This window comes from Cornus florida, unplaced genomic scaffold, assembly GCF_030987335.1.
Source record: "Cornus florida cultivar Cherokee Brave unplaced genomic scaffold, ASM3098733v1 CherokeeBrave_3.0.0_Hap2_Chr08, whole genome shotgun sequence".
Classification (NCBI taxonomy): domain Eukaryota; kingdom Viridiplantae; phylum Streptophyta; class Magnoliopsida; order Cornales; family Cornaceae; genus Cornus; species Cornus florida.
Window position 1 is genome coordinate 61,771,069 of NW_026775578.1, and position 72,089 is coordinate 61,843,157.

Here is a 72,089-nt window from a genome sequence, read left to right on the forward strand (position 1 = left end):
CTCTCTGTGTAGCGATCGAACTTGTCTGCAGGTTTTCACCTGTTGGATCGATCGATCTAAATGCATCCTGATTGATTTTAACTTTAAAAAAAAATAAAAATATTCAAAAATATTTTATTTTATTTTACCTTTATTTTTCTTTTTATTTTTATTTTACCTTTATTTTATTTTATTTTATAAAATTCGAAAATATTTTATTTTATTCTAAAAATATAAAAAATCAAATCAAATAAAAAAAATCAAAAATCCAAAAAAATATATATTTTTTTTTTGAAAAATTCAAAAAATTTCAAAAATACTTTGTCGTTTTGTCCAGATCGATCCAACATTCAATGTCTATACCTGGCTGCATTATCACTTGCATAGATTCATGTGATTCATTCTGAGTTGTCTATCAAAACTTAACAAACATGTTTCTATTTGTGTGCTTCAATTCTTTATTTCATATACTATATCTGTTACTAACTCCAATTGCAAGTATTTCTTTCTTTTGCAGGCTATGGCCCGAGTCAAGACTATTACCAACCGGCAGTATCAGCGCCGAGTGAGGCAGTGTATAGAGGAGCCTGAGCAGCATAAGGAGCCAGCTCCAGCTCAGTCTGAGCGCTATGCTTCTTCTGCTTCTGCATCTTCATCTTCTTCATCAGCAGATGTAGCTAAGCACATGCCATCTCTTTCACCACCTCTAGCACAGCCCGGCCAGGTCCGAGATAGACCTATTAGGAGATATTCACGCCTTATAGTGGCGCATGAGTCTGTCTTCGACATTACTTTCTTCTCCCGGTCGATTCTGACCAGGGCAGCTTTAGATGATATTGACCACCGTGGCATTTCCGCTATTCTAGCCCCGGTAGCCTACCCTGTTTACCCGTGGCTTGTCCGGTTGTTCTACCAGAACCTCTGACCGGCCTTGAGTAATCTATCGGAGTTGTAGACTACTATTGATGGCTATCTCATCTATATCACTGTTGAAACTTTGGCCACATCGATGCCCGTACGTCTGCCCTCCCAATCTTCATTATCCTAGTCTCTGGACGCTATCTTACGCAGATATGGCCGTTGCTCTGACTGGCCATTACAGTGATGGAGAGACATTTGCCACTTGGACTTATTTTCCTGACGATTTATGGTTCTTTGATTCGGTTCTGTACCAAAATGTATTCATGGCGGGCCATAAGATCCAGAGGCGTTCAGACTTTCTTGCTGCCCTTTACGCCTTCTATACAGGGCATTGGTTTTCTGTTCCTGCACTCATTTGGAGTGTTATAATGCGATTGTATGCGAGCTACATCAGTAAGACCAAGCCTGGGTGAGCCACTTTCCTTCCCTTCGGACATTTTATTACCTAGATTATCTGAGACCAGCATTATCCTTTCCATGTAGCAAAGCATCCTGAGTCAGGAGCTTGCCTCTATGGCAAGAAGGATTGGAATAAGAGCTATAATGCTCTCATAAAGAGTCTCGAGAATGAGGCCATCTTGGCAGCTGAGGAGGCAGAGTTAGCAGAGATAGAGGAGCAGCGGGCAGCGGTAGTAACAGCAGCAGCAGATGATCTAACAGAGCCACAGGTGGCTGCGGATACATATATGGATATAAATCTAGAGCGAGAGCCTCCAGTAGAGTCACCACATCATCCTTCGACAGGGTCACCACTACATTCTCAGGAGTAGGGTCAGGATATACCTCCGTTTCATGATCCAGTTATTCCTGACTCTTCAGTTTCGACACCTAGCCTAGAAGAGATATCCAGACCTTAGAGGATGCGGTTGTCTCTCTCAGAGCAGATGTGACTACTCTCCACTCAGACATAGGGCATTTTCAGAGATATCTGGAGATCCCGCCCCACCAGACCGACCTCCTCTACTTGACCTCTATTTCTCTACCCTCATATATATATATATATCTGTGATACTTTACTGTTATTTTGATACTATTATCATATTTTTGCGGCCAGTCTGTCGGCCTAAATACTGTGTTGTACCTCATACTGTTTTTATTTTCTTTATACTATGCATGATATTTTTGGATGTCCAGTTACTATATTGATATATCTATCTGTGATTGACTCCATTGTCAGGTGCATCCCAGTGACTTCAGTGAGAGAGTGTTGCCCAAAATTTTTTAAGACCATCCTTATTCCTTTCTCCTTAGTTCATTTATTATCCCATTTACACTTGCATGCCCACTGTGCACTGTTATTATCCCCTTTGTTATCTGATCAGCTTTTATCCCAGTGCCATCTTTTCAAGACCACAGTTAATTCCAAGTTTGGGGGAGTTATATCACCCACTTTGGATATTTATGTCCCAGCCATTCTTTACCTTAACTACACTGGAATACTCTTTCCTTTGTTCTCTTTGCACATTGAGGACACTGTACCATTTAAGTTTGGGGTAATAGGTGTTATTTGAAATGTTTGTTTTCAATTCAAAATTTTGAGCATGACTTGTGTATTTGAGGGATTTTCTATGATTGGTCCATGACTAGCTATGATTTTGATCTTTTGAGGACTATATTGCTTAAAATTTAAAAATTGCTTGACTTAAAAGTCCAATACTCCTTGTATGCCTTGTGGATGCCATTTAGGAGTAAATTTTTTGAAAGATTGATATCTTGCTTGCATTTGTGGTCCACATCATCCTAATTTTGTGATTGTTTTGAGATTCACTCTAGTATTCTACACTAGCATAGGCGCACACTAGCATTCATTTGTGGGGTACATGCTTTGTTGATTATTGAATTGGTTATATCCCAATTGGGCTAGTAGTGCATTGAAAGCTTTTATCTTACCCTTTTCATTGAGTAGCCAGGATTCTAGCCTCATCAAGCACTGAATTTCTCACGCCGAAAGGTGGAGGACCCAAACTCTAGGTTAATAACTTGACAAAAAAAAAAAAAAAAAAAAAATGAAGTTGCAAAATTAATAAAAAAAAGTAAGGACTTCTCCCAAAAGGTGAGAAGTAGAAATGAAGATGGAGGTTATTTTGATTTGTAGCCTAGTTGATTTGAGCTTGTAAGTTCTTAGGGCTGTTTTAATACTTAATGCCCTAAAGCCGTCCGGTTTGGGAGTCATTGACCTAACGCTCGACCTCATGGATCGCTAGAAAGCTTAATAGATCAACACATTGCACCATGCTTCCATCTTTGATCCTCTAGGATAGTAAAAAAAAATTGAGTGAAAAGAATAAGCGTACCTAGATCAATAAAGCTTTAATAAAAGGTCCACTCTTTGTCTTGATGATCGATACTAGATTTGTGTGCTAGTTTGAGGGTAAGGATGTGATCATTTCTCTAGTTGGCTTAGATAGCAACATATTTGATGTCAGTCCACTCAAAAGGATTCTAGAGTTGTTTTGATTTGCATGATCATTTTCTTGATATGTGGAGGATCATACTTGTTTGCTTGACGTTGAAATTTTAGGAGATTGCTTAGAAATGGTTGAAAATTTGCATACTTAAGGTAGTTTTCTCCCAATGCTTGTTTACAATATCGGTGCCTCTTTTGTGAGAATGAGCTTAATGTTTATAGGTATCATTTCTAGAAACCCTCACGAGACTTCACTCGTCCACTAGGGGTAACCTAGGGGTTTAAAAGGCTTGTTGCATACGCTAAATGCAATTGTGTTCCCTACGAAAGTGGCATTATCCATTTATTGCTTTCTAGTTCATAGTTGTTCATTTCATTCCTTTACTTTGTAGTTCATTGCTAGGGACTAGCAATATTTAAGTTTGGGGGTGTGATGAGAGCTGAAAAGTGCGCATTTAAACTCCTTAAGCTTGAGTATTCTAGAACCTTTATCTATCTTATTTTACCATCTTAGACTAATTTCATGTTATTGCCCTTTTCAGGTGCTTATCCCCAAAATAAGTCAATTCAACCAAATTAGAGCCTAAAAGAAGCTATCTCAGGCTGAATGAAAGAATGGAGCAAAGTTGATGTAAAGTGATGAAAACAATAATCTTCGATCGATCTCACAGTGATCGATCCAGCCTCATCAAGATGGATCAAACCCCTTGTCCTTATCCTCAGGAATTTCTATCTTCGATCGATCTCACTATTCTTTCAATCGATCGAACTTCCTTGATCTTACCCTCACCTACCACTTTTGTCTTTTTCCCAAAATATCTCAGAGATTTGTCGTATTCCAAAAAGGCGCCGCCAAGGATTGATCAATCTGGCCATACTTCAATGGATCTGGCCACAGTTCGATCGATCTCATCTGAATTCGATCGATCGAACCTCCTCAAGTTCAAAATAAAACAGAGTTCAGCTCATTAAAAGATGGCTCGTGGTGCAATCATTGAAAGGGCCCTAGTGCACGAGACCTGACTATTGGGTGTGACACTTGAGCTACCTATATAAGGATTTTGAGCCATTTTCACATCATAACACACATATCTCATAGAGAGAAATCTTGGAGAGGAGGCTAGAGATTAGAGAGCTATACACCATTTTGGGAGTTCTTCCATCCATCTAGGGTTTCCATCAAGAAGGAGATCATTCCTACCATAGAGATAGCCCTTGAGGGTTGGATGACTACTTCAATGAGTGGCTGAACATCTACTTGGGGCTAGAGTAGCCCCTTAGTTTGCTTCCTAGACCTAATCTTTTCTATATTTTTGGGGATGTAATTGGAATAAATTTTTTGATCTTGGATTTATATATATATCTTGTGATTTCTACTTGAAGTGTATGGGTTAATGCTTCCAATTGATTATCTATTTCTACGCATATGTCTATGTATGCTAGAATAGATGATTTATGTGTTTTCCTCTAGATTTAATGGAATTTATGCATGTCTAAGTGTATTGATGAAGTTAATCTAGAGATGATCAAAACATAGTGCTTAATTGAACACTCTTGAAATTTATTTGATGGTTCACACTTGTTTCTTGATGGATTGTGATACACATTTAGCTTAGTTAGTTTAATCTTCATGTCTTTAGTCTAGATGTAGTGTAGTTGCTTTAAATTCCTAAATAGGTGGACAATCTATTCTTGTTCCTTGGTATTCCATACTTATGAAGGCAAAGGGTGTATGTAATGACCCAGTCATTTTCTTCCTTTCCTTTTTCCTCAAATTTTACGGATAAATTTTTTTCGTTGTCTTTTCCTTCCAGTGTTTGGTTTCTCATCACTTAGTGTCATCTCAAGTGCTCGAAAATGGTTTCTGAGACTCTTTCCCCTGGATTGACAACTTCCTTTAAGGACCGAGTCATTTCCACATTTTTCGTTTTTCGCCACTATTCACTTTTCATCCTTTTTCCTTATTTTGTCTTTTCCCCGTTTGTCACTTTGTTGGCATAACCTCACTTTTTGTGTTTGAAGTTGGTTTTTGACTTCATGAATCTTCATTCTAAGTGGTTTCCACGAAATACTGTTAAACACTAATTGACTCTAGAGGGGGGGTGAATAGTGTCAATGGCCAATTAAAAAAAATTTGCAGTTTTAACTAGAGATAAACAATTATGCAATAATCAATTGAAATAGATAATAATTCAAAGCATAATTATAAGAGAGATAGAGATAAGGAATTACAAACAATGACATGGAGATTTTAGCGAGGTTCGGAAACTCCTACTCCTCGGCTCAAGATCCCTCTTGAGACTTCCCAATCCACTAGAGCTTCTCCTTTATGGTGGAGAGCAAACCTTCACATGAAGCAAGCCCTTGCTTCTCTTTCTTGCTAGGAGAACACCCTTCTCCTAAGCTTCCTTTGGTTCACACCAACCCTTACAAGTTTGTAGTGAAGAATGTAAATGAAATACAAGATTGAATCTCTCTCTCAAGATAGATTTACAATTTGTAGGCTCACAACTAGAGTAAGTATATGAATGAAACTCAAATCTCTAATATGATATGAGATAATAAGAGATATGGAATGAGTGATCAAATGATTGCCTTGAATGCTCTAGAATGAAGTTCTTGAATACTCTTCAAATTTCTCTCCAAATAGGTGTATCTCATAATACAAGCTGTAGCTCCTATTTATAGAGAGAAGAAGTCAATATAATTGTTGGAGGTCAATATAGTTGTTGGAGATAAGGTGTCAATAATCCAAGTTCGTAGGTAGCCGTTTGTTTTGAAATTGACTATGCATCAGTCGGCTGATGGAGCATCATCAGTAGGCTGAAAGCCTTTCATCAGCCAGCTGATCCCCAATCGTCGGTCGGCCGAAACAGTTGATAAAAGTCAGTGCTCTCGGGACTTCAAGAAGGCTCCTTATCAGTCGACTGATGAGTATACTTCAATCGTTTAATGCATATAAAACCCTTATTAATCGGCTAAAGCAATATGTTCAGTCGGCCGAAATGCTTCTTGGCCAAAACCAACTCACTGTTATGGATCTTTAAATGTGGTCCTCAATTTTTCTTCTCTGTATCTAGTCTTTCAAATAAATTTTGGACATTATATAATGATATTCTAATCATGAAAGAACCTCGGATATGAGAGCTTCATTACTTTAACATTTGAATCTATGGCACTCCCCAAACTTATCTACCCTATTTGAATTGCAAATCTTGATTACTTATCTTCTCCATGTTTCACCTTTGAAGTTTGGAAGTGAATGACTTATTTTTCTTTTGTCTTTGGAGTGCATAGAATACATCTAGCTTGGCTTTACCTTTCTTTGTTTTCCACTTCACTTTAAGACTAACCTGTTAATGTTCTCAAGGCAAATGTTAGTCCTTAAAACAAAATTAATGTTTTGTGATCGTCAAAATTAGTCTTGGGGTTAGCAATCTCCCCCTCTTTGATGATGACAAAACATTGATGTATTTTAGAAATAAGTAAAGATACATTCAAACATGTTCCCCCTATCATTAAGCTCATTTGTACTTCATAGCAGGTAATTTAAAAGTAATTTAAGATTGCAACAGGGAGTAGGCATTTTTCATATAAGTCTCCCCCTATTTTTATGCATTGTATATAAAATTTGACAATAAGGCATATCCAGAGAATTATATGAAGACTAACATTGTCATTTAGAAAAGGAGTACAATAGTCATGAACTATGTCAACAAAATAAATAGGCTATCCAAAGTCAAAATAAACAGTCTATCCAAAAAAAAAAATCCTGTGTCAACAACTACAACTAGAAGTTATCAACAACACAAAAACAAGAGCTTCTACCAAACACCACCAAAATAACCAATTGTTAACAAACATCAATACTACATTTTCTCCCCCTTTTTGTCATCCTCAAAAAGAAAACATAGCATAGAGAGGCAAAATAAAAACTAAAAAATAAAGGAAGGTAATGCATAGAGACACTCAATAGGGACGAAGATCAGCAGCCATACGCAGTTTCTTGAGATTCTTCTTGATTAAGTCAACATCACCCTCAATAATGTTGAGACGTCCAACCATATCATTAACTGTAGCTTCAGTCCGACGAGAGATGCTAATATGCTCATGTAGAATAGCATTTTGCTGCGTGAGGAGCTTAAGAATAGCCGGATTGGTCTGTGGAGGTGGCACAAGTACATGAGGATCAACTGGAGGGGGTTCATCATGATCATCATCCTCATGCATAACAGGCGCTGGAATATTAGGAGGGACAAGAAATTCCCCATCATCCCTAAGTTCTCCCCTCTCTAAAGCCTCATTCCAAGCCTTCTCAATAAGATTGTACCACTGCCCATCACGGTAGACTTTAAACCCCATTGCCCGTGTTTTCGTCGTCCTACACCATCAAGCTTAATAAGAGTGTGCGTTAAGGCGAGGGCCAAGTTTTACATTTATAGAAGCCACTACTACCTTCACTAAAAATATAGTTAGGGTGAGTAGGGATCGTCCCAAGGGATTGGAGTCGTACTTGGTTGTGGAATCACTATTAGGGTTAGTAGGTCGAGTGATCAAACAAGAATTGGTTGGTTGATTAAACTAAAGAGCAAATTAAACTAAATAATTGAATGCAACAAAGAGTAAGTAAGAGAGAGAGAGAGTTCTTAGGGTTTAGAGTTCACCACCAAGCAATGTATTTCTATACCATTGACAAGTGACTAATGAGGGCAAATGGTGTGTTGCAATATTGGTGTGTGTGTGAATGTTTGGTTGATTCAACAAGCAAGGATGACTAGTTAAGCATGTATTGTCTAAACATCATGTGAAAGGCATAATATATCTAAGTAATGAAGCATATATTGTCTAAACAACATATGAAAGGCACAATAAATCAAAACAAGTCAATAATCCTTTCATTAAGCTCACAATCCAAATACAACATAAGGTTAGAAACATATATTACTTGCATTCAAAAGCATGGATCATCAAACAACAAGCATAGATTGTCCTCCCATTTAACACTACACTACAACTACACTACATCTACACTACTAGTATGAAATTAAACTAAAGAAGAGGCACAATCCATCAAAGAATAAGTATGAACCATCAAGAAAATCACAAGAGCATTCCAGTAAGTACTATGTTTTGACAATCTTTAAATCTATAGTATCAATACACATAGACGTGCATCAATAACACAAAATCTAGAGACAAGCACATGAACATCTATTCTAGCATACATAGACATATGGATAGAATGAAATGATCAATTGAAAGCATTTAACCACTTAAATCATTGAACAATCAAAATCTATATATATCAAAGTGTCAAAACATTAATTATAACACTAATCCCTCAATAATACATAAGATTGAGATATAAAAAGCATGCTTGGGGCTAACTCTAGCCCCAAGAGGATGTCTAGCCACTCATGGTGATGTTGCTCCAACCCTCGAGGGCTAACTCCATGGAAGAAATATGCTCCTTGTTGATGAAGAACTCTCCCATTTGTGTCTCTAGCCTCCTTCTTCTTTTTTTCTACACTAAGAAATGCCTCTAAGGTTGTATCTTTGATTCTCTAAGAAGCTCTCTCAAAAAGTGCATCATATTCCTTATATAAGTAGGTCAAACGACACACAAAATGAGTTGAGGTAATGCAAAGAATATTCCCCAATGATTGGATAAAGGACAACTTTCAATGAGCTGGAAATTTAACTTTTTCGCACTGGAGGAAGTTCAATCGATCGAACCTTGGACTTGGATCGATCGAACTTGGCTGAGATCTATCGAACTTAGGCTGGATCGATCTTCAATGGTGGTGTTTTTTGGATAAAGACAAATCTTAGATATTTTGAAGATATTTTTGGGAAAAGGACAAAAGTGGTTGGTAGGGTGGTACCACTAGATAAGATCAATCATTTGGATAAGGACAAAGCAGTTCGATCGATCGAAGAATGATGTTGGATCGATTGAACTTTTGAGATCTCGAAAATGTCATCATCGCTCTGATCCATCTTGAAGTGCTGAGATCGATCATGTTGGATCGATCGAACTGTGATCTGAGATCGATCGAAGATGTTGATTTCCACATTTTTCTTCCTTTTGCTTCCACTTGGCCCTTTTCTTTGATTCATCCCAGAGTGCCTGAAAATGGAAATAATATGAAATCAATCTAAAATGGTAAAGTTAGATAGATAAAGGTACAAGAATGCCTAAGTTTAAGGGGTTTAAATACTCACTTTTCAGCGCTTATCAGACCCTCAAACTTAAATATTGTTAGTCCCTAGCAATGAACTAGAAAGTAAAGGAATGAAATAAACAACTATACAAGTATAAACTAGAAAGCAATAAATGGATAACGCCACTTTCGTAGGAAACACGATTGCACTTAACATATGCAACAAGCCTTTTAAACCCCTAGGTTACCCCTAGTGGACGAGTAAAGTCTCATGAGGGTTTCTAGAAATGATACCCACAAACATTAAGCTCATTCTTTCTAAAGAGGCACCAATATTGCAAATAAGCATTGGGAGAAAACTACCTCAAGTATGCAATATTTCAAACATTTCTAAGCAATCTCCCAAAATCTCAACATCAAATAAGCAAGTATGGTCCTCCACACATCAAGAAAATGATCATGCAAATCAAAACAACTCTAGAATCATTTTTGAGTGGATCGGCATCAAATATGTTGCTATCTAAGCCAACTAAAGAATTAATCACATCCTTACCCTCAAACTAGCACACAAATCTAGTACCGATCATCAAGACAAAAAGTGGACCTTTTATTAAAGCTTTATTGTTCTAGGTGCGCTTATTCTTTTCACTCGATTTTTTTTTTTTTTTTTTATAGGATCAAAGATAGAAGCATAGTGCAATGTGTTGATCTCTTAAGCTTTCTAGCGATTCATGAGGTCGAGCGTTAGGTCAATAACTCCCAAACTAGACGGCTTTAGAGCATTAGGCGTTCAAACACCCCTACGGATTTACAAGCTCAAATCAACTAGGCTACAAATCAAAACAACCTCCATCTAATCATTTCCCACTTCTCACCTTTTGGGAGAAGTCCTCACTTTTTATTGCTCTTTTTTTTTTTTTTTTTTTTTTTTTTTTTTTTTTTTTTTTTTTTTTTTGTAACCAAGTTCAATTATTAACGTAGAGTTTGGGCCCTCTACCTTTCGGCGCGAGAAATTCAGTGCTTGATAAGGCTAGAATCCTGGCTACTTAGTGAAAAGGGGTTGTTATCCACCTTTATCAAGAATGAAAGTTTTCAATGCACTACTAGCCCAATTGGGATATAACCAATTCAATAATCAACAAAGCATGTACCCCACAAATGAATGCTAGTGTGCGTCTGTGCTAGTGTAGAATACTAGAGTGAATCTCAAAACAATCACAAAATCAAGATGATGTGGACCACAAGTGCAGGCAAGATATCAATCTTTCGAAAAATTTACTCCTAAATGGCATCCATAAGGCATACAAGGAGTATTGGACTCTCAAGTCAAACAATTTTTAAATTTTAAGCAATATAGTCCTCAAAAGATAAAATCATAGCTAGATATGGACCAATCATAGAAAATCTCTCAAATACACAAATCATGCTCAAAATTTTAAATTTTAAACTAACACCGCAAAGCACCATTCCCCCAAACTTAAATGGCACAATGTCCTCAATATGCAAAGAGAACAAAGGAAAGAGTATACCAGTGCAACTAAGCAAAAATGATCGGGACTGAAGTATCCAAAGTGGGTGGCATGGGCCCCCCCCAAACTTGGGATTAACTGTGGTCCTGAAATTTCGCACTTGGATAAACTCATCAGATAACAAAATGGGATAATCAGTGCACAGTGGACATGCAAGTGTAAATGAAATAAAGTAGTGAGAGAGGTATAAGGGTGGTCCTAAAAATCGGGTAGCACTCTCTCACTGAAGGCACTGTGATACATCTGATGGAGTCAAACATACAGATATGAGAATATAATATATGACATCCATAATAAAAGCATGCATAAATAGAAAATAAAGTACTAGGACATTAAAAGATCTAAGCCGACAAACCGGCTATAAAAATAATAGTACTATACAGTGACAAAAGTAAAGTATCAATAGTATAGAAGGATTATGAAAAGATAGAAGAAACTGGAATCTCAAGAAGATGAGGCAGGACGGGTAGGTCGAGCTCCACGAATATCTCTGGATAAATCTCGGAACCTAGTCATGACATCCGTACGGAAGGTAGCAAAATCAGCTCTGTGGGCCGTAAGATCAGCTCGTATAGCAACAACAGCATCCTCAAGAGTTTGCAGGCGTACTCCAAAGCCGAGGGTCTGATCTGGAGCCTCAGGTATAGAAGCGTCAGATGAATGACAATCTTGAATCTGCTCTTGCTCGTGAATGGGAGACCCAGCTGGAGAGTGCTGCTCTATAGTGTCTGCAAGGCGCTCTAAATCAATGTCCATGCGCTCAGCAGTTGGATCGACTGGTGCGTCGTCCACTACAGAATCTGCTGCTGCTGCCTCAGCTGCTGGCTCTGCCTCCTCAGCCTCGAGCTCCTCTGCAGCCAATACTGCGTGATCCCGCAATCTAGTGACAATAGCATTTTAGCTCTTGTCCCATTCCTTCTTCAAGAAGTGACAGGAACCTCTCTCAGGGTGCTCCCGAAGATAAAAAGGATAGCTCTGATCAATAAGTATCTGGGTGATGAGGTGGCCAAAAGGGAGAGACTTAGCCCTTCTGGGCTTCTCCTTGCTGATATACTCGTCGAAGAGCTTCCTCATCATGCTCCAGATGAGTGCGAGGATAGATACCCAGTGGCCTGTATAAAATACGTAGAGAGCTGTCAAATAGTCTCCTCGCCGCTGAATCTTGTGCCCGGCCATATATATATTCCGAAAGAGAATGGAAACAAAGAACCATAGGTCGTCTGGAAGAAAGGTGTGGGTGGCGAAAGTCTCGCTATCGGCATGGTGACCTGTAAGAAGTACTGCCATGTCGGCATAAGAAGGCCTATATAGCCTCGGATATAGCTCATGTAGCTCCGGAGGGCATCGGTGTGGACAATGGCATGATCTAGCTAGTGTGTCCATAGTAATCATAATCTGAAGGCCATCTATGGTAGTGACCAGCTCTGCCGTGGTACGCGGGGACGGTCGGAGGTTCTGGAAGAACATCCGTACTAGCCGCGGGTAGACTGGCTCAGTAACTGGGGCAAGAATAGCTGCAAGGCCCCTCTGAATAATGTCGTGGTAAGCTGATCGGGTCAGCACTGATCTTGAGAAGAAGTCTGTGTCGAACACTGACTCATGGTCCACTGTCATATGCGTATATCTAGGCGCGGGCCTATCACGCTCTCGAGCTAGCTGGGCTAGCTGGTGTGGTGGAGATGGTAATGGGGAGTGCTTAGCTCCAGCATGTGATGGAGATGGTGATGGTGTAAACGCAGCCTGAGCCTAAGAAGGAGATGGAATATGATCATCCTCAGCCTCATGAGCAGGTGACTGAGGTATAGTAGGCTATAATGGCTCCTCTTGTGCATGGTCATGGTCATGAGAAGGACAAGCCTCGACATCAAAAGTGTGCCTGCCCCGGTGGTGATAGTGACCGTGGGCTACCGTTTTGCGCTTAGTCATGGCCTGAAAAATAATTTAAAAACTTGCAAAGGAAGTCAGTGGCAGAATAAAGAATTGAAAGCACAAAATAGAAACATGCATGTCAAATAAGATAGACAAATCATATAGATAACATGAATCTATGCAAGTGATAGGATATGAAACATGTTAAACAATGTAAGTATAAAATGCATCCAATGTGGAATATCACAGGCATTGGGCATATATGAGATAGCATGAACATAATGCATGATGAATGAAATGTGTGTATGAGATCTGTGAAGTTCGATCGATCACAAAAAGGTTTGAGATCTATCTCAAAACTTTGATTGATCTGAGGTATGAGTTCGATCGATCTCTCTAGATCGATCTGAGATTGAAGTTCAATCGATTGAACTGTGCGAAGGTGAAAACTGAAGAGTCACAGATCTGTGACTTTGGAAGCACGGGGGCCACACAAACAAGGTCGTGGGCCCATCAACACAACAATCCAATCAATTTAACTCACTTAACATGGCCCATACTCCCATAATCGAATCTAAATACACAAATATATACAAAGCATATACACATATATACATATATAAACTCAGTGTTTCGAAGCTTATCAATGGCAGATTTATTGTTAAAATGGCATGGATTGAACATGTAAAGCATCTATGTATAAAATCTAAGCTTCAAAACCTAAATAAAGCCTCGGATCTTACCTCAACCGAAGAGAGAAGTGGAGATGAAGAGGAGGTGAGATCCGAAATGCAATGAAGAGAGAGAGAGATTTGAGGTGAGCTTGATGTCGCCGGAGGTGTCACCGGAGATGAGGAAGATGGAGAGTGCACAGTGGCGATGAAGAAAAAGAGAAAGGGGGTTAGGGTTTGAGAGAGTTTGATCGATCTTTGTAATCGATCTCAAAACTCTCGGTTTCTATTTTAAAAACATCCCCGACAGAGTTCGATCGATCGAACCTCAACTAAGATCGATCAAACTTTGTCTTTTCTCTTCTTCTTCTTTTTTTTTTTTTTTTTTTTGAATAAACAATAATAATTAAAAACTAAATAATGTAGAATATTTTTGTATTTTTGAAAACTTTTTGAAAAATAAAATAAAATAAAATGAAATGAAAATAAAATAAAATAAAAATGAAAATATTTTTTAGATTTTTGAAATTTGAAAAGTCAAAATAATGAAATGAATAACTGAGATCGATCAAAACAAGAGTTCGATCGATCAGTCAGAGAGCAAAAATATGCAAGCTTATGGCTTAGAAAATTGGATAAGTGTTGGAACTCGACATCGATCAAACTTTGAAGTTGGATCGATCTAAGGTCTTCTGATCGATCTGAGAATTAGTTCGAACGATGGGACAGAGAGGTGATTTGGATGAACGTGGATGCAGGTCGAAAATTTTTCTAAGTGTTGGATGCAGGTGGAAGTTCGATCGATCAAACTCTCATTTGAGATCGATCGAACTTATGCAAAATGCTCAATCACAACAAAAAAATTCATGCAATCCTAATCACAGGTATTGGGCTCTTTTAGCCCAAATCAAAGATCTTATAATGCATCCCCTCCTTTTTAGGGTGATAGATGCTTTGAACTCCACCTAACAAATGGTTCTTTGAAGAACTTGTTAGATCAAACTCAAAAGAAGGTTTTAGTCCCTTGTCAATGCAATCAAAATCTTTGGGCTTCCATGCCCATTCAAAGCAAGAATTTGAAACAATGGTCTTAGAATGCAATGTTGAAGATAAAGCTTTAGAAACTTTTGAGTCACACAAAAACTCATTTCCTTCACAATTGAACTCATGACATTTTTCCACAACATTGACCTCTCCTTCATACTTATCAAATGAGTTAGGGGTTGGATTGAATATATTCAACTTCACTTTTATATGGCCAAAAGAGATCTTCATTACTCCCGTCCTACAATTGATGTTGGCATTTGCGGTTGCCAAGAAAGGACGGCCAAGGATAACGGGTATTTGGCTCTTAAGATTGGAAACCGGTTCCATGTCTATGACAACAAAATCAACCGGGAAGAAGAATTTATCAATTTTAATCAAAACATCCTCAATGACACCCCTAGGCTTCTTAATGGATCGGTCGGCAAGTTGTAAAACTACCGACGTTGGTTTCAATTCACCTAGGCCCAATTTGACATAAACCAAGTATGAAAGAAGGTTAACACTTGCTCCTACGTCAAGAAGCACCCGATTAATGATATAATCACCAATGTTGCATGATGTAGTGGATGAACTGGGGTCCTTAAACTTTGGAAGAGTGTTATGTTGCAAAATTGAGCTCACTTGCTCGGTCAAGGCCACTTTTCTTGGTGCTTGGCTCTTGTTCTTCCGCTTTTGGGTGCACAAGTCTTTCAAGAATTTGGCGTAAGACGGAATTTGCTTGATTACATCCAAAAGTGGAAGATTAACTTTTACTTGCCTAAACATCTCCATTATTTCATTGGTCTTAGCCTTTTGCTTTTCCTTCGAAATGGACCATTTCAAGGCATCCGGAAATGAAGCTTTTTCAAACACTTTTTCAGAATTTTCTTTTGAACGCTCTTCAACACAAGAAGTTTTCAAATCACTTTATTTCAAATCATTTTTCAGAACTTCTTTTTCAAACACATTTTTCAAGACTTTCTTCAGTGAATCATTTTCAAAATTACTTTTCAAATCACATTTTTCAACTTTCTCATTCATTAAGTCATGCACATGCAATGAAGGAGGAATGGGATGTGAAACGGGACGGGTGACAACTTGAGGTTGCACTGGTTCACTCTCTTCATTGGACATTTCAACTTGATTGTCCACAATCCTACCACTCCGTAAGGTGGTCACCGCATTGACATGTTTTATGGTATACCCTTCCGATGAGGATTAGGTTTCCACAACACATTGTTGCTTGATTGGGGCATTCATAGGCATCTTTCCCTTCTCTCTAGCATTAAAAGTACTAGTTGTTTTCCCTACTTGGGTTTCTAGCTTTGCAATAGATTGAGAGTGGGAATGAAGCAAATGAGTGTTAGCCTCAAGAGTGCCCAAAGCATTTAAAACTTTTTCTTCAAAGGCAGGACTTCTAGCATTTCCTTGGAAATAAGATTGGTTTAGAAAATAAGAGTTAGCAAATTAATTCCCTTGTGATTAGTACGGCCTATAACCTTGGGATCCTTGGTTTTGAAATGAAGGTGGAATGTACTTCCCTTAAAAACCGCCTTGGGAAGGGTTTGAGCCCTCTCCTTGGTTTTTCCAAGAGAAATTCGGATGATTTCTCTAACTTGGATTATAATGAGTACCATAAGGATTGTTCCCTTGGTTCACAAAAGCTGCATTGACTTGTTCATTAGGTTCATTTTGCACTTGCCCATGAGGACAATGAGAAGTAGAATGAAGAACACTAGAACAAGTCATACATTATTCATTTGATGCACGATAAGAGTGGTTAGGTAAGGAAGATACTTGGTTCGCCGAGTTTTGGTTAATCAAAAATTGATCAAACCTTTAAGATAAAAACTTCATTTCGGCGGCTATTTCATTTGAATGGTCGACTTGATGTAAGCCAACACTCTTCCTATCTTGTGAATTTCTACCATTCTTGGATGATAATGTTCTATGCTAAGAATTTTTCACTCATGCTCTTATAAAGACGCCACACGTCATCCTCATGCCTATCAATGTATGAGCCACCCATGGAAGCATCAACCATACCCTTATAATTGTCCGATAAGCTCTCAAAGAAATATTGAACTAATTGCCATTTGGGCATGTCATGATGTGGACACTTCCTAAGCAACTCATTAAAGCGTTCCCATGCCTCATGAAACGTTTCTCCAACCCCATGTGTGAATTCTCTAATGGAAGTTCTCATGGCATTGGTCTTAGAAACCGGATAGTACTTCTTCAAGAACTCTTGTTGCATTTCTTCCCAATAAGTAATTGAAAAAGGCCTAAGATTGTTAAGCCAATACTTTGCCTTATCCTTTAAGGTAAATGGAAAAAGTTTAAGCCTTAAGACTTCTTCCGGCATGTCCGTATATTTTACGGTGGAACAAACTTCAAGAAACTCATCCAAATGCTTGTAAGGTTCTTCACTAAGAAGTTCATGAAAGTTAGGAAGCATTTGAATGGTTTGTGCTTTGATTTCATAATGATGTGCTCTAAATGGAGGCAATTGGATACATGTAGGTGCATTATACTCATTAGGCACATAGTGGTCTCTTAAAGCAAGTAGAGGATTAGCCATTTGAGGTGCAACATGAACACCTTGGTTTTGAATTCCTTGATTGATGATGGGAGGTTGTGGTGCATACATTGGCCTTGGCATTCCATATGGAACTTGGCCTTGTTATTGTTGCGGTTGGTGAATGTATGGCCTAGGTATGCTTAATGGTACTTGTATGTTCTCATTATGCACATTAGGATGAAGAATACCTTGTTGGTCTATGTGACCAAGGTCCTCAACATGATCATTATTATGGTCATCCATTGATAGATTGGTTCTATTTGAACTTCCTCTTCCCCTAGGATTTCTAACGATGGATTCAAGATGCAAATCTAAAGGGACAAGAGTGGGTCTCAATGAACGACGTCCATGCATGCACAATGCAAAACACAACAAGCATAAAGAATGACAAACACTATGCCTTCACAACAATGCAATTAGACTTCTTCCACAAACACTTAATTCATACTCCCATGTTTGAAACAACAATAATGCAATGACAAGACAAATGCCTCCACGCAGGCTCACAATTTATCTAAGAAATTAAAAACAAGCATCCACGCGGGCCGACAATTTAACTAAGGGATTGAGTAAAGAAAGTCTCACAAAGGTCCTTTAGCACTTCAACTCCAAATTTAAAGCTTAGCTTAGCAAAAAAAATTTAAATTTTTTAGCACTTTTCCTTGCTTGCTTAGCTCATTTGCTTGATGGCTCATTTGCTTACCTCCTAGCTCAATGCTCCTTGTCAAAGATTAACAAACACAATAAGTAACAAAAAAGAAAAATAAAACAAAGTAAAGACACGATCAAAAGAGTACTAATTCCTAATTGATTCCACAAATACGACGTTGCCTAATCCCCGGCAACGGCGCCAAAAACTGCTGGTGTTTTCGCCGTCCTACACCATCAAGCTTAATAAGAGTGTGCATTAAGGCGAGGGCCAAGTTTTACATTTATAGAAGCCACTACTACCTTCACTAAAAATATAATTAGGGTGAGTAGGGATCGTCCCAAGGGATTGGAGTCCTACATGGTTGTGGAATCACTATTAGAGTTAGTAGGTCGAGTGATCAAATAAGAATTGGTTGGTTGATTAAACTAAAGAGAAAATTAAACTAAATAATTGAATGTAACAAAGAGTAAGTAAGAGAGAGAGAGAGTTCTTGGGGTTTAGAGATCACCACCATGCAATGCATTTCTATACCATTGACAAGTGACTAATGAGGGCAAATGGTGTGTTGCAATATTGGTGTGTGTGTGTGTGTGTGTGTTTGGTTGATTCAACAAGCAAGGATGACTAGTTAAGTATGTATTATCTAAACATCATGTGAAAGGCACAATATATCTAAGCAATGAAGCATATATTGTCTAAACAACATGTGAAAGGCACAATAGATCAAAACAAGTCATTAATCCTTTCATTAAGCTCACAATCTAAATACAACAAAAGGTTAGAGACATATGCTACTTGCATTCAAAAGCATGGATCATCAAACAACAAGCATGGATTGTCCTCCCATTTAACACTACACTACAACTACACTACATCTACACTACTAGCATGAAAATAAACTAAGGGAGAGGCATAATCCATCAAGGAATAAGTATGAACCATCAAGAAAATCACAAGAACATTCCATTAAGTACTATGTTTTGAAAATCTCTAAATCTATAGCTTTAATACACATAGACATGCATCAATAACACAAAATCTAGAGACAAGCCATGAACATCTATTCTAGCATACATAAACATATGGATAGAATGAAATGATCAATTGAAAGCATTTAACCACATAAATCATTGAACAATCAAGATCTATATATATCAAAGTGTTAAAACATTAATTATAACACTAATCCCTCAATAATACACAAGATTAAGATATAGAAAGCATGCTTGGGGCTAACTCTAGCCCCAAGAGGATGTCTAGCCACTCATGGTGATGTTGCTCCAACCCTCAAGGGCTAACTCCATGGAAGAAATCTGCTCCTTGTTGATGAAGAACTCTCCCCTTTATGTCTCTAGCCTCCTCCTTCTTTTCTTCTACACTAAGAAATGCCCCTAAGGTTGTATCTCTGATTCTCTAAGAAGCTCTCTCAAAAAGTGCATCATATTCCTTATATAGGTAGGTCAAATGACACACAAAATGAGCTGGGGTAATGCAAAGAATATTCCCCAATGATTGGATAAAGGACAACTTTCAATGAGCTAGAAATTTAACTTTTTCGCACTGGAGGAAGTTCGATCGATCGAACCTTGGACTTGGATCGATCAAACTTGGCTGAGATTTATCAAACTTAGGTTGGATTGATCTTCAATGGTGGCACTTTTTGGATAAAGACAAATCTGAGATATTTTGAAGATATTTTTGGGAAAAGGACAAAAGTGATTAGTAGGGTGGTACAACTAGATAAGATCAATCATTTGGATAAGGACAAAGCAGTTCGATCGATCGAAGAATGATGTTGGATCGATCGAACTTTTGAGATCTCAAAAATGTTATCATGGCTCTGATCCATCTTGAAGTGCTGAGATCGATCATGTTGGATCGATCGAACTTTGATCTGAGATCGATCGAAGATGTTGATTTCCACCTTTTTCTTTCTTTTGCTTCCACTTGGCTCCTTTCTTTGATTCATCCCAGAGTTGCTTTGATTAAGCTCTTATTTGGCTGAGTTAGCTTATTTTTGGGATAAGTGCCTAAAAATGAAAATAATACGAAATCAATCTAAAACGGTAAAGTAAGATAGATAAAGATACTAGAATGCCTAAGTTTAAGGGGTTTAAATACGCACTTTTCTGCGCTCATCACTCATTAACCCAAGAGTAGTGGATTTAAGTTTGTTTCTAGGCCCTTGATCCTTTTTTATTTCCCGTTCAACGGATACCCCCTTTGCTAGAAAGATGAGACTCAATGGCATGGCATAAAAAAGGTGTTTGTCTTCACTCTGTTGGAACTCAAGAATATGATAAAACATGAGAAAAGTGAGATCAAAGTCCTTACCATTAAGGATGCACCAAATGAGGAATGCCTCCATGTATGAGACATCAGAGCGACCTTCGGATTTTGGAAGGATGTTATACATGATGATGTTGTAAATGACCCAAGCTTCCAAAATAAGTTGTTTGGCATGAACTTTTTAAGTATTTGTGATCAGCTTATTTTCCGTACGGCCTCAAGCTCATTAAATCCCTCCCCTTAGTACCATGTGAATGAGGTAAAGTATTTGATGGAACCCTCAGGTAAGTCAAGAATGGAGCGAATGGTTTGAATGTCTAGGGTGAAAGAAGTACCCCCAACGAAAGACTCCATTTTTAGAGAATGAGGAATTCTTTCAAGATGTGTATAAAAGAGACAAACTAAGCGAGGGTAGAATGGGACGTCTATATATACATATTTTCCCAATCCTATGGCATCAAAGAGTTCGTAAGTGTTGAGATGAAGAGCCTCACATTCGGATTTAGACAAAACTTTCCCGAAAATAACTTTTCTATGAAGAAACTTAGTGTCATATAGGTTTTTCATGACTGGATTTTTGAAAAGGGTAAGATTTGAAACTAGCAGGGACTCGGTGTTACTAGCCTCGGCTTGTTCAATATGGCTAGCTTTCTTTCTTTTGGTAGGTGGGCGAGGGGGGTTTCTCCTTGGTTCAGAAGAAGACATGATATTTTAGGGTTAGATTGGATGAAAATTTGATAGAGATAAAGACTCAACACTTGACAATATGTAGCTCAAACAGAAACTCAGAAAGCACTCACAAGGAAACCTAGATATAGATGCAGATTGAAAACCATCAGCAAGAATCCCAACCAAATGACTCAATTTTTCAACAACAATCCCAAAGATTTGTGCGAATAGAAACCCAATTTAATTTTGACAGCACATCACAGAAAATCCTTTAATTTGGGTAAAAGAATTCTAGGGTTTTGACAAAAAGAAATTACAGTGAGATTGAAATTACGACAATTTTGAAAGTGATACCCACAGCTGAACAATTTCAGGGAGATATGACAAACCCCTAATTCGATTTCTAGATTGCACAAATAGAAGTTTTGACAAAATAAGATTAGGGTATTGCAAATATGAGATTACAATGTTTGAAACCCTAAGATGAATATATAGGATGAGATTTAGAATTTTGTAGCATCAACTCACCACATCAACTTAGAATTCGTGCATGACTAGATGAAATCTAGAGGAATTTATGGAGTATAGCATGAAGGAACTTCCAAAAACATTCTCATAAGGAATTAGGAAGATTAATTAACAAAGGAAGAACTTACCGAGTGAGTTGGATGTGGAATGATGACTCTTAGATTTGGAGCGATGCAGAGAATGATCGAGAAAGAGATGGAGTGAATCGCCAAGGAAAGAGAGAGAGAGAAAGAAACCCCAAATGAAATGAAATGACAAAGGGGCTGTAAACCCTAAATGAAATACCTCAAATCTGACCTTCAATGGGCTGACAAGACAGTATCGGTCGGCTGAACCTATGTATTTCGGTCGACTGATAAGAATTTTCGGTCGGCCGAAATTCTTTGCAGAAATATTTAGATAGAGGCCAACACATCTTCTTCAAAGGCCATTCCTATTTCTCTCTTAATGAAGCAAAATGTGTCCTCTTGAAAAGGTTTGGTAAAGATGTCCGCTAGTTGCTTATCGGTGTTGACAAAAACTAATTCAATATCACCCTTCGAAACATGATCTCTAATGAAGTGATATCGTATCTCAATGTGCTTCGTTCTTGGGTGCAAAACAGGATTCATTGAAATACAAATAGCACTCGTATTATCACATTTTATGGGAATGTGGTCAAATTTAAGTCCGAAGTCTTCAAGTTGTTGCTTAATGTAAAGCGTTTGGGCACAACTACTTCCGGCCGCCACATATTCGGCTTCCGCCATTGACAAGGCCACGAAATTTTGCTTTTTGCAAGACCAAGATACTAGTGATTGACCAAGGAGGTGACAAGTGCCACTAGTAATTTTTATATCAACTTTACATCCAGCAAAGTCGGCATCCGAATAGCTAACGAGATTGAAAGAAGTATTTCTAGGAAACCAAAGCCCCAAAGTTATTGTACTACACAAATAGCGAAAAATACGTTTAATGGCACACAAACGAGATTCTTTAGGACAAGATTGGAATCTAGCACATAAGCATACACTAAACATTATGCCCGGTCTACTTGCGGTTAAATATAAAAGATTACCAATCATGCCTCTATACTTCTTGATATCTACATCTTTGCCTTTCTCATCTTTATTAAGTTTCAAAGATGAACTCATGGGAGTTTTGGCATGTTTGACTTCCTCCAAACCAATTTTGTTTAGCAAATCTTTAACATACTTGGATTGGCAAATGAAAATGCCATCAAGTGTTTGTTTGATTTGCAATCCTAGAAAGAAGGTAAGTTCACCCATCATGCTCATTTCAAACTCATTTTGCATGCTAGAAGCGAACTTTTCACAAATCACACTATTGGATGATCCAAAAATGATATCATCAACGTGTATTTGAATAATCAATAAAATGCCATCAATGGTTTTAGTAAAAAGAATGTTGTCAATTTTTTCTTTAATAAAACCATTTTCAAGTAGAAAACCACTTAGTCTTTCATACCAAGCTGTTGGAGCTTATTTCAAACCATATAACGCTTTTGACAATTTGTAAACATGGTTAGGACAATCATAGCTTTCAAATCCCGATGGTTGTTCTACATACACTTCTTCCTCAATGAAGCCATTTAAGAAGGCACTTTTTACATCCATTTGATATAACTTAAAGTTTTTATGGGATGCAAATGCAATGAGCATTCTAATGGCTTCAAGCCTAGCTACAGGAGCAAAGGTTTCATCATAGTCAATTCCCTCTTCTTGGTTATACCCTTGAGCAACAAGTCTAACCTTGTTTCTCACAATTGTTCCCGATTCATCCTTTTTATTCCGAAATACCCATTTTGTTCCAATGATAGTCTTATCTTTAGGTCTTAAAACTAATTCCCAAACTTTATTTCTTTCAAATTGGTTAAGTTCTTCTTGCATGGCCAAGATCCAAGACTCATCATTTTCGGCTTCATGAATATTTTTTGGTTCAAGTTGGGAGACAAAAGCCACATAATTGCATATATCATTAATTTGAGACCTAGTACTTACTCCTTTGGATGGATCGCCAATGATTTGATTTATTGGATGATTTGGCACTTGCTTCCAATCCTTAGGAAGTGTGTTTTTATAAGGATTAATTTCTTTTGGATCATCTTTGGGGAGATCTTCAAGAGATGAATTGTATGGATCAAAATTCTCAAAATTCTTTTCAATTTCAATTACATCCTTGTTATCATCCAATGAACATGTAGGAGGGGGTAATTGTGACTCATCGAATACAACATGTATGGATTCCATAACAACAAGTGTTCTTCTTTTGAACACTCTAAATGCTTTGTTGCGAGAAGAATATCCTAGGAAAATACCTTTATCCGATTTAGGTTCAAATTTCCCTAGATTGTCTTTATCATTTAATACAAAGCATTTAAATCCAAAAACTTTAAAATAACCAATGTTTGGCTTCCTTATGTTCCAAAGTTCATAAGGAGTTTTATTGAGAAGTTTTCTAATGATGACTCTATTTATGACATAGCACGAGGTACTAATGGCTTTGACCCATAGAGATCTAGGAGACTTATGTTCATTCAACATAGTCCTAGCCATTTCTTGGAGAGACCTATTTTTCCTTTCAACAACTCCATTTTGTTGAGGAGTTCTAGGAGCCGAAAAATTATGATTATAACCATTTTCATCACAAAACCTTTCAACGTCTTGGTTATCAAATTCTCTACCTCTATCACTTCTAATGGTTTTAATCCTATACTCCTTTTCATTCTCGACTCTTTTACAAAATTTAGAGAAAATTGTGTAAGTTTCATTTTTGTGTGAAAGGAAAAATACCCAAGTGTGATACCCCTCGGATCCGAGACACGGGTTAATCAGGCCCAGACCCAAACCCGAGGGATATCGAACAATTAATATGTTATAACAAACACAGAATACTAAATGAAATAAGAATTAAAAATTCAAGAGCTAAAAGAAAACTAAAAAATAATCCTTAATAAATTAAATACTTAAAATTCGATAATCCAAAACTCCATAAGTTAAACAACTCAGGAATCCATCTCCAGTGGACCCCTAATAAAAATCCCAAACTGAAATAAAAGTAAAGCTGAAGATAAACTCCAAATCTATTATCTGGAAAAAAAGTCCTACATCATCGGTAGAGTAGAAGATCGTCTCTGCTCAGCACGAACAAGCTCAACCCTGGAACTAACGTGTACCTGAAAAATAGAAGTGGGTCAGGCCCACGAACAAGTTCTATCCTACTACAACCCAAGCAGAGACTTGATACGCATGTATATCCTAACCAACTCAACAATAATTATATAGTCTGTGAATATATATATATTTCACACTAAAGGACTCTCACTGGCTACAGGCCAGTCTCAACCTGAATAGAGGCAATATACAAAATGCACACGAAGTGGGCATGTGTACCTAGACCTAAACAGGGTACACCTCCAACCATTATAGCCAGCTATGCATCACAATGCATATACGCTCCTTAACCATCGATCCTGAGACTCACGCTAATATCGAGGTACCATAACAATATATTTAAAATCCATCCAGAATCCATAGTAGTGCCGCTCAATAATACATTGCCATGACACTATGAATTAATAGGATATAAGTTTTAGTTAATCTATTCCTTAGTTCCCAGAGTAGGGAGGACTTAGCGGTTTTGAACTAATCCTCCTAGTACATCACCATCCCATACCGGTACATACCATCCGTCCATTCAGCAAATGATAATACAGAACATGCATGTAAATATCATCCAATCCATAAATTCAACCATTGAGAATAAAAATATTAAATTTACTCCTCGACTGTTCCAGAATTAGCATACTAGAGTTGAGTATTTTAATAAGCTAATTTTCCCTTACACTACCACAGTCCAGCAATTGATAACATAGCAATATATACAATTATCCAATTATTCTTAGAATCCATATAAATGAAAGGACATGTTAAATGTACACATCCAGTATTATCTCAGCAAGCTTGATAACTATAGACAAACTAACAAGCTTTTAACAACAGTTCAACAGTTTATACAATAGATGCTAAAATTAAATCATCAAGAAGTCCACAACAAGCATAAATAACATGTATATATATTTTTTAACATGCTCAACTTCTTCTACTGCTACATGATTAGATTTATATAATCCATTTACAGACAGAACTGTTAGAACAACCTAAACCATCGTATCCCTTAACAATTTACAGCTTTGTTATAAACTGTTTATTATGCAACCTATAAACCCTAAGTGGTTTATTGCTCATTCCCACACTCTTTCAAGCTTTAACAAGACCCTAGGTACAATTAGTATCTCAATTACAGCCTCTGTAAACACCAAAAATCATCAGAAAAACAACCCAGAAGCAATAACTCGCACAAAACACAACAGAAAGGGGTGAAGCCGCCTCCCCCACATGGGGAGCCGCCCCCCCCCCCCCCCCCCCCCTGTGTGGAGCCGGCTCCACACCATGTGGAGCCTTATCCACAGCCCCTTGGAGCCGGCTCCACCCTTGTGTGGAGTCACCTCCACCTCCAGCTTCCTCTGTTCTCTCTTCTCTGTTTACCAGTGTGATCTCCGGCGGTTTTCAATACTTCTGTCCCCCATTGTCAAGGTTGCTACTACTTTAAAATTGGTTTCTAGTGTTCTAGAGAGTTTTAAAACCATCCCACAACAATTAACTTCCAATAGAACAAGAGGTAAGCAAAGAAGAAACAAAACAGAACAACAACAGTTCATGCAAATATACAGTTTAGTTCAAATCAAAACATGCAAACCAGATTACTTCCAACATTTATTTACTCCTGGAATTATATTAAAGATGTAAAGAACACAAGTCTAAGGGAGGGAGTTAGGTATAGAACTTGCCTTACACCGACGTCATTCTAAAATCCTCCGGCGAAACTCTCTGTTTGCTCTCCCTCTATTTCCTCAATGCCTCCACAGAAACTTACGTTTTGTTTTGTTTTTGTTTTAAACCCTAATCCACCGTAACATGCATATTTATAGACTCAACATTAACCCTAATCCAAGTATAACTCTAGGTTAAAAACTATGTCGGCTAAATACGTGACTCCTAAAAACTGATAGAAACCTAATTTGACAAATAAGTAATTAACTTAAGCCACCAAAACCATGAATTTAAAATAATGAACCACACAATAATTAACTAACAGAAACAAACCACTAACATAAGACAAGTAAATAATACAATTAAATAACTAACCACGTACATAAAATAAAAAGAATTAAATAAATAATCAGATGAATAAACCATTAATGCAAAATAAAAACCCAATTAAAGAATTAAAAATTCAAATAATACAAATAATTTAAGTAAGTCAAATAAGTCAAAGAAACAATTAAAGAATTAAAAATTCAATTAAAACAATAAATTAAATACCAGGACTATCCTTTTGAAATTAGGAGTATTACACCAAGTGAATCTAGAGTAGTCATCAACAATGACAAAAGCATAGAGTTTTCCACCTAGACTAGCTACTCTCTCCGGACTAAATAAGTCCATACGAATTAATTCAAGGGGTCTTGTAGTTGTTAGATCCTTTTTTTTTTTTAATGATGACTTGATTTGTTTGCCTATTTGGCATGCACTACAAGTTTTATCTTTTGAAAAGTTAGTCTTTGGGAGGCCTTTGACTAACTCATGCTTAGATAATTTTGAAATCAATTCCATGATAGCATGACCTAATCTTCTATGCCACAACCAACTATTTTCATTTGACGAAACAAGGCATTTAACATCTTGATTATGCAATTCACATAGAAGCAAGGTATACACATTACCATTTCTAAAAGCATGAAACACTTCATTGTTATTCTTTTTAATAATGCATTTATCCGATTTAGATAGCACATCAAAACCTTTGTCACATAGTTGACTAATGCTAAGCAAGTTATGTTTTAGGCCTTTGACAAATAACACATCATCAATAGATAGGGAAGAAGAGATACCAATAGATCCAATGCCAATGACCTTGCCTTTTGAGTTGTCTCCGAAAGTGACGCTTCCTCTTTTGTGAGGTTTGATTGAGAGAAATTTTGAACGATCTCCCACATATGTCTTACGCTTCCACTATCAAGGAACCACTTGTCCTTGGATAATGATGAAGTCTTCAAGCAAACCTACAAAAGGAATTTAAGTAATCTTATTTTTGTACCCACATTTTCTTGGGTCCATGGGAGTTAAGAAGAGGCATATATGTTCCTTTGATAGCCCAAATTTCTTTTGTTTTGCATGGCCTAATGGGACAATGATTAATTTTATGTCCTAACCTTCTACAATAATTGCATTTTCGACTTTGAGAGGAATTTTTAACAAAATAATTGTTCAAAGGGGTTCTCTTCTTTATTAAACAAGAATCTTTATTGTGAAGATCATATCCAAGCCCATCCTTAGCATAAGCATTTCTTTGTTTCCCAAGCATAAGATTTAAATTCTACCTTTTATGAATTTAGCTAAAGTTTCAATTTGATCTTCAATTATGACTTTCAAGGACTCATTTTCAGAAACTAAATCAATAGATGCTAATTCTTTAGCTAGCTCACATTCTTTTTCCTTTTTCAATGCTTCATTTTTAATAAGAGATTTTTCAAGCTTTGAGAGATAATGTATTTTTCTCTTTTAAGACTAGCACACTTTTGAACCATTTTACCTAATTCATCATACAATTCTTTAAAAGCATCAAGCAAGTAATTGTGAGTATCAACTAATTCATCATAAGTAGTTTCTAAATCAAATGAGTCATGGTTAGAGTTTACCTCATCTTCATCGGCCATGAGGCAAAGAATGACCAATTCATTGAGTTCATCATCACTTCCGGATCCATTTGAATCATCATCCTCCCATGTAGCACACATGGCTTGGGCTTTCTTTTTCCGTTTCTTTTCATTCTTGTATGCATAGCAATCCGATTTGAAGTGCCTCGGTTTTCCACAATGAAAACAAGTAGGTGCTTCTCCTTTTCCTTGCTCACTTGTGGAACCACTTCTTTTGAGATTGTTGCTCTTTTGGTACTTCTTCATTTGAAGAACTCTTCTCACGGTTTTGGCGATGAGTGCGATTTCTTCCTCTTCTTCATTATCGAGAGCTTTTTCAACTTCAACCTCTTTGGTAGTGGCTTGTAGAGCTAGATCCTTCTTGTGAGTTTCTTTGTTATCATCTCCATCATTCATCTCTAGCTCATATGCCATCAAAGAACTAATGAGCTCATCAATAAGAAGTATGTTGAGATTTTTGGCTTCTTGAATAGCGGTCTTTTTAGCTTCACAATTCTTAGGCAAAGACCTAAGAATTTTTCTTATATTTTCGGATGATGTATATAACTTTCCAAGAGCCTACAAAGGATTAACAATGTTAGTAAACCGAGAATACATTTCACAAATAATTTCTTCGTTGTTCATGGTAAATAATTCATATTTATGGACAAGCATGTTCATTTTAGATTCCTTAACATGACTAGTGCCAACATATGTAATTTCAAGTTTATCCCAAATCTCTTTGGCCGTTTCACAATCTGAAACTCTATTGAATTCGTCTTTGCTTAGAGCACAATAGAGATTTGTGATACCATGACATTATATTGAATAAGCCTATGCTCATTTTGAGTCCACTCATCATCGATTTTTGGAACTCTTTGACCATCAACAACTTTGGTTGGAATATGATCGCCTTGTTTGGTGGCTTTCCAAGCATCGATGTCTAGACCTCTTAGAAATGCTCTCATTTTGATTATCTAATAGTTATAATCATTTCCATCAAACCAAGGAGGTCTATTGTTAGATTGACCTTCTTGATGAAAATTGGCCATGATCGTTCTCTAAGATGATTAGATCTTTAAGTAGAGATTAGGCTCTAATACCAATTGTTAAACACTAATTAACTCTAGAGGGGGGGTGAATAGAGTCAATGGCCAATTAAAAAAAAAATTGTAATTTCAACTAGAGATAAACAATTATGCAATAATCAGTTGAAGTAGATAATAATTCAAAGCATAATTATAACAGAGATAGAGATAAGGAATTGCAAACAATGACATGGAGATTTTAGCGAGGTTCAGAAACTCCTACTCCTCGGCTCAAGATCCCTCTTGAGACTTCCCAATCCACTAGAGCTTCTCCTTTATGGTGGAGAGCAAACCTTCATATGAAGCAAGCCCTTGCTTCTCTTTCTTGTTAGGAGAACACCCTTCTCCTAAGCTTCCTTTGGGTCACACCAACCCTTACAAGTTTGTAGTGAAGAATGAAATTGAAATACAAGATTGAATCTCTTTCTCAAGATAGATTTACAATTTGTAGGCTCACAACTAGAGTAAGTATGTGAATGAAGCTCAAATCTCTAATATGATATGAGAGAATAAGAGATATGGAATGAATGATCAAATGATTGCCTTGAATGCTCTAAAATGAAGTTCTTGAATACTCTTCAAATTTTTCTTCAAATAGGTGTATATCATAATACAAGATGCAGCTCCTATTTATAAAGAGAAGAAGTCAATATAGCAGTTAGAGATTAATATAGCTGTTGGAGATGAGGTGTCAATAATCCAAGTTCGCAGGTAGCCGTTTGTTTTGAAATTGACTATACATCAGTCGGATGATGGAACATCATTGGTTGGCTGAAAGCCTTTCATCAGCCGGCTGATCCCTAATCGTCGGTCGGCCGAAATGGTTGATAAAAGTTAGTGCTCTCGGGACCTTAAGAAGGCTCCTTGTCGATCGACTGATGACTATTCTTCGGTCGGCTGATACATATATAACCCTTATCAATCGGCTGAAGTAACATGTTTAGTCGGCCGAAATGCTTCTTAACCAAAACTAACTCACTGTTATGGATCTTTGAATATGGTCCTCAATTTTTCTTCTCTATATCTAGTCTTTCAAATAAATTTTGGACAGAATATAATGTTATTCTAATCATGAAAGAACCTCGGATATGAAAGCTTTATTACTTTAACATTTGAATCTATGGCACTCCCCAAACTTATCTACCCCATTTGAATTGCCAATCTTGATTACTTATCTTCTCCATATTTCACCTTTGAAGTTTGGAAGTGAATGACTTGTTTTTCTTTTGTCTTTGGAGCGCATAGAATATATCTAGCTTGGCTTTACCTTTCCTTGTTTTCCACTTCTCTTTAAGACTAACCTGTTAAATATTCTCAAGGCAAATGTTAGTCCTTCAAACATAATTAATGTTTTGTGATCGTCAAAATTAGTTTTGGGGTTAACAAATATGTATCTTTACTTTTGCAGTAAAGTACTCTGGTTGCTCCTAGTGTCCATAGGGGCATGGATGCATAGTTTTTCATAATCTTTTTCTTTTCTTGAGGTGTTTCTTGTAAATATCTTTTGAAGATATTTTATTTCAGGGGCTTTTAAGAAAATATTTTTGGAAGATATTTTCATTCTGGGCCATTAGTGCAGTTTTCACTTTTTGGAGGGGCCATTGTGCAATTAATGAAATATATTGCTAAATGTCTCGTTTTGAGCCTGAATCCTCGTACGAGATTCATTTTCACTTTTCGTTGAGTCCTATACTCATAGAATTCCCTTCTGGTTGTTTTTCTCCAGTTTTAGGATTTCTGGCACCGGTTGCCGCCGAACTTGTTCGGGGCATATCTTTCTGGTCGGGACTCGATTTTTGATGTCATTTCTTCTGTTGTTTATATTTTATCATTTTGGTCTTTTTTGTTCACAGAGTTTTACCGTTTGAGCGCGTCTGCTTAAATTTCACTTTTTTGGACCCGACGGGGCCCGTTCGGGGCACTTTTAGGGTTTTCCTATAAATAGGGGGTTATAAAATTACAAAGTCATCTTCCCCTCTCTTCATGCATGACCAGAAGCTTCCATACCAGCCCAAGGGGGGCTGCCACCCTTCTTCTCTCAATTAAACCTCCTTCCCTTTGTTACAAAAGTCATAGTGCCTTTATGTTTTGTGTTTGTCTTGACTACACGCATCTTTCTCCCTTATTAGAACCCGTTTTTGGCCAATTTTTTAGTTCGGGTTTGAGGTCAAGTTAGGATTTGGTAGGTCCTCTTTGGAGTTTACTGTTCACGACGTTGTCCCTTATAAAACCCCGAAGTATTGTCGGATTCGGAGCCGTTTCATTTTGGTGGCTTTTGAGATTTTCATCTCAAATTGAGGTAGGGGATGTTTTAGGATTATGTATGTGTTGTATTGAGTATTTTCCATGATTATACAACTTGTTTGCATACCTTGTATCAAATCTAGAAAATTAGTAATATTTATTTCTTTATATAAGATTTAATTTACAAGGATGTATATAGCTTAGAATTGAATTGTGGCATGATGATAAATTAGGCTTTAATAAGTTTGTTAACGTATATTAAATTGTGATTAATTGAATAAGAATTGCATTTTTTATTTAATAATTATCTTTGGTAAAAGTTTAATTCTCATGAACATACCTTGCATGAAATTAACTTATGATATGCTTTTAAATTAAGTCTTGGCATGTTTTTTAACATACTTTAATTTTAGAGTATTTGGGTGAGTTTGAAAATCTAGAGATTTTAATTAAAAGAATTAATTAAAATCAATTTAAAGGTTCCATTGGCTTAATTGAATTTTTAACTTGATATTTGTAATGATTAGAACTTGTTTACTAGCATACATTAAATTGGGACCATTTGAAGTTGCTTTTGAAGTTAGAGATTTAATTATCATGATTTAATTAAATTCTACTTTGTTGTTCTATTGGCCTAATTAAGATTTTTAATGGATGTATGTAATGACCATGCTATGTTGTTTAACATGTATTAATTAGAGACCATTTGGTTGAGAATTGAAACTTAGATAAATTAATTAGTTTACTTGATTAATTTCCGTTTCTATTGCATTATTGATTTAATCATGAGTTTGATATTGGTGGTATGTTTAAAGCATGATTTTAGACTTGTGTTAGATTCTTCAGTTTATGCTTTCAATATTGAATTATATTGTTATAGCGTGTAACGAATCGCACACTGAAAATTCGACATGTGATGTTGTTATAGCGTGTAACGAATCGCACTCTGAAGATTCAACATTTGCCATCATATAGTAGTTATGGATTTAGAGTATGTGTTGTATGGTTACAACCTATTTGTGCATAGAATGTAGTTTCGTGTTTTATATATATTTTGTATATAAGTCGTTAACTTATTTATTTTGGAGTCACTTGGGACATTGTTACCGAGATATGGTTAGAGTTTGGCTCTGGTACGGAAGGTATGAGTTTTTCCTATTTTATAGTGCGTACTAGGGTGGTATTCCCATCGGGTTAATGCCCGAAATAACCGTTTAGGTCTTAGCTTTATCCAAGATTTGATGTCCAAGTCTTCCACTACTTGATTTCGCATTCAATTCCAAGTTGGCAACCAATATTTAATTGTGACTTGTGGTTTTGGTTATTGGCGATTTAATGCTGATAAGTACATTCAGGCATTATGATTTCTAATGAATCATTGCGGGTTTTGATATTGTTAAGTACATTCAGGCATTATGATTTCTAATGAGTCATTGCAGGTCTTTGATGTTGTTAAGTACATCTATGCTATATTGTTCAAATGTAACTTAGGATTGATCATATAGTTTCATTTGGAACATAGACGCTAGGTGGCATGACCCACTTTAGTTGTTTTCGCATTTTAGATTTCAAGTCAATGGCTTTGATGATCTATATCTTGTTGCTTTGTATAGCATGCTTCTATGTTATTTGAATTGCATGAATGATGTGATTTATGCTAGAAATATTTTTAAGGTAGCTTAGGATGCTCCCTGAGTCTTACCTTCGACATAGACGTTAGGTGGCATGACCCTTTTGAATTGTTTTAAGTTAATATAATAACTTTGTAAAACGTTAGGTCAATGCATACTCATTTCCTACGAGTAGCTTTATGTTACTCACCCATATAGTGGAGACATTTTTCAGGTACAGGAATTATGGTTGAGATTCTCGTTATGCTTGGATGATATGTGACTTGAAGGTTCCATTTTTGTAAAGGTTGGCTTGAAAAGCCATTTGTAGCCTTATTTGTCAAATGTGTATATTTGATTCTAAGCTTGTAATGTGTGCCTAAGCACACTTTTTGATTCTCATTTTATGTATATGATATGAGGCCAAGGGTCAAACCATATTTGAAGTTCATATATATTCATAAATGTTGAAATCTTGCCTTTAATGAGAATATATAAGAAATTAGGGTTTTAGCATGACATTTTTGCACCGGAGTGTGCATCGGGTATAAAATTCATTATCTAGCATTCATTTAATATGTATGAAGTGTGGCCAAAGGTCAATCACCATTTTGTTTTTATTTTTGCATTTTAGTTTCATACTTTGCATTTTGGGCTAAAATAGTAAAATCCGAGCCTTTAAGGGTTCATTTCCAAATCAGGTAATGCAAAGTGTGCACGAGCACATTCATTAGGACCTACTTAATATGCATGAAGTGTGGCCAAGGGCCAAACGGTGATTTGAAATCATTTGTTAATTTTAGTTTTCAAATTTCCCATTTCTAATTCATTTTTGCCTTTTTGGCCGTGTGGGGGTCGAAATTTGCATCGGCGATATTTTTAAGCCATGGACCATTGTAGAACGTCCTAACGGCTAAGTTACGTTTGCGTACATGATCGTTTTCAAGAAAAACCTCATCTTTGGTGATTTGAGCCTCCTATGGACTCATTTTATATTTTTATTGCATAATCTGATTTTAGGGAATTTTGGGGTTTTTATTCAAGAAATAAATTCCGGTCTTTACATAGTCACTTAGAAAACGTGATTTTAAGGGGGGGTTTCTTCTTCGTGTTTTTCCAGAAAATATCATCTTGGTACCGGAAATCCCTCGTAAAGTTCAGCTTTCAGTTTTGCATTTTAGCAGCTTTTTAACCCTCATGACCTGATTTCATGAAGGGGCATTTTACAGCGAGTTTTTTTTTATTTTCTCCTACGATGCTGGGTAGAAAATTTGATTTCGGGAGGGGTTTCTTCTTCGTATTTTTCCAGAAAAATTCGTATAGTAACCTTTTTTTATCTCAGATGTGGACAGTTACTGTAGCAACTTTTTGCCCTCTTGTCTAGTTCTGATCTAGGGCCAGTTTGGGGATTTTGTAGTGTGTCTTTTTCATTTCCTTCCTTGTGGTCGGGTAGAAAACTCAATTTTAGGGGGAGTTTCTTCGTGTTTTTCCAGAAAAACTCATTTCGACCTCCGTTTCAAGCCTCAGTTCTGGAAACTCACTTTTTTTTCTTGCTGTCAGCATGTGCATGCGATTGAGCGCCGCATGGAGCACTGGTGGGCTCGCGCATGGGCGCCGGGCGCGCCATAGCCTTCGTCGGGCCGCCGCGACGTCTCAACTTCAAACCCTCGTTTCTCCCTCGTTAGGACTCCAAATCGAGTGAACTTTTTTTTGACCTTGACTAATTTTTCGCTGTCTTTCCAACGGTGTGCTTAGTTGTACCTAGATCTTCCTGGTTAATTACCAATTTACCCTTTTTTCCTTAAATGCTCGATTTTCTTCATTATGCCGTTTCTCCTTCGTCCAAACTCCGAATCATGCGATTCTTGAGTCCATCTTGATTAATTTTTCGTTGTCTTCCCAGTAGTGTGCTCGGTGGCACCCAAGTTCATATTTTTAGAAAATTACCATTTTATCCCTGGGGGCTTATTTGTCATATTTTCGATCTTTTGTTTCCACATCAATTCTCATTGAGTTCCACGACCTCATGAAAGGTCACTTTGACTTCTTAGAGTTTTGTTTTCTGTTTTCGCTTTCGCATTCCGATCCGTTATCGGGTCAATCTTTGGTTTATCACAGGATGCATTGGCTTGAAAAACCACGGCCGTCACAGTGTATGTCTATAGATAGTTGTGTGTGCATAAATTGTGGTTTCATTGAATGGATTTTGGTTTCATTTGATAGGTTGTGCTTTTCATTTGAATTGGCTAGACAATCTATACTTATTTGTCATTCATGCTTAGTTTCAATTAATGTTACACACACACACACACATAAGTTGCAATTCAATTTCCCCATTAATGTACAATTACTAGTGTCTAGTGAAGTCAAGCTTAGTGGTGAGCTCTAAAACCCCAAGTCCTCTCCTCTATATCTTTTTCTCTGCTTTCTAAATTATTTTCTTTGTTTGCTTTAATTTTAATTGCATTGTAGTTTAATTAACCAAACAAACCACATTTTGATCACTCGACCTACTAATCCAACCTTGTTTCCATTTCAAATACGCAACTAATCCCTTGGGATGATCTCTACTCACCCTAGCTATATTTTTAGTTAAAGTTAGTAGTGGCATTTTATAAATTCAAACTTGGCCACACTTTCATTGCAATTTTGTTACACCGCGACAACGATTACACCATAGATTTTGCACCCTTAGAAAAGAGATTGGGCTATCATTTGAGTCTGAAGTGATCGAATTAAGCAGTTCCTCAATCTAAATAAAATTGGTATCTTACGATATAATTGCTTATATATTGCACTCTAAAGCATATTATAGTCATTACCACTATATTGCCATGTTATGATAATCATTGTTTCACTATGCTAAATGATAAATGCTTAATGAAGTTATTTAGGCCTCCCACCTTTTTGAGATGACAAAGCGGGAGAAATATGTGTGATGTGATTCACTATGTATGATCTTAAATGCATGTTTATGTCTAAAATAATCTATGATATATCAAGCATGCTGTTTTATGACATTATGTACATTAAATGCACTTTGATAAGGGGAGCATTTCTCAAATGTTATTCCACTTGCTTATGAACACATCAATGTTTTGTCATCATCAAAAAAGGGGAGATTGTTGACCATAAGAGTTCATCTAAGAACAAACTATGTGTTTTGATGATAACAAACCATTAATAGTGTTTAAGGACTGATGTTCACATTGAGTGTTATAGATGATTTATATTCAAAGAAGAACATCAATGAAGATCATAAAGATCATTCCAAGTATTCCTACTCAAGATCACATCATAGAAAGTAAGGTTACAAAGATTGCAGTTACAAGGAAAGACAGCTTGGACTACAACGAGCAAGAAAGCTACTCAAAGAAAGGAAGAAAACAATACTACCTCAAAGCCTACACGAACATGGACAAAGCATGAAGAAAGGGGTAGATAGGATGGTGAGTGTTTAGGATTCAATGTCAAAGTCTTTATGAATCCATTTGAAGCTTATCTCTATAGGACCATGCATATCATTCATCATTCATATGTTCCTATATCCATTAGTAATAGACTATACACTTCATTCATATATAATTGAGACATGAAATCTTTGCTAAAGAATAAGTTGGTTCAAGCTTGCATAAGCTTTGAAAGAACTCATCCCTTGTGCTAGAAATGTTAAGACCGTGCACATCAATCACATGATTCATATTGGTCAAAGATTAAGGCATATGAAGCCTTCATTACTATGAGTTGGTAACGGACATTAGGACCCCAAAATGTGCGTCATGAAAAACTGTGTTTTTGGCTAATTGTGATTTGAAATAATGGTTATTTCAAAATAATTTTTCCCGGTAATAACTCCTTATACTTCAAATAACCTAAACTGATTTTATCAGAATTTATGACCAAGTCTACATTGTTCTACATAAGGATTCATTTTTACCAAAACTATCATAAATCCAAATTTGTACTAAAACTGAATTTTTACATTTTGGTTTAGTTGGATTTCAATTTTCTTATATTTTTATTGAATCTAAATGGGTGGTACTTCCTTATTTACATTGAAAACCTAAAGTAAACGGACATATAAAAATTGTAAAGACATTTATAAGTCCTATGCAGAAGCCTGTTGCAGACCACAAACAGTTTTGATTTTCTGAAACAGTTTTGATTTTCTGAAAAAATGCTATTTCTGGAGCAGCAACTAAGTCAACTCCCTTTGTTGTCAACAAAAGCTACTACTATATATTTCTACATTTTAGTCCATGAATTTCTATATGTGTCCAGACCACAAACAATTATCATTTTAATTTGTGGTAGTCAACTAAAGCTGCTACAGATTTATTTTTTCTTCTGACAATACTTATGCAAGTTTCTCACCTATGCACATACTAATATCTGCTACAGATTTATTTTTCCTTCAGTCAATGCTTCTGCAGTGTCTCACCCATGCGCATACTGATTTATTGGTTGTTCTCTAGGTGTATTAAATTAAATCATTTTGAAGTCAACAGCTAGTTTGTCTTTAAAAGGGACATATGCAGTGCACATTTTTCCAACTTTGAAATCTGCCAAATGCACCGATATTTTGTTTAAAGAAGTCTTGATATGTCCCAATCATGGAGAAGTTTTCACAACGGCTATTAGCAACAAGAAAGTCTATATATGCTGAGATATGTTATCTGCAAACTATGAGCTAGAGCCTTGAAACACAGAGCGACATTCAGATCATTTTACAGAGCAAAAGTTTAGCTATCTTTTATTCATACACTAAGCTACACTTCTGCTATTACTTCTCTCTCACATTCACATCATTTAGAGAGTGAGCTTCACTTGTATCATTTGACTCTCTAGAGAGTGTTCACTGTAATTTCAAGCTAAGAGAGTGAGATATTTGTAAAACACTTCTATATTCCATTGTAAGCCTAAGAGAAGGAGTTCTTTTAGCTAAGTTATTGTAAGGGCTGGTTTGTCCCTAAGTAAGACTAAGAGAGGTTGTCTCTTAGCAAGGAGAAGCTAGGAATTGCTTCTAATCAAGGTTTGCTCTCCACCTGTAAAGAGGAGGCATAATGGATTGGGAAGTCTCAAGAGGGGTCTTAAGCCGAGGATTAGGAGTTTTCGAACCTCGCTAAAATCGCCGTGTCTATGTTTGCAAATTCTCTTCCCTTATCTCTCTTATAATTGTGCCATTATATTGTTGAATTCATATATCTATTGTTGCACAATTGTTATAAGATACTTGCTGAAAATTGGAGTTCTATAAACTTAAAATCAGCCACTGTTAGCTTCTACATTTATATGTTTATTTTGTTTAGCTCCTAGTTGTCAAATAGAAATTGCATCTTGCACATTTACTTAATTTTAAATCTGCCATTATTAGACAAGGACTCTATTCACCCCCCTCTAGAGTTCATTCTTAGGCAACACCACCATATCTCTACAACAAAACCCACCACCAGCAAAATTGGTAGCGCCACCACCATCCTCGCCGCACCACTACCAGGAGCAAAAATATTTTCCGCAAATGAACACCACCATAACCTGTGTTGGAGTCACAACCACTAACCCAAACAAGCCACCACTGTTTTGCCACCGCCGACCACCATCTCGAACTACACAGCCCATTGGTGCAAAACCCTGTCCACCTAAAACCCCTATCACCGCCTACTACAAACACCACCACAACCACCCAAAACCTCCACCCATTACAAAGCCAAACCCCAATTGAAAAAAAATAATAATAATAATAGCAAAGGAGAACCAATTCCTAATCCGAAGAACTGAAAACCAAACCACTACTGGAATCGTGACGCTGCCTTGCCGGAGTTATGAATCATTGCTCGTCGTTTCAGTCATGCTGCGAACAGATCCTCATTGTTGCTCCTGTTACTGCATCGTCTTTGGAATTCTCTCTAGCCATCATCCTCGTCACAACAACCATGCCTTCGCCATTACTGGAATGTCTCAGTCATCATGTCCTTTAATGATTGTTTGTATTGATATATAAGCACTGTAAATAAACACACACACACACACACACACACATATATATATATTTTTTGTATGGTTTGATGGGTGTGTTTGGAAGTAGATACATTATATATATATATATATATAAAAAGAGAGGGAGGGGGGGGGGGTTGGGGGGATAGGAGAATGGTAATTCGGTCATTTAATTGTTTTGATATTTTATAATTAAAATTAATCAAATAATGAAGGGTAGAGTAGATTTTTCACACATTTTTAGGCTAGGGTGTCATTGTCCAAAAATAGGACAACTTGTATATGGTTGTCATAATGCCAAACCTTAGGGGTGAGGGGGATGTAGGCAAATTTTTTATTTTTTTTTTATTTTAATATTGGCAATTTTAGCCCAACCAAAAAAAAAAAAAAAAAAAAAAAAAAAAAACATGATTTATTCTCTTACGAGGATTGAAAACCATTAATTACAGCACAGAGTAGCACACAATTACAATAACATCATTTATGGCAGGACTAACGCATTCACAAGCACAATGGTGACATACAGTTATTACAATATTATGAAACCAGTGACCAACGACTTACCGAGAAAAGAAAGAAAAAAAAAAAAACAATGACATAACTTCAACAACTCAGAAGTGTTGATCAGTCTTCAACTGCTTTCGTATCCTTGGAATAACACGCATTGGTTCTTTCTTTAGCATAGTCACATCCAAGTTGTCATTCATGTCAATCTCAGACGGTTTCACGTTGCCCGGAAGAATCCAATCAAAATGATGGACCAATGAAGCAAGAATGAGAGGAACTACCCTAGAAACTAGAGGTTGTCCAGGACACATTCTCCTTCCTGAACCAAATGGTAAGTATTCGAAATTGATTCCCATGTAATCCAATCCGGACTTGAGAAATCGCTCCGGCTTGAAGCTCAATGGATCGTCCCAAATCGCAGGGTCTCGTGCAATTGCCCACACGTTTACCAGCACTTGACTATCCTTGGGAATGGTGTAACCCATCACCTCGCACGTTTGCGTGGCGCGGTGTGGTAGTAGCAATGGTCCAGGAGGGTGCAATCTCAGTGTCTCCTTCACACAAGCTTCTAAGTAGGGTAAGTGACACAAATTGGACTCTGTTACTGTACCCGAGCCAATTACTTCTGCAAGTTCGTTTCGAACTTTTTCCATGGCCTCTTGATTTCGAATAAGTTCTGTAAGTGCCCACTCTGTTGTTGCGCTTGTAGATTCTGTACCAGCACCGAATAATTCCTATATGATAAACAACATAAATCATTTAAGGCACATAAAAATATATATATAAAAAAAAAAAAGGTGATTTTTGACAATTGTTTCACCCAAACACGACCCTTATAATTCAATTCTGGGACAGCTACAGTGATTGGACTAATTTTTTATTAAAATAAAAAATCATTTCAGGCAAAATCATTTCCGAGTATAGCCAAATGGGTCGCTAGAAAGAGTGACCCATATGGCAATTGAAATTTTGGGCTCACATTTGGCGAGCCACGATGAAGCAGATTGGGTAACCAAATTAGGCCCAAATCACTGAATTGTGGACAGCTACTAGTCAACAAAATATACACGAGTGTCAGAGTGTGCGTGTAAAGAGAGAGTGAAAGAGTGGGGGAAGGAACCAAACCACAAGTAACGGATTGATCTGTTCGTCGCTAAACCCGATTCCAATTAAAGCATCAGTGAAATCTCGTCGAGTTGAAGAACCATCTCTTCGTTGCCTTCTTTCTTTGACAGTATCAACCCAAACACCACATATTCTGTCATAAATAGTCATCAATTTCTTGTAAAAGCTTTGAAAGTCCCAACCACCCAATATGGGAAAGAAATCTGATAACTGTGGAACAGCACCCATCTGAGAATAGCTCCTTATATTTTGATACATCCCTTCACCCACACCCTTACCCTCAAAGTCCATAAAATCCATGGAAAGAAATGCATTACTCAAGATATTCAAAGCACAAGCAAACACCATCTCTTTAACCTTCACCACTTGCCCTTCCTTTGAACCCAAATATTCCACCATCTCCGTCACTTTCTTCTCTCTCAATTCCTCTTGGGATTCCATTACTTTGGCCGAAAAGACCTCCGTCCGATAAATGGCTCGCAGGCTCTTCCAACCGCCGTCACACTCGTCGTAGAAACCGAGATTTAAGTTGTGAATTTTCGAGCCTTTCACACGGAGTGGATTAGAAACATAGCGACCGGAAAGGAGGCGGTCGTTGATTTTCAGAATCCCTTTGGCGGCTTCAGGGGAGGACCCGACCACGATGTGCTGTGCACCGAAACGTAGTGACATGAGTGGGCCGTGGAGCTGGGCTAGCTTGGCGAGTGTGACATGGGCATTGTCTCCCATTTGGATGATGTTGCCTATGATAGGCCATGCATAAGGACCTGGTGGAAGTGGTGGTGCTTTGGGTGAAATGTGCTTCTTGAAGATGATAAAGATTAGGAAGGAAAGTAGGATGAGAGGGAAGAAGAGATTGATCTGATCATCTCTTGTTGCTAGTGTTGTTAGAATACTCATGGTGGGTTTGAGAACACTGCAACAACTGCATATATTGCACAACCACCATGGGGCGCCTATGATATATAAGGAAGACAATGGGTCCCTGTATTTTGTTTAATATTCACATAATTAAAACTTCATTATGTAGTGCAATGATAAATTAAAGCACGAAATAATATAATATACCAAATAATTTGCAATGATGGAAACACCTTTCGGAAGTTCAAAGCAATTGAAAAAAAAAAATTTGGTCTTATAGTAGTATTCTATTGTGTAGGTGGAAGAACATTTTCATTTACAAGTTTAAACAATTGAAAAAAATGGTGGAGGTGGAAGGCCCAGTTTTCTTTTTCTTTTTCTTTGTTTTGTTGAAAGTTAAAAAATTGTATAAAATAGTTTCCACTTCTAGAAGTTGTAATATAAAATACCAATATCTTGAGAATGGGGCAACATTTTCCAAGAAATTGTATAAACTGCATTGCACCACCATGGGGCTCTGATATAGAAGGAAGATAATGGTCCCTAATCATTGATCACATAATTTAAAAACTTTTTGATAATGCAATGATAAAGTTCCAACAAAGGATAAAACACTATTATTATGTGTGAAAGCAGAATCTCCAAAATTAAAATCATTGATTCACTATACCCAAACATTTGACAATGCAATGATTGAGCACGAAATTCTATAAAACAGTATTTTACATTGCAGCAAAGCTCCAAATAGGATGACGCTATCATTTGATAATGCGCATAGTCATGTCTGTTGTGATCAAATTATGCAATAGCACCTTTCATTATTGGTTTTTGTATACCAGACCTTTTCAGTACGGTAAATTTATGTGGACAAAGTATGAAAACCCCCTTTTCTAATAAATTTTCTTGTTTAATTTTTTTATGAAAGAACTTCCTCGACTTTTAACTCTTTTCAATAAATTTTCTTTGTCTAATTTTTTACCAAAAAATCTCCCTCAACTATTTAAGGGGGGTAAAAAAATTAATATTTGGACCAAAATACCCTTTTATTTAAATTTAAATTTTCAAGAACTTCAAAAATTCATATCACAAACCGTACATCCAAATATTGCAAATAATATATGCACGTGAAGCTTATAAATAAGAATTCCAGAAATGTAAGATTTGTTTAATAAAACTTCATAACAGAGAGAAATAGACAATCTAAAAATCTACTATAACAATCTTATTTTATTTCATTTTTTATAAAATACTAGGGTTATTTGTAAGGAAATTTTCAGAATTATTCATTTTCATATAAAGCATAACATATAAAAAAATTAGCCCCAATAGAGACCGAATATTCATTTTTAAATTTTTTTTAAATGGTGAGTCTATAAAAGAATGAAAATACTTTGACGCAAAATATGATATCTCATGAAATCAATCTCTGTTGGGGCTAAATTTTTTATATATTCGGCTCCATATGTAAATGAATAACTCTGAAAATTTTCTTGCAAATATTTCGAGTATTTTATTATTAGAGTAGATTTTTTGATTGCTTATTTCTCACTGGTTATGAAGGTTTGATGTACAAATCTTATATTTCTAGAATCCTTATTTAATACGTTTTCCGTGCATATATTATTTACAATTTTTAAATGTACAGTTTGTGAGATATGAATTTTTGAAGTTTAGGATAATTAAGATTTAAGTTGTGAATTTTCGAGCCTTTCACACGGAGTGGATTAGAAACATAACGACCGGAAAGGAGGCGATCGTTGATTTTCAGAATCCCTTGGGCGGCTTTCGGGGAGGACCCGACCACGATGTGCTGTGCACCGAAAACGTAGTGACATGAGTGGGCCATGGACTTGGGCTAGCTTGGCGAGTATTACATGGCCATTTTCTCCCATTTGAACGGTGTTGCCTATGATAGGCCATGCAAAAGGACATGGTGGAAGTGGTGGTGTTTTTGGGTGAAATGTGCTTCTTGAAAATGATAAAGATTAGAAAGGAAAGTAGGATGAGAGGGAAGAAGAGATTGATCTGATCATCCCTTGTTGCTAGTGTTGTTAGAATACTCATGGTGGGTTTGAGAACACTGCAACAACTGCATATATTGCACCACCACCATGGGGCGCCTATGATATATAAGGAAGAGAATGGGTCCCTGTATATTGTTTAATATTCACATAATTAAAACTCCATTATGTAATGCAATGATAAATTAAAGCACGAAATAATAAAATTAACCAAATAATATGCAGTGATGGAAACATTTGTTAGGAATTATGTCTCAAATTTTCATTATTATTAATTTCTATTTTAGAGTGTAATTTTATGGTAATTTCTTATAGAGACGTGAATTGGACTCTAAGAAATTGTAATCATTGTCCACAAAGGAATTAGGTATGTAACTCTATAAATAGACACTTAGGCTATTGTTGAGAGTTGTGAGTTGAGAGAGATGTAACCTTATGAGGGAGTATGTTAATGATAGAGGTGGGTTACAGGTTTGGTAGAGTGAACACTGATGGTGAGAGGGAGTCTCGTGGCGTACACGGAAAACTCGGTCAAGAGTTTGTGTGCATGGTCCAGTATTGAAATTCTCTACTATTGTAATATCTCTACATGTATAATAAATCTCTTCTCATCCGTGGATGTAATCCTGATTTTGGGTGAACCACGTATATATCTTATGTTGTGATTTGAATTTTTGTTTTCTTTCTTTCTTTTGCTTCCGCTGTGCCCTAACAACATTATCATCATCGAGCTATGATGTATATGTTGAAAGATTTATATATTCTAACTTACGTTCTCTCAAACACTTTTTAGAGTAAATAGTTAGTTAACATTGAATAAGAGTACATGTCTCGAATTCAAACTTTATTGTTACCTTAATTAAAAAATTATAAAATACATGTTGGATAAAAAAAAAAAAAAAAGCCACACATGAAAGATCACGTACACATAAAGAGACATGTTGAAAATTTTATATAATAAATTATATCATCTCTAACTGTTTAAAATTTTAAAATAAATGAATAGCTAACAATATAAGGAAGATAATGGGCCCCTAATCAATTTTTGATAATGCAACTATTGTAATTCAATCTCCAAAATTCGAACGATCGATTCACTTCACCCAAACTTTGACAGTGCAATGATAGAGCACGAAATTCTATAAGACACCTTTTGACAATGCAGCAATAAAGCTCGAAATAGTACGACGCATCATTAGATAATGCGCACAGTGTTGTCAGATTGATGGTGGTATGGAAAACACTATAATTGCAGCAGCAACTTGTGGCTATAATAATAAGGAAGAACATAGGTCCGGTCCGTGAGACACGACATCCCACTAGTCTGTTGTGATGAATAATTCACCTTTCATTATTGGTTTGGTATACCAGACCTATCCAGTACGGAAATTTTATTTCGTGCATTACACACACACGTATAAATGAGTTAATTGTGTCGGTGCACACAATGTAGGAAAATACAAAAATGAGAGTGTGTTATGCTCGCATTATGTGAGTGAAGAGAAGTTACGGTACAGTCCAAAAAATTAAGGGCTTGTTTGGTAGTTATTTTTATCCTATATTTTTTGCTTTTGGTCAGTTATTTTTAGAAGCATCAAAATGATGCTTCTTGTTGCTTATAGTGGTAAAATGCTTCCTGCACTGTAGCCCATTAGTGGAATCATTGGGTCCAAAATACTTGAAGCAATATTTCCAATATCCAGCCACAAATGTGAAAGCAAACGAGAGAAAACCCTAGGGCAATTAGGAGGCGATTCTACTGTGCACCGAGCTTCAACCATCCCGTTGCTACAAACGATGTTCTTGCAGGCTCCGATCGGTAAACTAACTCCATTCTGTTCTTGTTCGTCTTCTTCTTCGTCTTGATGGTAATTTTTTCCTTTTTCATCTTGATTTTTTTGCTTGGATCTGAAACCCTAGTGGTAAGGGTTTCAGTTTTGTTACTTAAATGAGTTTTTTGTCATGTTGTGTAACATTTTGGGTCGACTTTGTGCTTAGATCTGTTAACCATACTTCGAAAATTGAAGTTTTATCACTTCGATTCAAATTTTACTATCTTGTGTTTTATTTTTGGTTGAATTTGAGCTTAGATTTGAAAACCGTATTTCGGAAATTCAAGTCTTGTCACTTTGATTCAGATTTTATTATCTTCTGTCTTATTTTGGGTTGAATTTGTGCTTAGATCTGAAAATCAAACTTCGGTATTTCAAGTTTTCTTTACTTCGTTTCATATTTTATTATGTTGTGTATAATTTTGGGTTTATTTTTGTCTTGGATTTGGAAACCCTTCTTCTGAAAAAAAAAAATTCTGGTACTTTGATTCTTTTATGTTGTGTATAACTTTGGGTCTATTTTGTGTCTTCGATTTGGATACCCTACTTCTGAAATGATAAAATTTTAACTGTTTTAACATTATTGTCACTTCAATTAAATTTTTTGTGTTTGTGTTGGGTTGTTCGTTTATAGAATATGAGTGTTGCAGTGGCATGACGTTGATACTGACCTTTAATTCGTCCTAAAAGTAAGAATTTCAACCCTACTTTTGAATTTACAGATTTGTGTTGGATAAATTTTTGTTTTATACTGTGAATAAATTTGGGTTTTTTTTTTTTTTGTCTTCCATTTTTCTGAATATACAGATTGGTTACTTCGATTCATTTTTTATATGTTGTATCTAATGATCTTGTTTGTGTTGAAATTACAGATTGGTTAGTTCGATTCAACTTGTAAATTTTTTTGATGTAAAAATCTTTTGTCATTGGTTACTGAAACTCAATTTTTGTGTACAACAAAATGCAAACTGGAATTGAAACCAAATTGAACTATTTGTTAAAACTGTTTATCATGCTACCTATATGCAAACTGACTTCCAACTTGTAACTGTTTTTTATTTAAAAATATTTTTTGATTGGTTCTAAATAAGTGTTATAATATATATTCTTATACTTTTATTTGTACTGAACTTGATTTATTGTGTATAACTATATGAAAACTGAATTGAAACTAATTGATTAAATTGTAAAACCGTGTATCATGCTACGTATATGCAAAGTGACTTTTAGCTTATAACTTTCTTTCAGTTAAAAATATATTGTCATTGGTTACTGGATCTCATTTTTTTTTTTTTTTTTTCAAACTATATGCAAACTTAATTGAAACCCAATTGATCTAGTTGTTTAAAAACTTTTATAATTGGTTCTCAGTAATAGTTCTGATTATACTTTTATAACCATTATGTTTGTTAGATGGATCTTAATCCCAATAATCTATATGAATATGCCAATGAAATGAGCTTGGGTGATGAGGTGCAAGTAGATATGGACACGATGGATGATGGGAAAAATATTTGGGATGACTATGTGGAAGAGAAATTTATTTTACTGATGGGGGAAGAGGTTAGGCAAGGAAATCGTACAAATGCAACTTTTAACAATGTTGGGTGGAAAAAGCTAATCGAAGGAATGATAGTTGAAACAGGCAAAACATACACCATTAAACAACTCAGAAATAAATTCAACCAATTGAGGGCAATACACAAGGATTTTAAAAAGTTGTTGTTTGAGACGGGTGTGGGCTATAATGCTGAGAGTGGAATAATTGTAATGGAAGAAGAGAGATGGGTAAGGTTGTCAAAGGTTAGTGATAAATAATGCAATCTGTTGTAGTATTTATTTTTACTGTTTTTGGGATAGACATGTTTTTATAATAAGTTTATTATAACATGTAGGTTGTTAAATATGGGAAAAAAAAAATCGCAAGAAGGGTTGTAAGCACTTTGACAAGTTGTCTGCCATCTTTGTAGACACACATGCAACAGGATCTCAAGTCCGTCCTACTAGATCTCACCCAACATCGCATGTACCCACAAATATGGCTCAAATTAATTCTCTTGATGATGATACTATCAATAAGGAAGGAAATGATCTCCAAGGTAAAGAGAGGACTCCATCACTTGAACCCCGACCTAGGAAAGCTAGGAAAGATAGTTTTGCATCCACAATGTCTGCAGTCATGGCAACCATGATTGAGAATTCAAAGAGGAAAGCTGAGGCAATAGAGAAAGCCATAGCTGCTACCTCTTCCAATCGTGTAGCATCCCATGAAACAGGTGATTGTAACTCTCCCACCCTAAGGGACAAGGAAATGGAAGAGGTGCAAGGTTACATTAGGGTTATGAGTAACTTGGAAGGACTTGATACTGCCCATTACAATAAGGCTCTCAGGGACAAGGAAAGGGAAGAAGTGCAAGGTTGATCATGAATCTAACTATATATACGAATAGATTTTTAATTTGTTATGTATGGATGATGAGATTCCATTGATACATAATCAATTCTAATACAAAAAGAGAGCCTCCATACTAAAAGTAAAGCCACTTTCTTTGATCTTCTTTTCTTTTCTTTTCTTTTCTTTTTTTTTTTTTTTTGTATTTTACCTTTTTATTTTTATTTTTTATGAGCAAGATTGTTTCTGTTGTTTTGACTAAAGAAAGAAAATTTTAATTTAATTTTCTTAAGATAATGTATCTACACCTACTTCTATCCTGTGCAGTGATTTGATCATCTTCCAATTTCATATTAGTTTTCCCCTCAGCTTCAGTCAGACAAAAGTATTGCTCTTCATTGACTTCTCCGACATTTTTTTGCTGACGGGTGACTTCTGCAATATTGTCATCATAACTATATTCAATATTGCCCCATTAAGCTTAAGGTCTAATGGATATTCAATTATTGGTCGATCCTTGTACATCAGTTAGTACTTTCTGTTGGTTGATCATATTCATAAAATTCTTAAATTTTATTATTTTAATAGTTCAATGTCATCTTTCTTTTCTAGTTCAGTTTATTGAGGTCTTCTAATCACTCTTGTTATTTGAATCCAAAGACCATAAGCCAAAAGTATTCTCTTTCATGGCTTGGAAGTGTATTGACCCCGTATATGAAATTCTCACATTGCCGTATACAGCAACTACATTACCCAGAATTTTAAAGTCAAACTCTTTTAATCCAGGACTGCAGTAATGCAGAATTCACCATTATAATCCACTAGTAAACCAGCCAGCATATGAGAAGTTTCCTCATCAATGAATATGCATATCCTGTCTTTCAAAAAAAGCACATTCCTACATATTCTGATATGCACAGACAAGAACTCTGCATTGGGATGCAAATATCGATGGCAGGTCAAAGCTCACAACACATTGCACTTAGATTAATATGATTATGGATGGTGTTGACACTTGAAAAACAGGGGGGGGAAAAAAAGGCATATCTACATTTTACTTATATAAGATGCTTATTCTTTTGCTTTGGCAGACTGTTGTTGGTAATGGATTCAACTGCTATCCAACAGCTAGAGAAACGCTGTATGGAAATGGATATTCAACTGCTAGCATGGTGAATGACGTGTTGTATTTCCATGATTAGTAATCCAACAATATTTGTTGTATATTAGCATAGGAACCTCTAAAGTTATACAATGGAATACTGGGTATAATTATTGTATGTAATATGAAAGTTTGATCATATGATATGCATCGATAATGTTGCTGCTTGAGCTTGAGTGTTCATTTTGTTGGGATCCAAGTGCAAACTTGATAATTTGCATTGCTATGTATCTGAATATTTATAGGTTTTGCACTACAATTTAGTAGCACGTCCGTTTTTTTTTTGGTAAATAGTTGCAGGTATGTTAATTATATATGTAAGGTACATATTGGGACATCATGGTTTAAATCAAAATTCTATTTGAAAATTTTGTTCCAAAAGTTTCCGGTGGAAGGATTATCTAATTGAATGAATGGTTTGTATTTTATCGGGTATTTGTTATTGTGGCCATGTCAAATTTCACTAGTTTTCAAATGAGAAGGAATTTTTTTGGTGGCATTGTAATGCATGTGAGTATGGAATTTTAAAGCTGATGGACTATATTTCAAGTGAGAAAGGGAAGTGCCCTTGGTGGACTGTTAAAATGACAGATATAAAAATATTGCAAATCCATGAACTTCATCCTAACACAAATTGCCAATATATAATGACTCAGAGGTGTCTATAAGCCAACCACAGTTTTTTGTGATGTCACTATAATGTCTATAAGGTTGATTTTAAATTTGTTTTAATAAACTTTTAAAAAAAATTCAATTCTTCAATTATTTACCCCAGCAAACTTTATTTTTTTTAAAAAAATAATACCAATGATACAAATATTATAAACTTTAAAATAGGAATATAATTTATAGAATTACAAACTTGCCTAAATTTTAAGTTTGAACTTCATTTTATAAATACCTTTGTAACTTGAATTTATACTAAATATTACACACTTGTGTTTTGCAATTTTGGTTGGTTGTTTGCATATATTTTTACAATTTTTTAAATATTATTTATATAATTTAATATTATTATAAATAAATTTAAATAATAAAATAGAATAATACAAACAGTCATTGCCAAACAAGTTTTACATTTTTGTTTTCAATATTTTCAAAATAATGAGGTTACCAAACATGTTTTAATGTTTTTGCTTCCGAAGTATGGATATTACCAAACATGTTTTAATGTTTTTGCTTTTGAAGCATGGACATTACCAAACATGTTTTCATGTTTTGTCTTTCAAAGCATGAACGCTACCAAACATGTTTTCATATTTTTGCTTTCGAATTTCAGTACGTTACCAAACATGTTTTCATGTTTTTGCTTTCTAAAATCTTACAACAAATAGACGTTACCAAACAAGTTTCAAAATAGTATTCAACACATTCTAAAGCAAAAACATTAATTCTGCTTTGAGGTCAAAGCAAAAGCACAAAGCAACTGTGGTTGCCAAACGGGTCCTAAGCAAATGAAAATTAGGGACAATCTTGTGCCAGCTACAAATCGGCAATACAAAGTCCCCAGAATTCGATAGATATATATATGTGTGTGTGTGTGTGTGTGGAGTGTTAAGAACTGATAAGAAATGAGTGGAGGGAAGTTGAAAGAAAGAAAAAAAGACAAAAAAGCAAGAAAATGAGAGAAAACAGTGAGGCCAAAAGTGAAGGTATTTCTTTTGAAAGATAATGTGTTTTTTTTTTTTTTTTTTAATAATTTTTTGTGCGTGTAGACGATCTCTTAAATCCATTAAGATTTCTAATCCCCATATTTTGAATATAACAAAAGTTGGTCACTCTTCACTGTTGGACTAGGCAAAACCTAAAAGGAAGTGGTCGTTGATTTTTAGAATCCCTTGGGCAACTCCCGACCACGATGAGCTGTGCATCAAAACGTAGTGAGATGAATGGGCCATGGAGCTGGGCTAGCTTGGCGAGTGTGACATGGACATTGTCTCCCATTTGGATGATGTTGCCTATGATAGGACATACATAAGGACATCCCACTTATCTGTGATGATCAATTATGCAATAAAAAGTACCTAATCCTTCATCTCTCAATGATTTTCGTCCTATTTCATGTTGTAACACAATTTACAAATGCATAGCTAAGCTTCTTGCAAATAAGCTTAAATAAGTCCTACCTTCAATAATTAATCCATACCAGAATGCATTTATCAAGGGACGACACACTGGGGACAGTATTCTTTTAGCTCAAGAGCTTTTTCAAGGCTATCACAGACACCTTGGTCCCCCGAGGTGTACTATCAAAGTGGACCTAAAGAAGGCCTTCGACTCAGTTGGGTAGGATTTCATCCTTGACTCACTAGCACTCTTTGGTTCCCAGTAACTTTTATGGAATGGGTGAGAGCTTGTATCACTACACCATCCTTCACCATTTCTGTAAATGGGGAGTTCCAAGGACACTTTCGTGGGGCTAACGGGCTAAGGCAGGGGAATCCAATCTCCCCCCTCTTATTTGTCATTGTTTTGGAAGTATTCACATCCATCATAAAGAGGCACATCACTAACAACCCTTGCTTCAAATTCCACTCTAGATGCAGATCGCTGGCTATATCCCATCTTATTTTCGCAAACAACCTACTGCTCTTCTCCTACGGGGACTTGGCTTTTATCACCACTCTCAAGAATGCCATTGATCATTTCACTACTATCTCGAGACTTTCCATTAATAACCACAAGAGTTTTTTTTTTGTCTCTGGTGCAACAAATGGTCTTATTAATGATATCAAGTGCATTCTTGGATTTGATCATGGTGAACTACCATTTAAGTACCTTGGAGTTCCCCTTGTCTCTATAACATTAAAGGCAACTAATTGCAGAGGGCTCGTTGAGAAAGTCACTAGACAAATTTGCCACTGGTTATCTACTTTCCTATCTTATGCGAGGAGAATTCAACTGATACAATAAGTGCTTTATAGCATGGTTAACTATTGGATAAGCCTCTTCATTTTGCCTAGGTCAGTTCTAGAAGAGATTAATGGGCTACTAAGGAACTTCCTATGGTCAGGGATAGAGCTTAAATTTTCTGGTGCTAAAATTACCTGGCCTGCTGTTTGCATGCCCAAGAGCTGTGGTGGGCTAGGTTTTAAGAGCTTGGAAATTGCCAACATGGCAGCATGCCTAAAACATATTTGGAATGTTGTATCCTCTCATAGGCATAACATCTGGATCAGTTAGGTAAGGGTTCAGCTCATTCGGAACAGGTGTTTTTGGACCATGAATATTCCTCAAGCATCTTCTAGTAATTGGAATAAACTTATGGAGCTAAGGGGTGTGGCTAGGTCAATAATCAAAATAAAGGTTGGATGTGGTTCACAAACCTTCTTTTGGGATGACAATTGGCTTCAAGGTGGGCCTCTTACCTTCAGAGCAACCCCCGATTTCATCCGCGACTCACATATACCAGCTAAACAAAAGCTCTCTACATTCTCTTCAAACAACCATTGGGAATTCCCAATTGTAGTCACTCAACAATTCCCAGACCTTCTACTCCTCGATCCGCCTTGCAATTCACCTGATAAAGTAGAGTGGATTCCCTCACCAACTGGTGTATTCTCGCTTACCAATACAGTGACTTGGTTAGCACCTCATCATCAACCGCGGCCGTGGAATCACTTGGTATGGAACTCCTTCTCCATCCCACGATGCAAATTCATCTTGTGGCTTGCTGTGCAGAAGCGGCTACCTACAAAGGATAGAAGATGTATGCAGTCCTTTCCGGATCTAAACTCTGCCTCCTCTACCAATCAGTTGATGAATCGCATAACCACCTGTTCTTTTCGTGCTTGACGAGGTCGCTTGATATACGCCAAAATAATGTAGTGAATGTGTGGTTCAAGAAAAGCCTTTTTGGTCAAGTTTAAATTTATAAAAACCACTACCACTGCTACTACTAACGTAGCAAGGGTGAGTAGGGATCGTCCCAAGGGATTGGAGTCGTACTAGCTTGTGGAATCATAATTAGGGTTAGTAGGTCGAGTGATCAAACAAATGGTTGGTTAGTTAATTATACTAGAGAACAAATTAAACTAGATAATTGAATGCAATAAATAGTAAGTAAGAGAGAGAAAGATCTTGGGGTTTAGAGGTCACCACCAAGCAATACTTTTCTACACCCTTAACTAGTGACTAATAAGGGAAATGTGTGTTGCAATATTGATGTGTGTGTGTGTGTTTGGTTGATTCAATTAGCAAGGGTGACCAATGAAGCATACATTGTCTAATCAACATGTGAAAAGCATAATATATCTAGCAATTAAGTATATATTGTCTAAATAGCATGTGAAAAACACAATATATCTAGCAAGTCATTAATCCTTTCATTAAGCTCACAAGCCAAATACACCACAAGGTTAGAGACATATGCTACTTGCATTCAAAAGTATGGAACACCAAACAACAAGCATGGATTGTCCTCCCATCTAACAACTATGCTACCACTACACTACAATTAAGCTAATGACATGAAATTAAACTAATTAAGCTAAGGGAGAGGCACAATCCATCAAGAAATGAGCATGGACCATCTAGAAAATCACAAGAGCATTCTTTTAAGCACAATGTTTTGACAATCTCTAGATCTAAGGCATTAATACAGATAGGCATGCATCAATAACATAAGAAATAGAGACAAACACATGAACATCTATTCTAGCACACATAGACATCTGGATAGAATGAAATGATCAATTGAAAGCATCAAACCACATAAATCATTGAATAAATAAGATCTATATATATAAAAGTGCCAAAACATGTATTACAACGCTAATCCCTCAATAATACACAAAATCAAGATGTAGAAAGCATGCTTGGGCTAACTCTAGCCATAAGAAGATGTCTAGCCACTCATGGTAGTGCTTCTCTAACCCTCAAGGGCTAACTCCATGGTAGAGATTTGCTCCTTGGTTGATGAAGAGTCTCCAATGGTGTCTCTAGCCTCCTCCTCCTCTAAGCTTGATCTCCAAGAGTTCTTACAAGGTATGAGATGATATGATATGGTATGAGGTCCTTCAATGTAAAAAGTAATCCTTATCCTTATATAGGTAGGTCAAATGACACCCAAAATGAGCTAGGGTCGTGCACAAAATATTCCCCAATGATTGGATAAAGGACAACTTTTAATGAGCTAGAAATTTAACTTTTTCGCATTGGAGGAAGTTCGATCGATCAAACCTTGGACTTAGATCGATCGAACATGGCTGAGATCTATCGAACTTAGGCTGGATTGATCTTCATTAGTGGCGCTTTTTGGATAAAGACAAATCTGAGATATTTTGAAGATATTTTTGGGAAAAGGACAAAAGTGGTTGGTAAGGTGGTACAACTAGATAAGATCAATCATTTGGATAAGGACAAGGTAGTTCGATCAATCGAAGAATGATGTTGGATCGATCAAACTTTTGGGATCTCTAAAAATATCATCATGGCTCTGATCCATCTTGAAGTGCTGAGATCGATCATGTTGGATCGATCAAACTTTAATCTGAGATCGATCGAAGATGTTGATTTCCACCTTTTTCTTTCTTTTGCTTCCACTTGGCTCCTTTCTTTAATTCATCCTAGAATTGCTTCATTTATGCTCTTATTTGGCTGAGTTAGCTTATTTTCTGGATAAGTGCCTGAAAATGGAAATAATACGAAATCAATCTAAAACGGTAAAGTAAGATAGATAACGGTACTAGAATGTCTAAGCTTAAGGGGTTTAAATACGCACTTTTTAGCCCTCATCAGTGTTCCTTCACAAAACCTATTTGGAGTTTCTTGCAACTGAAATGTAGATTTTGCGCTTCCCGGCTATCTCTCTTGGGAGGACTTTGTCACTTGGGCATCTATTGGACCAAGAATGGGGAGTTGAATTGGTCCTAGGTACTTTCTCTCTTTTTCACTTAAGAACAAACATACGTAACATGGAAGGTAGAATCAGTGCAATCGAGCAAATCAAATGGACACAAGATATACAAGGAAACCCTATCAATATGGAAAAACCTTGATTCTTAGCCTCAACCAATAAATGCCTCCACTAGTAGTATGAACCTTGTTACACACTCAGCTATCTCACTCACTACACACACCCTTGTACAAGAATAAATACTAACTTTCACAACCAATTCACACTCACTAGCTCACCATCTTCACTTGCAGCATGCAAGTAGTTACTCACTCAGCTACCCCACTTTCCAACCACCTTGTACTCACTAAAACACTGACTTTCACTCCCTCTACACACACACAAGATTAAACAATGTGCATACAGGCACTCCCCCAATCCACAGCCCCTATGTTTGGACACACAAAGCTCTCAATAGCTTAATCAACAATGAATAAAGATGTCAACACACCAAGTACAATATACTTAAGCTGGAACATAGAATAAGAGTGAAAACACACAGCCTTAAGTACCACATTACAAAAGACTCTAGCTTCACTTGTCTGCAACAAGAATGATAAAACTGTCAATTCACAATGCATCTTTACTTAATGATCAAACTAGGTTCCCACAGCCTTGAATTAGTCAAATACACTTGGTTGTAAGGATAGCACAAGTAGATAAGCAAGTTAGAACAAAAACAGCTCCCTCAAGGCAAAAACCCCAAATTCAAGGGTAATGAAGTAACTTCACAATACAGCTCCAAGAATGGCCTGCAATGGACTTCTACAGCTCTGTATAGCCAATTTACACTTGCAAAAATGTCTTCCTCAATAAACTCAGCAAGGTAGATCACATTTAGTGCACAATGAGATAAAACTCTAATACCAAAGGCAAAGAAGTAACTTCACTCTGCAGCTTCAAAACTGACCTGCACTTGTCACCCACAACATTGATATCTTCATACAACCCTGCTCAACAAGATTCACAGTGATTGGAGCAAGATATTATAATGTCACTTCACAAAAGGCTTAATCCACAATCTCAAGGGTCGAATGGTCTCTTCATAATGTAGCTTCAATTAGGGCTCAACCTTCACTCCCCTAGTCTTTAATAGGCTAAATACACTTGCTCAAATGATTGAAACAAATTAAGAAGCAAGGTATTAACAATTTATATTCACAGTAGCAATATCAGGTCTTCAATGTTAATTTTCAGCATAGGCCAAACACTACCTTGTAATAATTCAAATTATCTGCAACCAAGGGCTCCTACAGCTTAAACATGATGAATAACACTTGTACAAAAGTTGGGACAATTTATATCAATAATGGTGTTGCACAGCAGCTCAAAACACAGTAAACAAATACTTCACAGCAGGTGCATTTTTCAATTATGTAATTTCTAGATTGAGGGGTAAATCTGTAACTTCGTGGCTGGACCTCCTTGTTTTTAATTCTCACAAATTTCAATTAACATATTAATTATGTCCCAATTACCACTTCACAATTTATAGAAAGGTATTAACAACTTATACCTCAAAATCAGCATATACACCAGTTTTCTGCTGCAACCCTATTATAAGGTAATTCAAGTATTTCAGCACTGCTAACTTCTAGATTTTGGCTCTCTCAAGTGTATTTTAACTATATAAACATACTCAGAAAGATAATACACTGAGCACAACAATATATTGCATTTTCAATACCCATACCAGCCTTGGAAATCAACTTTATGCTAAAACTTAGGTGGTTCACAGTACTAAAATAGAACAGACCATTCCTCAAACCAAATCTTAACTTGGACAGCCTCAAATCAACATACTAGACATGGTCAGATGTTAAAAAATTATGATATAGCATGGTTAAACATATTAAGCTCAGTTCCACGGATTTAGACCAGCAAATCAAATAAAACTAGAGGTTTGAGATATGAAATTCAATACCAGCTTCAAGATGTGGTTTAAGGAAACTTCAGCAGTTGTAAATCACTAAGTTAAGTGTGCTCAGACCTTGTTTAAGCTTCATAAATGACCACTGCAGTTTTGAGCCATCTCAACCTCTCTTTACACTAGAAAAACAACCTCACAGCACCTCCTTTATCTTTACTGCAACTGAGCTTATTCTAGGCAAATTTCTGTGAAACATTGAGGTTCAATCATCATGAAATATCACAGAAATTGTTGTTCATTTTCAGCTCTCGAATAGAACTCTCTCTCAGCTGCTGCAGACTTTCTTTTCACACTTAAAGACTGATTTTGCTGAATTCTATAACAGCATATTTATAGGGTCCTCATTTCAGCCCTACTATGGATAAAACCTTCTTGAATCAGCCAATGAATTCACTATATAGATTTCTCTCTGCAGGACCATTATGCCACATGGCAGTGGTATATTCTAAGCACATTCACAGCACACTTTGTACACAAGCCTTCCACAAATGCCCCTTATTGAATGTAATAAAATAATAACTTCCAGTATGAATACAAGGGCTATTTTTGCAATGCACCTTCACTACAGGGTTTCAAATTGTCTCAATATACTGGAGTGACCAAGATACCCTCGAGTCTCTTGATAGAATTACATAAATGCCCCTGTGACTGAATATATATGCAACACAAGTGCTGAACCTTTAATAACCCTTGGCAGCCCTCTTGCTGAACCTTTAAGTGATGAACCAACCCTTGGCTGAACCTTTAAGTACTGAACCCTGTAAGTGCTGAACCATGTGTTGAACTATCTCATCAACAAGACACATGTTATAACACATTTAAAGTGCAAAACACTTGATCAACCATAAATCAACAGCATCATATAGTTGGAGAGGTCGAACCTTACAAAACTCAGTCAACAAACTGGTCCTCACTACCACTGTCAATCGGATATGGACTGAGCATAATAAACAGATCTTCCGGTAAAAACAATGCTCGCAATCAAGGGTCTTGAAACAAACAATGTACACGATGAAACAGTGGCTGCAATCTATGAAGGTTAAGGACTTAATCACAGCAAGAAGACTTGTGCTTGAATGGGATCTTCCCCAGTGTTTCATTAGGCCACCACCGGAGCCTGATTGAACGATTAGAGGCTATGCCTCTCTTCTCTATACTCCGGATGTTTACGTTGGAAGAGATAAGATTAGTTTAGGGTTCCATTTGGGCCTTTTCCTTGTACATTTATACTTCAAGTTATACAACACAACTTATTTTCTGAAAAAAAAATTATGCAACAAATTTAGTAGCACCTTTCATTATTGGTTTGGTATACCAAACTTATACAGTATGAAAATTTTATTTCGTGTATTAATATAATATATATATATATATATACACATATAAATGAGTGGTGTGTATATGTATACGGCTGTTAATTTTGTTAGTGCACAGTGTAGAAAAATATAAAAATAAGAAAGTTGTGAGATATAATTTTTGTAATTGGCAAATTTCAATGTCAAAACAAGTCCGATAGGGTTGTAATTCTCAAGTTACCATATAAAGATCGAGATCAACTATGGAATTAGAAAGTTATTCAAGTTTGATAAACATTGATCTACGAATAAGGTATGAACAACACTTTAGGAACTACTTTCCCACTTAGGACACTATACGTACATAGTATATTCTTTAAGTTACCAAAAACAAAAACAAAAAAATTCAAGTTTTAAACTTTCTTCAGAATTCTTTTAAGTGGGAACCGGTACCAAACTTGGGAACTGGTTCAAGAACCATAGCCTTGACGAAACCATTATGTCCTTTAGGAATCGGTTCCACTTCCTGGCTACCGATTCCACCTGCGATACAATTTAGGTAATTGTTTTTTTGTTCTATCTAAAACTTCCTATTTGGTTTAGAATTCTTCCAAAAGTCCTATGCACGAAAATTACCTTTTCCAATGCATATCTAGGTTTTTGAAAATTCTATATAAACCTCGATTTACATGCATCTAAGTTTATATGGCTTTTGCACTACAACTTCAGAATTCTTAAAAGCCTATTAGAGAGATATTTTTGCAGAAAATCAAAGTTGATTTTTCTGTTATTCTTTCTAGAACACACACATAAACACAAGAGTGGGTTTAGAGTGTTGTTCAAATTCTGATCATGATTAAAGTCTTGTATCTACGACGATCAAAAAGCAGATCTACTTTTTCTTCATAAAGTTCAGATCTTGAAAAATAGAGGTGAAGCGATCACACTTTGAAAGGGTCAAAGCATTCGGAGTGTTGTTTGATCTACCAGCAATCCTTCTACAGAGATCAAAAGTAAGCCTGAGGTCAAGAGCTATTGGACGGAACGTTACAAAGCCAAAATATTGTCAGCGATTGGTGTTTGGTAGAACGATAAGGTGTAAATCTGAGTCAAAGTCCATTGTACTTTGTTTCAAAAATAGTGGATTAGTTTACTTTGGACTGCACAGTCCACAAGGTTTTTACTGCTCAAACAATTGGTCTACTTTACTAATTGGGGTTTCCTCGCTAAAAATCCTAGTGTCATCTCTAACTCTATTACTTTATTATATTTTATCTGGCATTATATTAATTGATTAATTGCTAAAATAAGTAAAGTTAGAAAGACACAGATCTGTTTTTAAAATATAAAACTTATTACGCAAGTAATCTTCTGCTTCACAACTCACAAATTGATATCCGAGCCAACCTCTATACATTGAGTTGATCCTTGTGAAAAGTTTTGATTGTTTTCAAAAATTCATTTCATCATGTCTTATGCGTTGAAAGAAAGTGGATCTAATCAAAGTCCTTTATTTGAAGAAAACAATTATAATTTTTGGAAATCTAAGATGAGAGCCTATTTGCGAAATTCAGGAGGTAAAACTTAGGCTATAGTTGAATCAGATTATACACCACCTAAAGAAGAAAAAACTATGGAGGGTAAAGTAAATCAAGTTTTGAAAGATGTTTTTACCTTTACTTCTGTTAAAACTGAGCATAATGATGGTAATGGAAAAACTTTATATGCAATTATAAATTCTGTTGTTCCATCTGATTATGCTAGAATTTCTGATTATAAAACTACTAAAATGTTTGGGATATTTTGCATATTACTCATGAAAGGAATTTAAAAGTGAAGTTGTCCAACTGCATCACTTAGGCAAAAGAGTTAGTGATAAGAAAATCTGTGAGAAAATCTTAAGGCATTTACCTAAAAGATTTCAAATAAGGGTAGAAACTATCACTAAACATTGGGATTTGTGTATTTCTAAAGTAGATAAAGTTGTAGGTTCATTAAAAAAAATTGAGATGCAGAATTTTGATTTAAATCAAAAGGAAAAGAATCTTGCCTTAAAATCAACATAGGTTGATAATTCTGTCGATAATAGTTCTGATGATGATGTTGCTTTTATTTTAAGGCAATTTAATAAGTTTTTGCAAAGACAATAGAGGAGAATGAATCACAATGGGGCTAATCCTAAAAAATTTGGCAAGGGGTCAAAATTGAGAGTAAATGAAAAGAAAGTAGAAGAGTCAAAAGAAACTAAATTCACATGTTGGAATTGTGGTGGCAAAGGTGTAACAGCCTTGGTTTTCAAACCAACTGCATCCTATGATGACCCGAATGATGACCCGATAGCGGATCCAAAATGTGGAAGTGAATTAGAGAAACAACATCTCTAGGGATGTGCGTCATCCCTAAGACACAAAAGTGGCTTCCTATGAATCCGTGGAATTCAAAAGAAAACAAAAGCGGAAACAAAGTTTTGAAAATGATTAAGTTTAACCCTAAGGGCAAAATAATCATTTTACATAAAATTAGGTGCTATTGTGCACACCATTGATAAAACGGTGAAAAATAAACAAAGTTAGACTCAAGAATCTCCTGATTCAGAGTCCAGATGAAAAAGTTATGAAACCTCGAAGTTTTTATATAAAAACGAAAAATGGCATGCTTCTAGGTCTGTTTTGGAAATGCTGCAATTTGATGGCTTAAATGGATTTTTTTGGAAAAAAGTTGTGAAGTAACCACCCCCCCCCCCCCCCCTAAACTCATGTTTTCTGATCAATCATGTTCCAAACCACAATTGGAAAACAAAGCAAAATGACGAAAATGCCTCCAAGATAAATCAGGTCAAGAGAATTTAAAACATGCCGAGTTGCTGCCAAAGAGATGGAAATAGGGCTTCGGGAGGTTTTTAAAACACCTAAATTGAATATGCAACCTTAAAATACACCTACAAGACCCCCAGAATTTTTGGAACGGATGGCATAATTTTCAAAAAAAAGTCGATGAATAGTACCATGTTCTAATTTTTTTTTAAAAAAAGGCTTAAACCAAAAAATTAGAACTGACGCGGGGTTTTTGAGACAAAGATGACATTTTTTTGGAAAAACACTGTAAAGTAACCCCCCTTAAAATCACATTTTCTAAGTGACCATGTCAAGACCGAAGCTTATTTTTTAAAAGAAATACCAAAAATGCCCTTAAGATTAGATTTTGCAAAAACATGAAAATGTTGAGTCCAAAGAACATCTATTTCATCAAATGTGATGTTGTGTGCAAAAGTGAACATGCACGCAAACGTAATATGCATTTTTACACGCGCTACAATGACCTATGGCCTCAATACATGTCATTTGCAAAATATCAAATATCAAACCTCAAATTTCATAAAGTTGTTTTCATAAATAATATACAAAACCAAAGAACATAATTGTAACAAAGGATGTTTTGGCCCTTGGCCACCTACCATACATATAAAATGAGTTTCAAGAAGTGTACTTAGGTACATATTACATATCCCAAATTGAAAACGATATGTTAAACCTAGCTATGCGTCAATTTCAAAAGAAAACATATCATACTAACACTTTGTATGTATGTGAAATTACACAAAAAGGTATCCAAAATAACCACGTCAACCTAGGGATGTTGTGCATCCCAAAATAAAGTCTCCTTACCTAAAAAATATCCCAAACACCTAGGGTGAGTAAACAAGTTACTCGTAGGAAGAGGAGCGCGTATGCGTATACCCTAAAGTTTCAAGTGTCATGCAAATTCACTATAGATGAATACAAATGATCATTCCACCTAACGTCTAAGTTATAAGGTGAACTAAAGGATCATCCCAAGCTACTCTAAGCAATTGAATGAAAGATATTATATACAAGTATACTAAACAACTTTAGAACTTAACCAAAATCACAATTCACAATTAAGCATTGATTGTGAACTTGGAATTGAATGCAAAATCAAGTAACGGAATATCTTGGACATCAAATTCCGGAATAGAACCAAGACGTAAGCAGTTAATCGGGCTACTAACCTACGGGAACAACCCAAGTGCGCACTATAATGTAGGGAGAAGTCTTATCTCCCGTACTAGAGCCTTACTCTAGCCATGTCAATTTTGTAACGTCCCAAGTATTTCCAAAATCAAGAATATAAGTCCATAACTTATACAAAAGTAAATAAAGCATAGAAACCACGTTTCATGCACAAGTAGGGTTGATACCATACAAACCATGTCTTAGGGTGTCAAGTCTAAAATGGCATACGAAATATCGAATCTTCAATATGCGATTCATTACACCAACAAGGCATTTAAATATCGAATCTTCAATGTGTGATTTGTTACACCAACAAGGCATTTAAATATCAAATCTTCAATGTGCGATTCGTTACACCAAAAATTATATCACATATAACTAAATTAAATTACTAAAGTAGCTTAAATACTAAATTAACAATAATATAGTAATAAGCTTGTAAAGTAATCATTAGTAATATTCTACAAGAATTCATTAACACATCACTTATGAAATCTCTAGAATTTAATAAGCTACTAATGAAATAATAATAATCCACATAAATTTCCATATTACAACAACATGAAGTTCTAGAATTTGGTAATCTACTAAATTAAATATCATCTCTTCACAAGATATATATATTATACATGTTTTAAATCATTAACTAGAAGTCAAGAATATAGAATCTACATCTAAATTAAATCCCAAAAACATCTAAAACACTAAGGAAATAAACATACTACAACCCCTACCTCACTAGAGGATTGTCCCTATAGAATCTAAGGCAAACAAACTCAAAATGCAAAACTAAAAATTCGTCTTCTAAATCAAGAAGGGAGGAAGATATGATCTTCAATATGGCAGACCAAATTCCTCAAGCAAGGGGGTCGAAATCAGAAAATGGGAAACAGTGTCTCAGGATTCTTCAAACTGTCAACCCGAGATTCACCCCTCTAGAATCCCATGAAAACAATATCAAATGGAAAAACTGGAAAAAGGTATTCTAGATCAAAAAGAGAGGAAGATATGATGTTCAAAGCCCAAGATCAAGATCATAAGGCAAGAGGTTCAAAATCTGAAAATGGCCAAGAGGGTTTTGTTTGGCTGTAAGGTGGCTAAGGAGAAAACTTTAGGAAATGGAATCTTTTCTCTAATTTTTCCACTCACATTAGGACTTTGATAGGCAAACACACACATACTACCTCTCACACACACAAAGGCAAGATTAAATCTTGGCCCTCTACTCATCACCAAGCTAGGCTTCCTCAAAAAATCAAATCTAAGGCCTACATTTGTCGCCATCTTAAGCTTCCTCTCAAGGCTTAATCCAAGCCCTACACTTGTCAACATCCAAAGCCAACAAGTGCACTAATCCTAGGCCAACAAGTGGGTGAATCCTTACCCTCCACATGTCATCATCCAAGGCTTCCAAATGTCACCAATGAAATGACAAAAAGTGGACCAATGAGAGTGTGACACTTGTCACACTCACCAAAAATTACAAAAAGGTCCTTCCCTAAAATATCTTCAAAATAATATTACAAATAGGTTCCTAAAATAAAAAATAATTACACAAAATACCATAAAAGCATAAATGTTTTCGAAGAAACTATGCATTCATACCCCTACGGTGAAAAGTAAACAAGTAGCATGCTTTTCAAAAAAAAGTAAAACAAAGCATTTCATAGAAATTAAAAGATATGGATGCATGTAAAGCCGGGATCAAATTCGGGCACAAACCGTGAGGTTACGTGAAAAGAAATGATAACGGGAAAAAAGACGAAAAAGGAAAATGTCAAAAAAAGAAAGAAGATGACGTGGTCCTCATAAGGACGATACCAATCTCCCAAAAGAAAGAGTGTCAGGAACTATTCCTGAGCACTTAAGACAACCCGAAAGAAACAAACCCCGAGCTTAGAAAGGAAAAATCAACAGAAAAAGAAAATAAGTAAAAATAGGAAAAAGAACCGGTCATTACAATACCCTCCTTAAAGAGATTTCATCCCCAAAATCAAGGACTTCCCGATGAGAACCAAAAATGGACCGAAAACAAGGTCACACTAAAGAAACAGATCATAAAGCGCTAAAGGACAACTCCAAAAACCTCAAGATCAGACGAAGGAACACAAAATCACGAACCATGAGACACTTCCCCAATGAATTGACATACGAACCCAATGTTAATCACCGAATGAATCCCCAAGACAACAACACGTCGAATCCCAGTACCTAACTAAAAGTGACATGATAGTATAAACAATGACTAGAACCCACCGACAATGTACTCAAATGTGTGGTAGCAACTACAGCGTCTAGTGCCTGCCTACACTTACTCGTTAGTATGGTAACATCGACGGCAACTAGCACTTGCCCATAACACACAACTTTGTATGGTAGCATGACAGTCTAAAGTACTAGTTCATAACAGACCTCTACCAGGTCTACCCGAAAAACTTCTCGAATGTCACAACAACCATTGCCAAAAGCGCTATAGTAACCAGGCATTCTGCGAGAGTTGGGATATGGTTCAAAGACTTCTGGCCAGACCATCTCAGCTAATCCCAAACTCTGACAATAATGTTATAGGCATCATTGCGCTTAAGGCCCTAAATCATCAATACGAGCAGAGCCAATAACTCCCTCATCTTAAACACCCTTATTAACAACCTCAAGTCATGAATCCAAAGCCTGACATGCCTGTGCCCTCAAGCCAATGGATCGAACTCCACAAATCAGAAAGTGTCAACACCTCCCAAGTCGCAACGACCCAACCTTTTTCTTCACAAAAGAACCGGTGCTCCCCATATGAAGCACTAGGATAAATAAAGTCCTTGGCTTTTAAATCATCCAACAAAGAAGCAGTAAATGATGAAATGAAAGAATGGAAACACGTGAAAAAAGGAAAACTCAAACGAAAAGACTGAACAAAGGAAAGGTACCTCGATCAGTCGAAGTCCCTGCGGAAGCATCCGTCTGCGGCAATGCAACCCATCCCTGAGTTACAGACTGCTGAAAATTACCCTGCTGACTCGACTGGTGTCCAGAAGCAGTAAGCATAAAGCCTCTGTCCAGATAAGAATCAACTGGTGCCACTGGCTGTGGTGCCTGAAGAACCCTCAAACTTGATTAAACAACCGCAGAATATACCGATATGGCCTGTGAACCTGTGTCACTCTGTGACCTATTTAACAACTTTAGGCACTCCTTCTTAAGATGGCCCGATTGCTTGCAATAAAAATAAGCTCCCTGTCCTGACTTCGTAGAAACCAAAACCTAACTGACATGAGATTGGGGCTGAAGCTGCGAGCAGCAAAGCCTGATGTGCCCTAACTACTGGCAGTGATGACAAACCACATTCCGGGCTAATCCTGAAGAAACTGGAATTGTGGGTGCAGATCGAGCCTACTGTGACTATCCCTGAGCATGTGAACTGTCATCGGCCTTAGCCTTCTTCCACTATCCCCCAACAGATGATGAAGCCTCTCCAAGAGAATGCTTAAGAAAACCCCTGATCTTGAGCTGATCTCGGTCCTCTGCCTCAACCAACATTGCCCTCTGAATGACCTCCCTATAGGTCCTCAAATTAAGCAATGAAACCCTCAGCCTAATGTCAAGATGAAGCCCATCCTGAAACTTCACGGCCTTGGTTTCCTCGGTCGTTACAATCTCCGGGGTATAACGGGAAAGGGAAGTGAAGCGTGTCTCATACTCAATGACACTCATCGTACCCTTAAATGGGCCTTGGAATGGCTGATTTAAAAGGGGGCCCAAAGCTTGGCGGACACCCATATCGCAGGGCGGGCACCCATAAGATGTCAAGGCTTGGCGGAGGCCAAGCCTGGCGTGCAATTGCGGGTGCCTGTGGCACTCGGCGGGCCCCCGCAGGAATTGGCGAGCGGCCGCCAAATTGGCTAGGAACTATTATTTCATTTTGGTCGAACGGAAGCTGTGTCGGGATCCAAAAAATTTTCAATTAGAAACTTAAGCTCCTATGGACCCTAAACACCTTGTATAACCCTCAGAACGGGAATTGGAGCTCATTTGTAAAAGCGCTAATTTTGGGGTCCGAATTTCCCGTGATTTTTTTTGGATTTTTCTAGAAAATTGCCAAACAACCTTGAAAAGTTTTGAAAAATGGTACTGAGACCTTAAAATGACTAAGTAAGCCTAAAGTGACTTTTGGAACGTAATTCGAGACAGTTCCAGAAAAGGTCAAATTTTGGCTACACTTAGCTATTTTCCAGAAATTTTTTTGGCTAAAGCAACTTGGAAGAGGGAAGCTTTGGAGTTGAAAGAATTATTTCCCAAGAGTGCTAAATTTAATGTCGATAGCTAGACGAACCATGATTCCGCATCAATCCTCGTAAATTGGGTCCGTTTATAGGACTTTTTCCACTTTTCAAAGCGGGATGATGCCATCAACATAAGACTTAAGCCGTTGCCCATTAACCTTAAAGAGAGATCCATCGGTAGGATCATGAAGATCAATTACACCATGAGGAAAGACGGATGAGATAACATATGGACCATCCCACCACGAATGGAGTTTACTAGGAAAAAGTCACAACCTAAAATTGAAAAGCCAAACTTTCTGTTCGGGGACAAAAGACTTGTTGACAATGTACTTGTCATGGAATGCTTTAGTCTTTACTTTATAGATTTTGACGCTTTCATACGCATCATTTCGAATTTCCTCAAGCTCATTGAGTTACAATTTGCGGGTAAAGCCGGCTTACTTAAGATCAAAGTTGAACCGTTTTATGGCCCAAAAAGCACGGTGCTCTAACTCCATTGGGAGATGACAAGCTTTTACAAAGACAAGTCGATATGGTGACATGCCATTGGGCATCTTATACGCTGTCCGGTAGGCCCAAAGCGTATTGTTTAGTCGCAATGACCAATCTTTGCGGTCCGGTTGAACCGTTTTTTCCAGAATATGCTTGATTTCACAATTAGATACTTCCACTTGACCACTTGTTTGAGGGTGGTAAGGTGTAGCAACCTTATGAGTGACAGAGTACTTAAAAAGGACGAATTTGAGATAATGATTACAGAAATGAGAACCTCCATCACTGATGATGGCCCTAGGCATACCAAATCGACTGAAGATATTCGATTGAATGAACTCGACCACAACTTTATAATCATTGGTTTTGGTAGCCTTTGCCTTAACCTATTTAGACACGTAATCCACCATTACGAGAATATACTCATAGCAATAAGAAGATGGAAACGGTCTCATGAAGTCAATTCCCCACACATCAAAAATTTCTATTATTAAGATGGGGGTCAGGGGCATCATATCTTTCCTCGACATAGATCCGAGCTTTTGGCAACACTCACAAGACTTGCAGAAATTGTAAGCATCCCTAAACAAAGAAGGCCAATAAAATCCGCTTTGAAGGACTTTGTCAGCGGTTTTCTTGGCACTGAAATGTCCTCCACATGCAAGAGTGTGGCAGAAATTTAAGACACTTGAGAATTCAGTTTCGGGAATGCATCGTCAGATGATTTAGTCCGGGCAATATTTGAACAATTCCGGATCTTCCCAAAAGAAATTTTTGACTTAAGAGAAGAACCAGTCTTTTTCTTGTTTGGACCATTTAGACGAAATTTTTCCTACCGTAAGGTAGTTGACAATATCCACAAACCAAGGAAGATTTGTATGAGAAATCTGAAACAGTTGTTCATCCGGGAAGGAATCATGAACTGTAGCAAATTTAAAAGATTTCTCAATAAGTAAATAAGAGAAATGGTCGGCGACAACATTGTCTGTTTCTTTTTTATCCCGAATTTCAATATCAAACTCTTGGAGTAAGAGTATCCATCGAATTGGACGGGGTTTGGTCTTTTTTTTGGCCAGCAAATGCCTTAGAGCGGCATGGTCTGAAAAGATAGTGACATTAGATCCAAGAAGGTAAGAGCGGAATTTATCCAAGGCATACACCACAGTTAACAACTCTTTTTCAGTAGTGGTGTAATTCAATTGAGAATCAGAGAGAGTTTTGCTAGCATGTGGTAGCTTATCCACACGCTGGCCCAAAACTGCACCCAATGCATAATTGGATGCATCACACATGATCTCGAATGGAAGAGACCAGTTAGGCGGTTTCATGATTTGGGCTGAGGAGAGAAGAGTACGAAGCTTCTTGAAAGCTTCTAAACATGCTTCATCAAAATTGAAGGGAATATCTATGGCAAAAAGATTACACAAGGGTTGGGATATTTTGCTAAAATCTTTGATGAAGCAGCGATAAAAGCCAGCATGACCAAGAAACGAAAGGATTTGTCGGATAGAATTTGGAGGAGGAAGGTTTTTGACTTTTGCCTTGTCGACCTCAATTCCCCTTTTAGAAATAACTTGTCCCAAGACAATGCCTGGACTATGAAATGACACTTTTCCCAACTTAGAATAAGATTTGTCTCTTTGCATCTTTGAAGCACAGGGGATAAATTGTGGAGACATGAGTCAAAGGAAGATCTAAAGACGAAAAAATCATCCATAAATACTTCCAAAACTTTTCGACCATATCAGAAAATATGGACATCATGCGCCTTTGGAAAGTTGCCGGTGCATTGCATAGCCCAAAGGACATGCGTCTATAGGCAAATGTTCCAAAGGGACATATGAATATGGTCTTCTCCTAATATTGAGGATCAATTGCCACTTAGTTATGCCAGAATAACCATCAAGGAAATAGTAGTAGCTTTGGTCGACAAGCCATTCTAGGATTTAATCAATGAATGGGAGTGAGAAATGATCCTTCTTAGTGGTAGAATTTAGAGTAGTCAATGCACACACCCCACCTGGTGGTGGTGTGTTGTGGCATGAGCTCTTCCGCTGAATTTTTAACAACGGTGAGGCCGAATTTCTTAGGAATAACTTGAGTGGGGCTTACCCACTTGCTATCAGAGATGGGGTAGATGATTCCCGAATCTAGTAGCTTGATCACTTCTTTCATGACCACTTCCTTCATGTTTGGATTCAACCAGCGTTGTACCTCTCTAGAAGGTTTTGCGTCATCCTCAATATGAATGCGATGCATACAAATAGAAAGGTCTATTCCTTTCAAATAAGCCACTGCCCAGCCAATAGCTTCTTTGTGCTTTTGTAGCACCGCTAAAAGGCTATTTTCTTGGTCCTTTAAAAGGTCCGATGTAATGATGACTGGAAGAGTTTTATTTGCACTAAGAAACACATAAGGTGGACTGGGAGCGGCTTTAACTCAAGTTATGGTAGAGATTTCAATAAAAGGACCGGAGGAGTAGTTGAAAGTTGAGGAAGTGGTTCTCTTGGCACTTTCTAAGGAGGAGAGTCCATGATAGCACCAACTTGGAACAAAGAATTTACTTCTTGGATGGATTGATCGATATCAAAGTTTGCAAAGTCAAAGTGAGACATGCAAGTTTCAAGAGGATCCTTGCTTAGAATGAAGGGGGGAGATTCTTCGACCACTTCATCTACCACATCAATGAGAAAACAATCATCCTCTTCGGAAGGATGTTGAGTTGCATAGAAAATGTGGAGTTTGACTTACATATTTCCAAAGGCAATATCCATCACCCCGGCTTGGTAATTTATCGAAGCATTAGCCGTAGCTAAGAAAGGCCTACTGAGGATCATGGGAATATGTTTCTTTGGATCATGGACCGGTTCCGTGTCAAGAACCACAAAGTCTACCAGGAAGTAGAATTTGTCCACTTTAATGATGACATTTTCAAGAATGCCCTATGGGTGCTTGATCGATCTGTCGGCAAGCTGCAAGACCACGGAGGTTGGCTTAAGATCCCCCAACCCAAGTTGTAAGTAAACTGAATAAGGAATCAAGTTCACACTCGCTCCTAAGTCAAAGATGGCCCTTTCTATCTTGTTGTCACCAATGACGCACGAGATTGTCGAGGCACCCAGATCCTTATATTTGTTCAGTTAGTCTTACCTTCTTTGGTAAATGACTTTTGGAAGTGCGTTTTTGAGTACACAAATCCTTAAGAAATTTGGCAGAGGGAGGAATTTTCTTAATAGCATCCAAGAGAGGTAGGTTGATCTTTACTTGCTTAAAGACCTCCCACATTTCCTGAATTTTACTACTTTTATTCCCAAAGTGTGTTGACTCTTGGAGACGTTGAGGAAACAGAGCCTTAGGCTCATAAAAGGTCTCCACATTTGGGGTGACAAGCTTGGAATTTTCAGTGCTAGACTTTGAATTTTCAGAATTGAAATTTGGATTAGATAGGCTGGAATTTTGATTTTTGGGAGGAAGAATTGTTTCATCTTTTCCTTCATCAACCTTGTTGTCCACAATTCGACCACTCCGAAGGGAGGTGATTGCTTGGACATGTTCATGACTAGGTCCACTAGGAGGACGGGCTTCGTCAATCACATGAATCCCTCTACGATTCTCAATTGGTTGAGCAAGAAGTTTTCCCTTATCTCTTTGAAGAAGTTAGTTCATTGAATTAGATATTTGTCCCACTTGATTATCAAGTTTAGCTATTGACTGAGTATGTGAATGAACCATTTGGAGAGTGGGCTGTAATGATGTCAAGAGCTACTTGTTAGATTCTAACATTTGTTTGTTAAGGGATTCCATCATTTGCTTATTTGCAGCAAAAATCTCCTCAGTTAGAAATACATGAGGTGGAGTAGAGACATTTGGATTATAGGGTGGACAGTAACTTGAAGAGGCCTGAAATTGCCTATTTAGAAATTGAAAAAAGGGCTGATTTTGATGCCCTTGATTTTGAAATGTCGAATTTTATGGGGCGGCTTACCTTTACAAAAAATTCGGATGATCTCTCCATCCTGGATTGTAGGTATTGGAGTAAGGATTATTTCCAGGCCTGGAAAACATAACATTTGCTTGCTCTTGATTGTTACTAGGAAATTGCTCTGGTGTGGAGCAATCTTCCGAGAGATGGAATGGGCTAGTGCATGATGCATATACCACACTTACTGAATTTTGAGACAAAAAATGAGAGAGATGTGGTGCCATTAATTGGTAAAATTTGTGAGCTATGGCATCCACTTGAGAAGATTCTTCCCTCATTATCTTTGGTTGACGTAGATTGGTGTTCTTTGCATTGCTTGAGGTTGGAGCCCTACGAGAATTATGTTGCAATGAGTTTTCACTCAAATTCTCGAGTAAGGTCCAAGCCTTATCCGCATTTTTAGACATGAACATCCCTCCACATGATGAGTCAACCATGAGTCTATATGGTTCGGTTAAACCATCATAGAAAGCTTCCACCAATTGCCATTTTGGAATTAGGTGGTGTGGACATTTCCTAAGGAGGTCTTGAAGTCTTTTCCAAGTCTCATGGAGTTATTCCCCATCGATTTGGGAAAAGCTAAGAATGGAACGCCTCATTTGATTGGTTTTACTCACCGTATAGTATTTTTTTAGGAATTCTTGTTGCAATTGAGCCCATGTAGTGATGGAATTTGCAACAAGGGAGTTCAACCAATATTCTACCCTATCTTTTAAGGCGAATGGGAAGAGACACAAATGGAGTGCATTTTCAAGGAAGCCCTTCAGCTTGATGGTAGAACAGATTTCAAGGAACTCATCAAGATACTTATAGGGGTCTTCATTTTCAAAGCCATGAAATGATGGAAGCATTTGAATTATGCTAGATTTGATCTCATGTTGGGCTGCATCAATGTTTGGCATCACTATGCAAAAAGGAGAGGCATAAGTGGTAGGGATGAAATAATCCCTAAGAGTCATAGGTACCATATTTGGAATTTCAGCCCTTTCATTATTGATTTCCTCATTCCCTGCATTTTCTTCATTTCCTGCCATTATATTAAATTTAAGTTCAATTCCTCTTATATTTTCAGATTCCCTAAGGTTTCTTCTAAGAGTCCTTTCAAGTTAATTTATGTCAATTGGTGCTTCAAGAGTTGGTAAAGATAATGACCTACGACCTAACATCAACAACACAATTCACAACAAGCACAACACCCCTTCACCATAACATCCACATACAATGTTCCCTTTCTCCTCAATTATCAACAAGACAGAAAATAAATGGCCACGACAAGGACTGATGCTTTGCAATACAGTAAAA

General features: G+C 36.7%; 2 protein-coding genes and 1 long non-coding RNA gene across 3 annotated transcripts; 2 read left to right on the forward strand and 1 right to left on the reverse strand.

Moving 5' to 3' along the window:
• Positions 1-39,559: 39,559 nt before the first annotated feature.
• Positions 39,560-41,956, reverse strand: LOC132271841 (probable (S)-N-methylcoclaurine 3'-hydroxylase isozyme 2). The gene is made up of 2 exons (XM_059773336.1): positions 40,614-41,956; positions 39,560-40,222 (listed from the first exon to the last, which is right to left on the reverse strand). Exons 1-2 carry the CDS (start codon positions 41,511-41,513, stop codon positions 39,593-39,595), a joined length of 1,530 nt encoding a protein of 509 aa, XP_059629319.1. The 5' UTR covers positions 41,514-41,956; the 3' UTR covers positions 39,560-39,592.
• A 2,832-nt stretch (positions 41,957-44,788) lies between these two features.
• On the forward strand, positions 44,789-49,307 carry LOC132271842 (uncharacterized). The gene is made up of 2 exons (XR_009469858.1): positions 44,789-48,677; positions 48,811-49,307. It is a non-coding gene; the product is annotated as an uncharacterized LOC132271842 (long non-coding RNA).
• Positions 49,308-52,103: 2,796 nt separating this feature from the next.
• Positions 52,104-52,676, forward strand: LOC132270381 (uncharacterized). Its single transcript, XM_059771557.1, has one exon. The coding sequence runs from the start codon at positions 52,104-52,106 to the stop codon at positions 52,674-52,676; it is 573 nt and encodes a 190-aa protein (XP_059627540.1).
• The last annotated feature ends 19,413 nt before the right edge of the window (positions 52,677-72,089 follow it).

Bases quoted from the DNA above. Each gene is read 5' to 3' on its own strand.
- LOC132271841 (XM_059773336.1), bottom strand. From the start codon at position 41,513: ATGAGTATTCTAACAACACTAGCAACAAGAGATGATCAGATCAATCTC. The intron at 40,223-40,613 runs GTTTGGTTCCTT...TTTATCATATAG, and splicing joins AGATCAATCCGTTACTTGTG to GAATTATTCGGTGCTGGTAC.
- LOC132270381 (XM_059771557.1), top strand. From the start codon at position 52,104: ATGAATATTCCTCAAGCATCTTCTAGTAATTGGAATAAACTTATGGAG.